The 72089-nt window shown below is 47.1% G+C and overlaps 1 protein-coding gene across 1 annotated transcript; it reads left to right on the plus strand.

The window, feature by feature from the left end:
• Positions 1-13133: 13133 nt before the first annotated feature.
• On the plus strand, positions 13134-47159 carry LOC119970166 (leucine rich adaptor protein 1-like). The gene is made up of 2 exons (XM_038804323.1): positions 13134-14252; positions 44812-47159. The coding sequence occupies exons 1-2, from the start codon at positions 14046-14048 to the stop codon at positions 45202-45204; spliced, it is 600 nt and encodes a 199-aa protein (XP_038660251.1). The 5' UTR covers positions 13134-14045; the 3' UTR covers positions 45205-47159.
• The last annotated feature ends 24930 nt before the right edge of the window (positions 47160-72089 follow it).

Genomic DNA, 72089 nt, shown 5'->3' on the forward strand with positions numbered 1-72089 from the left:
CAGGAGTAAAAGCGTTGGTTTAGGTAGAGAGAATAACAAAGAAACCAGAAGAGCCACAAAATATAAGATATTTAAACAACAGCCTAGTAATAATAGTAAGAAGTCTTACAACACCAGGTTAAAGTCCAACAGGTTTGTTTCAAACACGAGCTTTCGGAGCACGGCTCCTTCTTCAGGTGAATGGAAAGGCTTGTTCCAGAAATGTTTATATAGACACAGTCAGAGATGCCCCGGAATGCGAGCACCTGCAGGCAATCAAATCATCAAAGATGCAGAGAGAGAGGTAACTCCAGGTTAAAGAGGTGTGAATTGTCCCAAGCCAGTTCAGTCGGTAGGCCTCTGCAAGTCCAGGCTTGTTGGTGGGGGCCGAATGTAATGCGACATGAATCCCAGATCCCGGTTGAGTCCGCATTCATGCGTGCGGAACTTAGCTATAAGTTTTTGCTCAGCAATTTTGCGTTGTCGCGTCTCCTGAAGGCCTCCTTGTAGAATGCTGACCCGGAGATCAGAGGCTGAATGTCCTTGACTGCTGAAGTGTTCCCCAACTGGAAGGGAACAGTCCTGCCTGTTGATAGTCGCACGATGCCCGTTTATTCGTTGTCGCAGTGTCTGCATGGTCTCGCCAATGTACCACGCTTCGGGACATCCTTTCCTGCAGCGTATGAGGTAGACTACATTGGTCGAGTCGCACGAGTATGCGCCGCGTACCTGGTGGGTGGTGTTTCCACGTGTAATGGTGGTGTCCATGTCGATGATCTGGCATGTCTTGCAGAGATTACCCTGGCAGGGTTTTGTGGTGTTGTGGTTGCTGTTCTGAAGGCTGGGTAATTTGCTGCAAACAATGGTTTGTTTGAGGTTGCGCGGTTGTTTGAAGGCCAGTAGTGGGGGTGTGGGGATGACCTTGGCAAGATGTCCATCCTCGCTGATGATGTGTTGGAGGCTGCGAAGAAGATGTCGTAGTTTCTCCGCCCCAGGAAAGTACTGGACGACGAAGGGTACTCTGTCAGTGGTGTCCCGTGTTTGTCTTCTGAGGAGGTCGGTGCGGTTTTTTGCTGTGGCGCGGTGGAACTGTCGATCAATGAGTCGAGCGCCATATCCCGTTCGGACGAGGGCATCTTTCAGCATCTGTAGGTGTCTGTTGCGCTCCTCCTTGTCTGAGCAGATCCTGTGTATACGGAGGGCTTGTCCATAGGGGATGGCTTCTTTAATGTGTTTCGGGTGAAAGCTGGAGAAGTGGAGCATCGTGAGATTATCTGTGGGCTTGCGGTAAAGCGAGGTGCTGAGGTGACCGTCCTTGATGGAGACGAGTGTGTCCAAGAATGGAACTGAATTTGGAGAATAGTCCATGGTGAGTTTGATGGTGGGATGGAACTTATTGATGTCATCGTGTAGTCGTTTCAGTGATGTCTCGCCGTGGGTCCAAAGGAAAAAAATGTCATCAATGTATCTGGTGTATAGCATCGGTTGAAAGTCCTGTGTGGTGAGGAAGTCCTGTTCAAACTTGTGCATGAAGATGTTGGCATATTGAGGTGCAAATTTGGTCCCCATGGCTGTTCCGTGCGTCTGGATGAAGAATTTGTTGTCGAAGGTGAAGACGTTGTGGTCTAGAATGAAGCGGATGAGTTGCAGAATTGCGTCTGGAGGTTGGCAGTTGTCGGTGTTGAGGACTGAGGCTGTTGCAGCAATGCCGTCGTCATGGGGGATGCTGGTGTAGAGTGCCGAGACATCCATTGTGACGAGGAATGTTCCTGGTTCAACTGGTCCATGGGTCTTCATCCAGACGCACGGAACAGCCATGGGGACCAAATTTGCACCTCAATATGCCAACATCTTCATGCACAAGTTTGAACAGGACTTCCTCACCACACAGGACTTTCAACCGATGCTATACACCAGATACATTGATGACATTTTTTTCCTTTGGACCCACGGCGAGACATCACTGAAACGACTACACGATGACATCAATAAGTTCCATCCCACCATCAAACTCACCATGGACTATTCTCCAAATTCAGTTCCATTCTTGGACACACTCGTCTCCATCAAGGACGGTCACCTCAGCACCTCGCTTTACCGCAAGCCCACAGATAATCTCACGATGCTCCACTTCTCCAGCTTTCACCCGAAACACATTAAAGAAGCCATCCCCTATGGACAAGCCCTCCGTATACACAGGATCTGCTCAGACAAGGAGGAGCGCAACAGACACCTACAGATGCTGAAAGATGCCCTCGTCCGAACGGGATATGGCGCTCGACTCATTGATCGACAGTTCCACCGCGCCACAGCAAAAAACCGCACCGACCTCCTCAGAAGACAAACACGGGACACCACTGACAGAGTACCCTTCGTCGTCCAGTACTTTCCTGGGGCGGAGAAACTACGACATCTTCTTCGCAGCCTCCAACACATCATCAGCGAGGATGGACATCTTGCCAAGGTCATCCCCACACCCCCACTACTGGCCTTCAAACAACCGCGCAACCTCAAACAAACCATTGTTTGCAGCAAATTACCCAGCCTTCAGAACAGCAACCACAACACCACAAAACCCTGCCAGGGTAATCTCTGCAAGACATGCCAGATCATCGACATGGACACCACCATTACACGTGGAAACACCACCCACCAGGTACGCGGCGCATACTCGTGCGACTCGACCAATGTAGTCTACCTCATACGCTGCAGGAAAGGATGTCCCGAAGCGTGGTACATTGGCGAGACCATGCAGACACTGCGACAACGAATAAACGGGCATCGTGCGACTATCAACAGGCAGGACTGTTCCCTTCCAGTTGGGGAACACTTCAGCAGTCAAGGACATTCAGCCTCTGATCTCCGGGTCAGCATTCTACAAGGAGGCCTTCAGGAGACGCGACAACGCAAAATTGCTGAGCAAAAACTTATAGCTAAGTTCCGCACGCATGAATGCGGACTCAACCGGGATCTGGGATTCATGTCGCATTACATTCGGCCCCCACCAACAAGCCTGGACTTGCAGAGGCCTACCGACTGAACTGGCTTGGGACAATTCACACCTCTTTAACCTGGAGTTACCTCTCTCTCTGCATCTTTGATGATTTGATTGCCTGCAGGTGCTCGCATTCCGGGGCATCTCTGACTGTGTCTATATAAACATTTCTGGAACAAGCCTTTCCATTCACCTGAAGAAGGAGCCGTGCTCCGAAAGCTCGTGTTTGAAACAAACCTGTTGGACTTTAACCTGGTGTTGTAAGACTTCTTACTGTGCTCACCCCAGTCCAACGCCGGCATCTCCACATCATAGTAATAATAGAGCACTGTTGGTCAGGGGAAGTCACTTCCCAGAAAGGCGTTGATTTAGAGAAGCAGAGTGCTTTGCATTTAGGAAAAAAGAAGTTTTGAGGCTCAGGTGTAAAAACAAGCTGGGCCTGCCAAGTACCAGCAGAGTAAATAACTAAGCCCCATTGCATAGTATGGAGGGTAGATTTAGATTTATTGTCACGTGTATTGAGGTAAAGTGAAAAATTTGTTCTGTGTGCAGTCCAGGCAAATCACTCCACACATAAAAAACATAGAACATATAATAAATACATAGAATTTAAAACATACAGTGCAGAAGGAGGCCATTCGGCCCATCGAGTCTGCACCGACCCCTTAAGCCCTCACTTTCACCCTGTCCCCGTAACCCAATAACCACTCCTAACATTTTAGGACACTAAGGGACAATTTAGCGTGGCCAATCGACCTAACCTGCACGTCATTGGACTGTCGGAGGAAACCGGAGCACCCGGAGGAAACCCACGCAGATACGGGGAGAACATGCAGACTCCGCACAGACAGTGACCCAGCGAGGAATCGAACCTGGGACCCTGGTGTGTGAAGCCACAGTGCTAATCACTTGTGCTGCCGTGCTGCCCCTATACACAATGTAAAATACATAGCCATGGACATTGGGTGAAGCATACGCAATGTAGTGCTACAACTGTAGAGAAGTTGCGTAGAGTGAACAGTTCAGTCCATAAGAGGGTCATTCAGGAGTCTGACAACAGCAGGGATGAAACTGTTTTTGAATCTGTTAGTGCATGTTCTGAGATTTTTGCATCTCCTGCCAAATGGAAGAGGTTGGAAGAGAGAATAGTGTGGGTATGAGGGGTCTTTGATTATGTTGCCCACTTTCCCAAGGCAGTGGGAGGTATAGACAGGGTCAATGGATGGGAGGTGGGTTCGCGTGATGGTCTAGGCTATGTTCATGACTCTCTGCAGTTTCTTACGGTCTTGGGCTGAACAGTTGCCATACCAGGCTGTGATGCAGCCTGGTAGGATGCTTTCTATGGTACATCTATAGAAATTGGTAAGAGTCAATGTGGACATATCGAATTTCCTTAATTTCCTGAGGAGGTGTAGGCACTGTTGTGCTTTCTTGGTCATAGCATCAACGTGGGTGGACCAGGACAGATTTTTGGTGATGTTTACACATAATAATTTGAAGCTGTCAACCATCTCCACCTCGGCACCATTAATTCAGACAGGTGCGTATATAACACTTTGTTTCCTGAAGTCAATGACCAGCTCCTTAGTTTTGCTGACATTGAGGGAGAGATTGTTGTCATTGCACCATAACACTGGATTCTCTATCTCCCTCCTTTATTCTGACTTATCATTGTTTGAGATCTGACTCACTACAGTCCTATCATTTGGGACAGCATGGAAGCTCAGTGGTTAGCACAGTTGCTTCACAGCTCCAGGGTCCCAGGTTCAATTCCTGGCTTGGATCAATGTCTGTGCGGAGTCTGCACGTTCTCCCCCTGTCTGCGTGGGTTTCCCCCGGGTGAGCCGGTTTCCTCCCACAGTCCAAAGATGTGCAGGTTAGGTGGATTGGCCATGCTAAATTGCCCTTAGTGACTAAAAAGGTTAGGTGGGGGTACTGGGTTACGGGGATAAAGAGGATAGGGTGGAGGCGTGGGGCCTGGGTTGGGTGCTCTCCAAGGGCCGGCGCAAACCCGATGGGACGAATGACCTCCTTCTGCACTGTAAATTCTATGATATGATTAGCAAACATGTAGGTGGAGTTGGACCCAAACTTTGCCACACAGTCCAGAGGTGTTGTTGTTTATCCTTACTAATTGTTGTCTGTGGGTCAGGAAGTCGAGAATCAGTTGCAGAGGGAGGAGCCAAGTCCTAGGTTTTGGAGTTTTGATATGAGCTTGGCTGGGATAATGGTGTTAAAGTAACATAGGAGTCCTTGTTGTCGAGATGCTCCAGGGATGAGTGTATGGCCAAGGAGATAGCATCGGCTGTGGACCGGTTGTGGTGGTATGCGAATTACAGTGGATCAAGGCATTCTGGAAGTTTGGAGCTGATTTGTCTCATGACTAACCTCTCGAAGCACTTCATAATGGTAGATGTCTGGGCCATAGGTTGGTAGTCGTTGAGGCACGTTGCTTCAACCAGGTGGGAACTTTGGAATGGAGTAGGGAGAGGTTGAAGATGTCCATGAACACACCCGTCAGCTGGTCTGTGCAATATCTGAGTGCATGACCGGGGACTCCGTTAGGACCCGTTGCTTTCTGTGAGTTCAATTTCAAGAAGGCTGATCCAACTTCCGAGGCTGTGACGGTAGGTATGGAGTGTCGAGACTGTTGGTGCAGTTGACAATGGTTCGTTGGCTTCCTGCTCAAAATGAGCATCGGGAGGGGTCCTCTGTTGCCAGAGATTCTACTGTAGCCTATTATACGGTTTAAGCCTTGTCACAACCAACGGGATTCCGTGTAATTGGTCTGGGACTCTAGCTAAGCCTATATTGTCTCTTGGCGTACCTGACGGCTTTGCGGAGGTCGTACCTGTTGTGTTATACTGCTTCAGATAACACAGGCTGCTACTTGATGCAGTCTTAACTAAAGGATGCTCCAGACTCTGAAATGAGTTTAACGTGTTTATTAAACTATTAACACAGTTCTCAAATGAATTTGACTCTCTGCTAATCTAACTGTAGTAACTCAGTCTAACTGTACCAGCTTGCTTTAAGCCACGTGCTGGGGTTTGATGCTGCTGATCAACTCTGTCTAACTCTCTAGATGTCTGTCTGTGGAAAGAGACAGGGTCTGGGTGCCTCATCTCTTTTATAGTGTTTACGTCATGCCCCCTTGTGGTGATGCCACCTCTGAGTGTCCTGACTGCCCATTGGTTGTGTCCTATTCTGAGTGTTCATTGGTTGTTTGTTTGCACATCATGACAGTCCCATTGAATAGCACCAGGTCACCCAGTCAGCCCAACTAGCGAGCGGAACATAATGCCCCTGAACAATGTGAAATCGGGAAAGGTTACCACCCCATCACAGTGGTATTATTAGTGAACAGGCAGTCACTGAAGATGGAAATGAATACGGGGGGTGGCAGCTACTGTCGCTCGCGAACAGACCTACCGGTATATCCGAGAAAGCGTTCAATCCTGCGTTTGGAGAGTACTGCAGCCAGACTGGCTACGTATACTGGAGAGGCCATAAAAATAGTCAGGGGTGTCCATGACTTCAGTGCGCTACAGACAGCAGTCTGCACGGCTACCATTGTTAGTGGTACCGGACCAAGGACCGAGATTAATGGTGCGTGAGTCGCTCCAGAAGATCATGTTGAGTTGTCTGGAAATGTTTTAAATAAATGTCATTAAAAAAAACAAGAACTATTCCTGGAGGAATTGGGAAAGGTAAAGTGATTGGGTGTCGGAAGCCGTTCTCCGCCCGATCACCGATCCCGATTTCAGCTTCGGGCTACGGAGAATCACGCCCCATGTCTCCTCACCGCAGTAACTGAGGCCTTAACTAATAATGTAATCTTCCTCCTCATTTGGGGCCTCACGGTAGCATGGTGGTTAGCATCAATGCTTCACAGCTCCAGGGTCCCAGGTTCGATTCCCGGCTGGGTCACTGTCTGTGTGGAGTCTGCACGTCCTCCCCGTGTGTGCGTGGGTTTCCTCCGGGTGCTCCTGTTTCCTCCCACAGTCCAAAGATGTGCGGGTTAGGTGGATTGGCCATGCTAAATTGCCCGTAGTGTAAGGTTAATGGGGGGATTGTTGGGTTACGGGTATACGGGTTACGTGGGTTTAAGTAGGGTGATCATTGCTCGGCACAACATCGAGGGCCGAAGGGCCTGTTCTGTGCTGAACTGTTCTATTCTATTTACCCTGTCCTCTGTCTCACCTGAAGATTCCATATCTCGGGATACTTAACTCTCAATCCTGCCCCTCCCTCAACCACATCTCTGTGATGGCTACTATACCTTGCCCTTAAATCATCCGTTTTACGTGTAATACTCCTGGCATTAAAGTATAGGCCATCCAGCCTTGTCTTACTCCCTTGAAACTTACTCCATCTGTATTACCTTTGACTTGATTGCTTTTCTGTATTGTGCGGTGTTCCTATTCTGCTCATAGTTTGTATCCCCTACCCTTACCGAATCAGTTTAAACTCCTACGAACAGCATGAGCAAACCCAGCAGCAAGGATGTCAGTCCTGCTCTGGTTCAGATGTAGACCGTCCCACGTACAGGCCCCACTTTCTCCAGAAATGGTCCCAGTGGCCCAAGAAACTGAAACCCTCCATCCTGCACCAACTCTTAAGCCACATATTCATCTGCGCTATTCTCCTATTTCTGTACTTGCTGGAATGTGGCACTGGGAGTAATCCAGAGATTACAACCCGAGAGGTCCTGCTTTTTAGTCTACGGCCTAACTCCCTGAATTCTTGATGGAAGACCTGAAGTCCTCTTTCTACCTATGTCATTATCACTGCTATGGCGGCATAGAACATAGAACATAGAACAGTACAGCACAGAACAGGCCCTTCGGCCCTCAATGTTGTGCCGAGCCATGATCACCCTACTCAAACCCACGTATCCACCCTATACCCGTAACCCAAAACCCCCCCCTTAACCTTACTTTTATTAGGACACTATGGGCAATTTAGCATGGCCAATCCACCTAACCCGCACATCTTTGGACTGTGGGAGGAAACCGGAGCACCCGGAGGAAACCCACGCACACAGGGGGAGGACGTGCAGACTCCACACAGACAGTGACCCAGCCGGGAATCGAACCTGGGACCCTGGAGCTGTGAAGCATTTATGCTAACCACCATGCTACCCTGCTGCCCCTTTGGCATGGTAGCACAGTAGTTAGCACTGTTGCTTCACAGCGCCAGGGACCTAGGCTCAATTCCCGGCTTGGGTCACTGTCTGTGCGGAGTCTGCACGTTCTCCCCGTGTCTGCGTGGGTTTCCTCCGGGTGCTCCGATTTCCTCCCACAAGTTCCGAAAGACATGCTTGTTGGGTGTTTTGGACATTCTGAATTCTCCCTCAGTGTACCCGAACAGACTATGACTATATTTATCGAATGCCCTGTATTTCACTTTTTCTTTGGATCCTCTCCTCATCCAATCCTTACTTTCCATAACCCTTTCATAACCCCTTTCTCTATCCTCCTGTATTCTCCCTCTTTGTTATATTTATCATGTCTAGAAGACTGACAGCGTAATTCTTTGTTCCAGCGACTAAATTTTGATGCCGGGACTGAACCAGCGGTGTTCTATGACAGCAAACTTTGCGGCGTTCCCAGGCTAATCCACCGGCCGTTAATGGGCTAGCACCAGCGGCACGTGAAACATGACCGATCCCAATGAAAAACGGTGTCCGATTCGCCGGTGTCAGGATTGACACTTGAGAGGTTGACAAGCTGCAGCTGCATATAAGCAGTCCACTTCCCACACACACCATCCCAGCTGACCAGCTGACAGCAAGAAGAGCGGCACCCCATTTCACGGACGCTGAGCTGGAAACTCTATGTGACGCAGTGGAGGAGAGGAGAGCTACCCTGTACCACGGGTGGGGAAGCGACTGCCACCGGCCATCGTGCACCGTGCCTGGACGCAGCTGTGGGAGGTCATGAGCGCTGTGCGCAACACCGCCAGGACCAGCCAGCAGTGCCGTTAAAAACTGCACAATCTCCTCAGGGTGGCCAGGTTGACTAGGCAGCAAATGCCCGCGACCAAAGCATCACCTGCCAGCACACCATGGCTGGGTGCCCTTGCTATGGAGGCCACAAGCCACCCATCCCTGTGCTGCATGTGTCCGACTGTATAACACTGTGCGTTTTCTGTCTTACCCTACTCCGTTGTCCGCCAGGAGAAGTTGGCGCACAACCGAGAGGGAGAAAACCTGAGGGATCGCCTGACCTGCGGCCCCTCACCGCAGTTGAGCAGCGGCACTTGACCTGATCGGTGGGCCCGGGGAGAGGGCGATCACCGAGGCAGAGGTCGGCATCGGTCGTGCCTCTGCATGTCCGACCTCCTCTTTCACTCTCATCGGTCACGGCGCCTGTTTCCCGATTTTTGAAACAAGACAACAATCTCATCCTTAATGTCAGCAAAACTAAGAAGCTGGTCGTTGACTTCAGGAAACAAAGTATCGTACACACCCCTGTCTGCAGCAATGGGGCCGAGGTGGAGTTGGTTGACAGCTTCAAATTCCTAAGTATGCACATCACCAACAATCTGGGGCAGCACGGTGGCCTAGTGGTTAGCACAACCGTCTCACGGCGCTGAAGTCCCAGGTTTGATCCCGGCTCTGGGTCACTGTCCGTGTGGAGTTTGCACATTCTCCCCGTGTCTGCGTGGGTTTCGCCCCCACAACCCAAAAATGTGCAGAGTAAGTGGATTGGCGACGCTAAATTGCCTCTTAATTTGAAAAAATAATTGGGTAATCTAAATTTTTTTTTTAAATCACCAACAATCTGTCCTGTTCCACCCACATTGACATTATGACCAAGAAAGCACAACAGCATCTCAGGAAACTAATGAAATTTGGCATGTCGACATTGATTCTGACCAATTTTTTCAGATGCTTCCTATCTGGCTGCATCATAGCCTGGTATGGCAACTGCTCGACCCAAGACCGTAAGAAACTGCAGTCCAGAACACATGTAGAGTAAACACTGCATATCATTAGCGGGCCTGACCAGGTATTTTCTGGGGCCTTCGTGATTCTCCTCCTCCGATGGGCCGACTTCCCCATGGCACGGTTTACTTGTGCTTTTAAAAATCATGAAACTGGCATATGAGACAGGGAGGAATGACTATGGGCTGCAGGGCCTGACACTAGTCGGGCTGGCTGGGGTGGGTGGCCCTGTGCCATCTCCCTCTGGGACTGGGCCACCTCCCTCTGCTTCTGCGCCACGTCGGCCAGCGCCTGGGCAATTCCGCCGACATTCCTAGCCATGGCCTGCTGTGGGTACGCACAGGAGCACCGCTGTGATGTCCAGGTGCCTCTGGCACATGGTTGCCTGTGTGGCGGGAACCCTGCCCTTGGCCAGTGGGTGCACAGAATGTCCAGGCCTTGGACATGCTGATCCATAGCCGAAACAGTCGGCCCCAATGCCTCCACATGGAGGACACTACCTATGCGGTGTTGGCCTGGGTGACATGCATTTTCGCTACCACCTCCTGCTGCACTGGGTTGGACTCCTCGAACTGCACCTGCAGATGTAGGATGTTCGCTGACAACCCCTCGTAGTCCCTCGCTCTGTGACTGCATCTCCACTATAGATGGGACTGTGTGTTCCAGAAGCTCTAAACCCATCTGGACAGCAGCGTGTCCCTGGGGTCAGTCTGCCCTCTGGCCGTCCGCCCATTCGGGTGCCCCTACCTCCACCTACTGTACCGTATCAGCTGTGTGTTACATACCAGAGAGTGTCCCAGGAGCCTCTTCACTAATTTGGCCAACAAGATGAGTGTCTCTGGGATGGTGGAGGGCGTTAGACACAGCTGTGACCTGAAATCTGTGTCATCCTCTGACTTGAACGCCAGGGTCTCCTCAGTCTCAGGCCGATATAATCCCAAGGTAAGCATTATTACTTCAGTATTTAATTGCAACAGAAATAACAAGGCATTATTTTTATTGCACAGATTTATAAACATGGATCTAATTGATTATTGACCACTGAAAGGCTCCATAACTATCAGTTTGCTAAGGTTCCATTGGACGCACACTGCTCATCCCAGATACTTACAGATTCAACAAAACCTCCCCTTTGAACATCAAAAAGCTGTTAATGATTTTCACTGCACAGGAATGTTTCTCTCTACTAATGATCCCACACTATGGGCGATGGCAAACTGTTAATGGATATTGTCAAAAAATAGCTCCAGGTTTATACAAAAAGATATGGATTTATATAGTGTCTTATCTTCTTTATACTCGTGCTTATGTAATCACAGTTATGCATGTATTTGACATGCATAACTGTGATTACATAAGCACATGAGGGAGCCAAAGAGCAGAGATGAATTACCAGTTAATATGCTTTTCTATGGTTTAAGGAAAAATATTTTAGCAGTACTCTGGGCCAATTTAATATCCTTCTTTGAATGATGTTACAGGATCTTTAACGTTCATCTGAAAGACTAGAACAACCAGGTGGTGATGTTCTCATGCACTTGCTGTCCTTCTCCTTCTAGCCGCCCCAGATCGGCAGATTGACTGCCAAAGAATTCTTCGTAGAATCATAGAATCATAGATTAGTGACTTGGCTACGCAGCCTGTCAGCTCTCCAAAGTCCTGGTGAACGGTCAGGAGCTATACATTGAGAGGCTTAGTTGGAGAGAAAATAATGGGGGGAGGTAATCAATGAAGCTTCATCCAGAGGCTAAAACACCTCACCAGAACCGACTGGATAAATAACATCGGAATTAGGAGCAGAAGTAGGCAATTCAGCCCGTTGAACCTGCTCCGCCATTCAATCAGATCATGGCTGATCTCTTCCTGGTCTCAAATCCACCTTCCCATCTGTTGCCTATATCCCTTAAACCCATTTTCTAAATCAGAAATATCTCAGACTTGATCACTGGTCTGTGAGTTCAATTCTCTGGCTTGGTAACTACAACAGGCTTCACTCTCACTGGCTTTGGGAAGTGATGAGCTGAGGTTCCTGATTACCTGGGAAGATTATATGGTGATTTATTTAATGACAGAAAGATTGGGCTAGGCTGGAATGGATGTGATGGACCAAATGTCCTCCTTCGGTACTGTAAAGACACAATGATTATAAACTTCTTGGCTCTCCAGCCTCAGATTTTGGGAGGTACTCCAAAGCTGTGCTGGAAAATCCCTCTGGGCACTTTCCAGATAAGGGTTTGCACTGAAATTCTCCACAAGCGCTAACTTCCCCTGGACAATTGTGTTGGGAACCAACTGACACAGCAATTTAAATTGTTAGGTTTAGATGGTTCTGCCAGTTTTAAACTAATAGTTTGAATAAATTAAACCACTTCTAACTTCAATGTAACTATCTTAAACACCTAGACTGAACCCTGCATTGGACCCTCTCCCACACTCCAGATAATAAGTCTTTATTAGTGTCACAAGCAAGCTTACATTAACACTAAAATCAATTTACTGTGAAAATTCCCTAATCACCACAGTCCAGGGCCCCAGGTTCAATTCCCGTTTGGTTCACTGTCTGCGGAGTCTGCACGTTGTCCCTGTGTTTGCATGGGTTTCCTCCGGGTCCTCTGGTTTCCCCTCACAAGTCCCAAAAGACGTGTTTGTTAGGTGACTTGGACATTCTGAATTCTCCTTCTGTGTATCTGAACAGGCGCTGGAGTGTGGTGACTAGGGTATTTTCACAATAACTTTATTGCAGTGTTAATGTAAGCCTACTTGTGACAATAATAAAGATTATTATTATACTGGTGTTCAGGGATGTACAGGTTAGGTAACGGGGATAGGGAGGGTGGGGCTTGGGTTCGGAGGGTCGGTGCCGACTCGATGGGCCGAATGGTCTCCTTCTGCACTGTAGGAATTCTGTGGTTCTTCAGTTCGACTGCAGGCTAACTCAATCCGCAGGTATCAAGGTAGGGGCAGGGATGGAGGAAGGTTTCCAATGATTAAGGGTGAATGTTCAGACGCGAGAACAGAGTGTGCTTAGTGGTTGTGTACCAGTCTGTAGATAATGTCTGTTTATGGGAAAGGTTCAAGGTTCATGTGTTCAGATCCAAACAGAAAAGAAATCCTCCTATCACAACCATTTTTTTCCCCCACAAGTACATAACATGTTTTTTTTTTAAATTGAAACTCGATGATATCGAGTGTCCCATTGTGTCAACCTGTCAGGAGTGAGGTTCGTGCATTTCAATTACTTGGATACACCAGTTGCGGATGGTTTAATTGTTTGCGATTCTCGGTTCCTCCTGGTTGGAAATATACTGCACTCTGACCGAACTCAAGGCCACATTAACGCCTGGGTGTAACGTTACACTTGGCAGCACCGTGCATGGCCAGGTCGCAGCTCTCAGTCCGGGACAGTCTCCGTTTGCTGGGAGCTGTGTTTCGGCGGCCACACGGGAGGAAGGGCTTCAGAGGGACAGAGTTCCGGGTGGAGCTGCAGAGGGGAATGAGGAAACGCTGCGGGCGAGCTTGCACTAGATAGGAGGGAAGGAGCAGAGAGAGAGAGAGAGTGTGTGGCTTCTACACTGCGGATTACGGTAAAGAGGTTGGTTCACCTGTAAGTTTACTCTGGTGTCTCTGGGAGGTGGGAGAAGAGAGAGAGAGAGAGAGAGACGCCAAGGTCAGTTGCACACAAGCGAGCTGTTTGAAACTCCCACCTCCTGCAACCCGGCTCACTGGCCACTTGTACTCTGCTTTGTGCAATGAATTAATTCAGGAGCAGCTGGGAAGAGTGGTGTCTGGAAGAACAGTTGCTGTACTTTACTCCTTTTGATGTCAAGTGTTTTTTAACCAGATGAAACTGTCCCCGGTGAAACGAGAACATTTCCACTTGTCAACTCTGCAGATCACAGCCCAATGATCTTCCCACACAGGAAGACACCGACTCTCTTTTGTTGCCAGTGCAAATTGACTGAAGCCATCAGGTAAAATGCTGATGTGATCTCTGCAATGTGGACTGATATCTCTTAAAAAGTCTCTTCATGTTCACGATTGGGTTTTTTTGGGGGGTCAGTGTTTAATGCTTAAAAGTTGCCATTTGTAAATACATTACTTTGGACGCCTTTGGCGAGGATGGAGGAGTGCGTCCTGCCGGACTTAAAGGAAATCGAGAGCAAGATGGGACGCAAGGTTCCCGATAGCCTGCTGCGGTCACTAAGGGAGGATCAGCTGGGTCGGCACAAGGAGGACAAAGTCAGCCTCTCTACCTCAGGCACCTTGAGTAACTCCAGCACGTTGGAGAGACTGGAGACCAAGATTCAGATATTGAAACTGGAGATGGTGAGTGGTTTTTTTTGGGGGGGGGGGGGGGGGGGGGGTCGATGACAATGTACCAAAAAAAACAAATGCGCGGGTGTGCACTTTGAATAAACTTTTCTGTTGGAATATCCACCACAGCCTGAGCGCAAACTGTGCAACCTGCTACTGCTCGAGAAAGTGTAACAGCGAATCCCTACAGTGCAGAAGGAGGTCATTCGGCCCATCGAGTCTGCATCGACCCTCTGAAAGAGCCCCCCACCCAAGCTCACTCCCCCAACCTATCCAATTAAACTAACCAATACAACTTTTTGGACACTAAGGGGCAATTTAGCACGGCCAACCCCCCTAACCTGCACATCTTTGGACGGGCCAAGTGTCAAGCGTAAAGGTTTGACGTGGAAGCAGCAAAAATCACCTTTTCTCCATATATAATCACGAAGAAAATGATTTACTGACATGCCTTAAATTAAGTTTTGGAATACCTTTTTTGGGGAGGGGGCGCAAACTTTTATATTTGGGCATCAGAAATTGTGCATTTCGCTCACAGGTTAGTCATTTCCCTATCAGAAACCTTGTCCGTTCTTGAATTTTTTTAGTGGTCTGGATTTTTTTTAAGCGATTGTCCTCCTCCCAAAATAGACAAAGTCTTCCTCGACATTATGAATTAAAAACAAACTTCCTTTGAAATGCATATTTCTGCAAAAAAAAGGTTTTAAGATAACAGAGTGAAATGGAATATTGTGATTTCAGAGTTAGTGTCAGTTGTTCAAACAGAAAATCCTGATGCAGGGTGAAACTCTGGTGGTTGATTTAAAGGATGAGACTTAACCCTGAACTTCAACAGAGGATCCTGTTGCAATTATTTTTGTGCTTTCTGTGTGACAGTTTTGCGCTTTGAATTCATAGTCATAAAACTGTCCGGCCTCAAACTAACATCAGCCTGGCTAGGTTTGGACTGAACTCTTAAAAGTTAAAATACAAAAACAACTTGCAATTATATAGCGTCTTTAATGTAATAAAATGCCCCAAGGTGTTTCACGACAGTGCTTTGCAGCAAACAGTGACACCTAGCCACATAAGGTGATGTCAGAGCAGATGTTGAAAAACAAATCGTCTCAATGGAGGACAGAGAGATGGAGTGAAAGAGAGGTTCAGGGATGGGTCCCTGAACTTAGGGCCTTGGTAGGCTGAAGGCACGGCACCAATGATGAAACAGTTGAAATCGAGGATGCTGAAGAGGCCAGAATTAGATGAGCGTAGATATCTTCGAGAGTTGTCGGATTGGAGGAGTTTACAGAGAGAGGATGGGTGAAACCATAGAGATATTTGAAAACAAAGAAGCAAATTTTAAAGTCAAGACTTTGCTTTACTGAGCCAATCTAAATTAAAGAGTACAGGAGTAATGGATGAACAGAACGTGGTCCAAGTTTGGTTGGGATGGCATGGTAGCTCAGTGGTTAGCACTGTTACTTCACAGCATCAGGGACCTGGGTTTGATTCCCAGCTTTGGTCATTGTCTGTGCGGAATCTGCACGTTCTCCCAATGTCTGCGTGGGTTTCCTCCGGGTGCTCCGGTTTCCTCCCAAAAGACTTGCTGTTAGGTGAATTGGACATTCTAAATTCTTTCTCAGTGTACCTGAACAAGCGTCGGAGTGTGATGACTCGGGACTTTTCGCAGTAACTTCATTGCAGTGTTAATGTAAGCCTACATTTGACACTAATAAAGATTATTATTAAGTTATGACCTGGACAGCGGAGCTTTGTATAACTTCATATTTACTAAGGGTAGAATGCAAGAGAATAGTCAGGAGTGCACTAGAGTCTAGAGGATTAGGATCCCGGATGAGAACCCAACTATTTGCAATTCGGAAAATTGAGAGGGAATGTTACTGCACCAGAGGAATGATAACATTGACCCATAGGCATATTTTATGTCTAAACAAACTTTAATTTAAACACAGAGTTAATCACATAAACAATAGTGAAAATAGGTTTACAGTTAATAGTTGCAACAGTTCTTAAGTAAAAGAGAAACTTTAACTTAATTGTAAACCTGCCTCTGTATTCCAATTAAGCAAACCAATATAGACCAAATGACACTCAAGAATAAAGTGAACAGCCAGCTTTTCATTGTGCAGAATATTTAGAGAGATAATCTTTCAGGACAAAAACTGAAACAGCTCTGTTCGGATTAAAATCTGAGGAAGAACTAACTTTTCAGACAGACCTGGCTCGTCCTGTTAAATACATTATCTGTACCCAAAGCGCAAGGTATTTTCTGTCTCCTCCCACAAGATGTCCCATGACCTATTTAACCAGGACCAAGTACAATACACTTCATAAATTATCTGCACCCCAGTTGTCCTTTAAACATAAACAATATTCATCAACAGAATACTTAACCTGCAAAATCAATGATTGCCTAACTTTGATGACATCTTTAACAAACATACTGCCAGTATGTGTCTTAACCCAGGTTTCATAGCATCACTGAAAAAAAAAATGAAATATGAAGTACAGCAATCTCTTACATTCATCACACCTCCTCCTTTAAAAAAGCAAAAGCAATATGAAAAGATGGCCTCATTTTCCAAAGCCTTTTCAACTTTAAATACTACTTATTATGAGACACTATGATTACACTGTAAGATACATATCTTGTTTCATCCATGCATGCAAATTTAAACATCAGTAGAGTCCATTTCAGTCTTTCATTCCCAATTATAAACGTTCCATTCTTCACACATCTCAAAGTTGTGATTAAGCATCTGCAATAATGTGTTCTGTTCCTGCTACATGTATAATTTTCAACTTAAATGGTTGTAGCAATAAACTCCACCTAAACAGTCTTGCATTATGATCTTTAAACTTCTCCAGAAACTTCAATGGATTCTGGTCTGTATAAACAATTGCCTCCGATGAGTTGTTAGCAACATAAATTTCAAAATGTTGCAACAACAATATAAACAACATTTTGTTTTCAATGGTCGAATACTTCTTTTAATTTTCATTAAATTTTCTGGAAAAATGAGCAACAGGTCTTGCTATACCTACATCATCTCCTTGTGGTAATACACCATCAACACGCACATCACTCGCATCAATGGCCACCTTAAATTGCTTGCCATAATCCCGTATCGCTAAAACTGGTGCTGTGGTCAACACAGTTTTCAGATTGTCCTCCTGACATTCTGATGTCCAATGAAATTTCCTGTGCTTTTTCAAAAGTTCAGTCAGTGGAACAACCACTGCTAAAATTTCAAATGAATTTTTCTGTGGAAACCATTCATGCCCAGAATTCTCAAAACATATCTTCTCGTTGGTGTAATAAGAATTTCCCAATAACTTTTGCTTTCACACACCTTGGGACCATCTGACCATGTCCAATAGTATATACCTAAGAATGTGATTTGGGCTTTTCCAAACTCACTTTTACTCAGGTTCATCACCAAACCAGCTTCTTGCAGTCAATCATACAATTCCTTCAAATGTTCCAAATGCTCCTTTCACGTTTGTGTACTCTGCCAAAATTTCTTAGTCCAGAAATGACCTTATTGGGTAGTCTTTTGAATGTTGCTGGTGCATTCTTCATTCAAAATGGAATAACTTTAATTTGGTGCAGACTATTTGGCGTTTCAAAATCGGAAACTTCCTTCACCCTTTCAGATAAAGGTACTTGCCAGTATCCTTTGAGTAAATCAAATTTGGTATTGAAATTTGCTTGTCTCACCTTTTAAATACAGTCGTTCAAATGAGGACTATGATATGATTCTGTCTTCATTACATAATTCTATAGTCCGCACACAATCGTTGCGTTCCATCCGGTTTTGGTACCATCACAATAGGTGAGCTCTAATCATTGCAACTCTCTTCTCAAGCATGCTTTCAATCTCCTTTTAAACTTGTGCCAACTTGAGTGGATTTAGTATATATAGATATTGTTTCTTAATTGTAACAGAATGTGGGTGGAATGGTGGTGCAGTGGTTAGCACTGCTGCCTCACAACGCCAAGGTCCTCGGTACAATCCCGGCCCCGGGTCACAGTCCGTGTGGAATTTGCACATTCTCCCCGTGTTTTATTTTTAATTTGTTCATGGGACATGGACATCGCAGGCTGCATCAACATTTGGTGCCCATCCCTAATTGCCCTTGAGAGGGCAGTTAAGAGTCAACTACGTTGCTGTGGGTCTGGAGTCACAGTGGGCCAGACCAGGTAAGGATGGCAGATTGCCTTCCCTAAAGGACACGAGGGAACCAGATGTGGGTTTTATAACAATCGACAATGGTTTCATGGTCATCATTAGATTTATAATCCCAGATTTTTATTGAATTCAAATCCCACTATCTGTAGTGGCAGGATTTGAACCTGGATCCCAAGAAGCATTACTCTATGTCTTGGGTTTATGAACAGAACATGGGAGTTCTGTTATCTAAGGTAATAAATCTAAGAAGGCATACGGCATGCTTGCCTTCATTGGCCGGGGCATTGAGTATAAGAATTGGCAAGTCATGTTGCAGCTGTATAGAACCTTAGTTAGGCCACACTTGGAGTATAGTGTTCAATTCTGGTCGCCACACTACCAGAAGGTTGTGGAGATTTTAGAGAGGGTGCAGAAGAGATTTACCAGGATGTTGCCTCGTATGGAGGGCATTAGCTATGAGGAGAGTTTGAATAAACTCGGTTTGTTCTCACTGGAACAACGGAGATTGAGGGGCGACCTGATCGACGTCAACAAAATTATGAGGGGCATAGACAGGGTGGATAGTCAGAGACTTTTTCCCAGGGTAGAGGGATCACTTACTAGGGGGCGTAGGTTTAAGGTGCAAGGGGCAAGGTTTAGAGGAGATGTACGAGGCAAGTTTTTTTGCACAGAGGATCATGGGTGCCTGGAACTCGCTGCCGGAGCAGGTGGTGGAAGCAGAGACAATAGTGACATTTAAGTGGCATCTTGACAAATACATGAATAGGATGGGAATAGAGGGATACGGACCCCAAAAGTGTAGAAGATTTTAGTTTAGACGGGCAACATGGTCAGCAGAGGCTTGTAGGGCCAAAGGGCCTGTTCCTGTGCTGTACTTTTCTTTGTTCTTTGTTTGTTGTTTGTAGTCCAGTGACAATACCACTATGCCACCGCGTAGATCTCACCCCCACAACCCAAAGATGTGCAGGGTAGGCTAAATTGCCTCTTAATTGTAAAAAATGAATTAGGTACTCTTAATTTATATTTTAAAAATTATAACAGAACGTTCTAATCTATGTCATGTATATTCACCTTTGTACTTTCCAGTTTGTTCCCACATATAGCCCCATGTGATTGTAATAAGTCATCAGGTCACTCCGATTTTCCGACGGAAGGTAACCTAGTTTTTATCAAATTTTGTTCCTTTCGCATTGTCCAATTTAAATTGAGGAATGCCAAATTCAGAATCATCTGGATTTATCTCTTTTCCCTGAGTTATAACTACTAATACACCCCCTGTTTCCTTCCCTATCAAAATACCTTTTGAGCATATTAATGTGACACACTTGTGAGTTTCGTTCTATCTGGCGTTCTTATCAAATAATTCACCTCACTCAATTTCCTTTCAATTTGATAAGGCCCACTAAATCTTGCTTTTAATGGTTCACCATTGGCAACAATACTAATACTTTCTCCCCACTAACAAAACTGAGTTTTTGATTTTTTATCTGACTCCTTTCTCATCATATGCTGTGCCAATTCTAAATGCTTTCTCACAAACTTACCACCCCTATTTCATCTCTCCTGAAAGTTTGGCACATAGTCCAAAGCTGTAGTCTCAGAACTCACTCACCAATTTGTCCTTAATAAATTTGACCAAAAATCAATTTGAACGGACTGAATTTAGTTGATTCATTAGGTGCATTCCTAATTGTGAATAAAACGAATGGGAATTCCTTTAACCTAATCCACTGGATAGTCCTGACCACAGGCCCTTAACATGCTCTTTAAAGTTTGGTGCCACCTGTCTAATGCTCCCTGGGATTCTGGACAATACCTGTTTGATATAAATTACTTTATCCCTCAGTTATCCGTAACTTCCCTGAATAAACTCGGCATGAAATTTGATCCCTGATCTGATTGGGTGTCTTTTGGTAGTCCATATCTTGTAAGAAATAATGGTTAATTCTTCTACAACCCTCTTAGCTGTAATATTTCATAATGGCATGATCTGTGGAAATCCAGTAAGCAAATCCATTATCGGCAACAAATACTGATTCCCACTTTTCATCTTAGGAAGGGGTCCCACGTAATAAATTAAGAATCTAGTAAAAGGTTTCTCAAATTCCAGAATGGATATCAAGGGTGGTGGTTTGATTACACACTTGAGGTTTTCCTGTCACATGATATGTTATTTTCCTTGGAACAAAGAAGGCTGAGGGGTGACTTAATTGAGGTGCACAAAATTATGAGGGGAAGAGGTAGGGTGGAAAGGATACAAGTGTTTCCCCTGGTGGAGAATTATAGAACCAGAAGGCATAGAGTCAAGATAAGTGGCAGAAGTTGGAGAGGGGACACGAGGAAAACCTTTTTACACAGAGGGTAGTGGGAGTCAGGAATTCGCTGCCCGAGTTAATGGTGGAGGCAGAGACACTAAACTCTTTTAAAGGTACATGGATCTGCACTTTGAATGCTCTAAGCTACAACACTTTGGGCAGCGTGCAGGGTGGTGGGATTAGAAAGGGCACCTGGGTGTCCTCGGGCTGGCATGGACAAGATGGTCCAAATGGCCTCCTTTTGTGCTGTAACTTTTCTGTGATTCTATGTGTCAAAATTCAACCACATTCTTATGCAGTCCAGGCCATTAAAAATGTTTTTGTATTTTCACTTGAGTTTTCCGTGCTCCTACTTGTATCTTGTGTGCTACCCATAAAATCTCCTTTCCATTACCCACCGGTATTATAACTTTATGAACTTCTGCCCATTTCTAATCTGCCTGAATATGTAAAGGTCTCCACTTTGTAATTAATACATTATTTGAAATGTAGTAACACTGATGTATACACTCCGATTCTATTTCTGTGTATGCTTTCTGACACAATTACTTGAAAAGATCATAAGAACATAAGAACTAGGAGCAGGAGTAGGCCATATGGCCCCTCGAGCCTGCTCCACCATTCAATGCGACCATGGCTGATCTTTTGTGGAATCAGCTCCACTTTCCGGCCCGAACAGCATAACCCTTTATTCCTTTATTTTTCAAAAACTTATCTATCTTTAGTTTGAAAACATTTGATGAAGGAGCCTCAACTGCTTCACTGGGCAGGGAATTCCATAGATTCACAACCCTTTGGGTGAAGAGGTTCCTCCTAAACTCAGTCCTAAATCTACTTTAACCTGAGAGAAAATCACTTTAATATCTCCAACCATGCCTTCTTTGCCTTGACCACCTGTGGATTTCACATTTCCCCAGCTGCTATCATTCACAGACTGAAAATGATGAAGAAAACCAAACCATGGTTGATGAACTAATTCAAAATCATCTGTCATTTCTGCTGCCAGTCCAGCAGTTTTAACTCTTTGCTCTTCCACATAAGTTCTCACGACAGCAGGAAGTGAATCTTTAAATTCCACTTAAGTTAGGTCTATTCTTCATTCTCTTATCCAACGATCAAAATTATTTTGTTTGATCCTTTCAAATTCTACATAAGTCTGACCTGGTTCTTTCCTTAAATTTCTAAACTTCTATCGAAAGGCTTCTGGCACTGGTTCACATGAGCTTATAATCGCTTTTCTCACTTCATAATCCCTAGACACCTCCTCTGACAATGGACACAAACACTTCACTACTTCTGTCTACTAATTGTGATTGAATCAACAATAGGCACATGGTTTTTGTCCAATTCAATTGTTTAGCTCCTTTCAAAAAAGAGATTTTAAAAATGATTCCGTGTCTTTCTAGTCAAACCTTGGCAGTGCTCGAACATAATTCAACATATCCCCACTAGGATTTGGACTGGGGGAGGGCGCAGAGAGAAAAAGAGAGGGCAGAGCGAGAAAAAGGGAGAGAGGTAATGACAAGAGAAAAAGAAAAAGGGCAGACAATGAAAAAGAGAATCATAGAATCCCTACAGTGCGGAAGGATGCCATTTGGCCCATCAAGTCTGCAGTGAACCTCAGAAAGAGCACTCCCCTGTCCCCTCCAATCATCCCGCCCTATCCTCGTAATGCTGTAACATAACCTGCATATCCTGGACAGTAAGGGGTAGATTAGCATAGCCAATCCATTTAAGCTGCATATCTTTGGACTGCGGGAGGAAAACCGGAGCACTCTGAGGAAACCCACTCAGTCAACCAAGGCCGGAATTGAACCTGGGTCCCTGGCCCTGTGAGGCAGCAATGCTAACCACTGTGCCACCGTGCTGCCTTGATTGAAAGTGATTTTGTAACATCTTTCCAAAATTGATAAGCACCTCATACTCCTTGTGCAGGGAAGAATTTGATTTCCTTTTTAGCTGTAAAAAATTAAGAAATTGAATAAAATAAGTGACAGTAAAGAGCAGTCCAGCTTTTAAATTAGAAGCTGTATCTTTAGCGAAAAGGCCCAGAGAAAGACTGACTAAAATGTCAGGACGTGGAAGAGATATTCTGTTAGGAAAGGTAGTTCACTGGAGTGGGGTACTGTAGAATATTGAGTAGTCTTTATATCATCATTCAAAAATAACTTGTGTCAATTGAACTGAGGAAATATCATCAGAATTGCTCCTCTCCATTTGTACCTATATTTGGGGCTGATTTAGCACACTAGGCTAAATTGCTGGCTTTTAAAGCAGACCAAGGCAGACCAGCAGCACGGTTCAATTTCCGTACCAGCCTCCCCGAACAGGCGCCGGAATGTGGCGACTCGGGGATTTTCACAGTAACTTCATTGAAGCCTACTTGTGACAATAAGCGATTTTCATTCATTTTCATTTCATTTCATTTTCATACCTTACTGAAGAGGCACAGATCCCTACAAGTTGATAGAAGCTATTACAATTTTCCACCACAAAAGTAAGATGCTCGAATCATGGATGTTATTAAACCTGAGAGATAGCCATGTCTAACTTGAATTTGTATCACCTTCTATATGGATTCTTCTAATGGTAATCTATGCATCTTTGTTACTGCTTTTGATGGATATCTGACGAAAGTACGTTTGAACAGATTCGGCTGAGATCCCATTGAATGCAAATCATAGTTCAAAATATTAATTGACCAATCACACTTCTATAGAACAGTACAGCACAGAACAGGCCCTTCGGCCCTCGATGTTGTGCCGAGCAACGATCACCCTACTCAAACCCACGTATCCACCCTATACCCCTAACCCAACAACCCCCCCTTAACCTTACCTTTTAGGAAACTACGGGCAATTTAGCATGGCCAATCCACCTAACCCGCACATCTTTGGACTGTGGGAGGAAACCGGAGCACCCGGAGGAAACCCACGCACACACGGGGAGGACGTGCAGACTCCACACAGACAGTGACCCAGCCGGGAATCGAACCTGGGACCCTGGAGCTGTGAAGCATTTATGCTAACCACCATGCTACCGTGCTGCCCTGCTTGGAGAAGCCATGAAGATTGCTTATTTTGGGAAACAATTAAGAAATGCTGATTCTAGATGCCGAAAGTAGAGATTTGGAGACACATTATTCTGACTGATCTAATTCAGTGGCACTCAACCTTTTTGCTTCTGGGTCCTCTTCCCCTGTTAAATAAAATTCCAGAGAGCTCTGTAACAGTGTACGTTTTCAGTATGAAATTTAGTTCCGCTATTAAGCACATTTATTTGTTATTTTTCTTTAACTTAATGTACAATTTGCAGCTGATGCCGAGCAACAATTCGGGCAAGACATGGTCGTAGCATGACCAAGCCGACATGTATGTCATGTTCTATGTTACCCTGGTTCAATTCTGCTCAAGTTAGTAGGTTGTCACTGGGAGGTTAGTGGACTGTCATTGGAGCTGATAAAGTGTTGATGAATCTGATGGTATTGACAGCCATACCAGCTTCCCCAGTTTTCTGTTGTTGGTGTGCCAAGCATAATGCGCCTGTTGAGACTGTATGTCATCTTCTCGACAACCCAGCACTGGACCAATGACTATGAGTAACTGGGGCCAAGCTGCGGTTTCCAGTTCCTCACATCCTGTGCGTGACTCCGACCAGGGATTAAAAAGTCGCTGTGCTGTTGTTGATCGGTGACTTAGAGCTTGATATAAAACTCTGAAGATGGTAACATTTAGGGATCACACTGAAATTTACTTTATATTATCTGTACAGTGGAGATGGAGCTTTCCTTGAAAACTTTAAGTTTTCCAGTCCACCAGTCCAAAGTTGTGCAGGTTAGTCGGATTGGCCATGCTAAAATTGCCCCTTAGTGTCCAGGGATGTTCAGGTTAGCTGAGATTGTGAGGTTACAGGGATAGGTTGGGGGGTGAGCCTGGGTAGGGTGCTCTAGTCAAGGGTCGGTGCTTACTCAATGGGCCTAATGGCCCCCCTGCACTGTTCCTATGGTTCTATGGACACCACTCTGGGCTACAGCAGAAATATATAGGGTGGAATTCTCAACCCATTGGGATTATTTTTTCCCACTGGCAGCGCAACCCCACCCATGGATTTCTCGGCGGCGTGGGGTAGCTTCAATGAGAAATCCCATTGACAAGCGGCAGGAAGAATGAATCCTGCTGCCAGCGAATGGCGCACCGCTGAGAAACACGCTGGAGGGGGAGTATCCGTAATCTTCATTATTTCACAAGTATGTTTTGGGAATAATTGTAGTTAACTGTGTTATATTCCATCCAGCGACATCTGAAGCTGTTCATAGATGCAGAATATTAAATTTTCTCTTCTGCATGACTAAAATCCTTCCATCGGGATGAGCAAGAAAAAATATCTTTGATTGGACTCAAACTGATAAAGTGAAGACAATCTAAATGTTGTACTGTGATACCCTCTTTATTTCCCCCAAAGCATCCAGTAAAATTTGCAGGACATGGCTGATGGAGCTGGTTTGACTTTCTCGCATTGAGGTGTAGAAGAATGTTCAATATCAAATTCCTTCATATGATGTTCACTTTTAAATAGAATTAACTCCAACTAAATAAATACTACATCCGGGAGCAAATAGGGCTTTTATTCAAAGATTCGGTCGTAAGTCAAGTCATAGGCCCTGGGTCTAGTCCACTGACATCGGCCAACATCCCAATGCAGGTGTTAAGAAATCCAACAGAGACTTGCCTTAAAGGCACATGGCGAGGACAGACTGAAAATCTTTTATGGGAAATCAGTGTATTATGACTTTCTCAGGAAAACTAGTTTCCAATTACTTCTAGCATTGCACCAAATTGTCAAAATGTCTTTCGAACCGAGTTCAAGAACAGACAAGCAGTGTTTACTGAAAAATAAAATGTTAGGACAGGTTTCAGTTCTGGCTTGAGGCAGTTTTAATATGCAAAACACTGATGTCTCCAATTTACATTTGAAATGCAACCATTTAACCATCCGACAAGCAAATAAAATGACGAGTTTTAATTGACCCATATGGGCCAGTTTATTACTTTTATTCCAAGGCTTCTTTGACTTTTTTATCTGAGTTCCAGTACCAATGAGCATTATGGCGAATAAAAACTCAAACCTATGAAAGAAACACTTCCATGAATACAGCTCTTTTCACAACCACCGGATATCTCAAAGCGCTTTAACAGTTAATGCAGTCCTTTTGGTTATTGTTGTAATATAGGGAACACAGCAGCTAATGTGTGCTCAGCAAACCCTAACACACAGCAATGTAATAATAACCAGGTAATCTGTTTCATGTAACAAAACCAGAAACTGCTGCAAAGACTCAGCAGGTGTGACTGCAATCTTGGAGTGGGAAACAGAGTAAACATTTTTAGTCCAATGTGGCTTTTCTTCAGAATTGTGTGTTGAGTTCTGAAGAAGACTCGTGTTGAATTCAAAATGTTGGGTGGAATTTTCCCCCCAAAATGGCGAGTCATCATGTCCGGCCGGAAAATCAATGCGATTCCCTTCGGCCCTGGTGGCGCAATCTGGATCGCAATTTTTAGGGACTTTGAAAAATATTTTTCCCTCCGCGTGAGAAACGCCGGGCTTGAGGCATGAAGTGTTGTGATTCACCCACTCCAGGGGTCACCTGAACACTTCAATGAAGGGGCAGCCAAGAAGACATATCCACGATTCACCAAAGGAGCTCTCACAAGAATGTTGGACGCCATGGAGGAGAGAAGGACAACTATTACCCTCAGAGAGGCAGGTAACCCTCCAACAAGGTCACAAATACCAACATGAAGATGATGGCGCAGTGTCAGCAGCCTGACCAAGAGTGCAGGAGTACAATGTTTGAAGACGATGAATGACCTACTATGATCAGCAAGGGTAAGTTCTCCCTATCTCCTCACGGCACTCCAACCTTTCGTGACCCCTGTAACCCAAAACCGCCACCTAGCAGGTTCGCAGCATCCAAACTCCCACCATCATCCTCAAATCCCACCGACACTCCTCACGAGAACCCATTCCTGCTTAGGCACCGTGCCCACCCATTCCAGGTGTCAACGACCTCTGGCCCAACAAGCATCCCGCTCACATTATCCCCTTTTGTGTCCCTTTAGGAGGACATACCCCACAGCCGTCGAGCGAGAGAGGAAATGGGCAGTGGAATGCCCGAGCTGGAGATCTTGACTCCATTCGAGGAGACGAGCATGGAGCTTGCAAGGGAGGAGCAGTATCGGACCTGCACTTAGAGCACGGTTGGCCTGTGGGAGGAAAGTGAGGAGACACTGCACCTTCATCCAAATTGTCAGTCTCAAGTGACTTCTTTATTGTCCAAATCTTGACCAGACCATGTCCCTTGCTTTGCAGGAACAACCACCAATTGGCCCATTGACCAGCAGTGCCCCACCACCCACCTTCAAAAGCACCTTGGAGGAGGACATGGACAAAGTGTCACACAATCATGCACACCATCCACGATCGCAGAGTGACACACCTCGGTGGGCAAACTTAGTAAGCCGGCTTCTGGACCACTTTCTGGTGGGCACCAAAAGCTCTTGATGCAGATCAGGTGGAGGCAGGAACATTTCAGGGATTGGATAGTTGATGTCTGTTGGAACCTGGGACACAGCTGTGCCCCAGCTAGATGCCATACCTCTGGACACGTTCACCCCTCAGTTGCTTGAGATGCAAAGGCAGATCTGGGAATACCAGGAAGGATTGTCAGTGATATTCCTGTGACTACAAGGCTGGATGGAGGAGTCACCTGTTGCAGGAGATGCTGCCGGTAATGCATGGTACCTAGGCCAACACTATATTGGAAAGCCTGAGGCAAGAGGTCAGATCCATGACTGCTGAACTCCGAGGCATGACTCAGTCCCTGAGGACAATGGCTGAGGGGTTCAACACCATGGTGCAGGCAATGGCGAGCCTCCAGGACTGGCAGCGCCAGATTATGTTGAGGATTATGGAGTTCACTCCAGCTGCTCCTCCATGGGGTAACCCAGGGGCCCACAAGCAACTGGAGGGAGGGGGAATCTGCTGGAGCACATCCTGGGGCCTTCCTCCCAGGAGAATGACCAGCCCATCTGAATCCTCCCTTCCTGATACCGGCACACTTCAGGACAGTGGGCTGAACAGGGTGATGCGGCAACACCAGTGCCATCCGAGAGTAGGCCGGGGGCCCCCAGGTGCCAGCCCTCCAGAAGACAGCTCCATGAAGGACTCAAGGCCTTCACTCTCTGTCTCCTTCGCCTTTGAGCCACCTGTTCAGCTGATTCTGCCTCCAGCCCTTGAGCCTGCCCTGTGGCCCACTGGCCTCCTGGCACTGTGTGTAACCTGGATGTTGCCACTCGTTGCTACTGGAGTCTGTGCTTGGTGACCAGCACAATTGTCAGCTCCAAGGCTCCATATCAATCTCAATCGGTAAGATGCGAGGGATGAGAAAGTGAGAGAGACGGGTTGGTTGGTGCCGCAGCCACTTAACTTCAGTACCTCCTCTCACCCATCCTGGAAGCAGCCAGTCCTACGCGTATTCCAGTGGCTACCACCCACTCACATTTCAGGTAGCCTTCCACCTCCATTGCTTGACTGCCCCGGTCAATGTCCTCGCCTCTGGCCTCCCATCTGGTTGGCCCCTCCCTTATTCTCTACATCACTGGGGGTTCCGACAGGAGGTTTCGATGGTCGCCCATCCCTCATGGGCAGGGTCAGCTGGATGGTTCTGTCTACCTTGAGGGCAAATGAGTCCTCAATGGCAGACACTGTGGTACGGCACTTTGCAGACACCGTCCCTCTCAATCCCATGTACCCAAGCGTTTAGTTTTGAACCATGGGTTATCAAATCTCTCCTTGACTTTGAGAATGCGGGCAGCTGACACTATTAAGGGTTGTCTCATGATGGCCAATTAGTTTGATGAGCATGAGTCTCAGGAATGTTAGAGAGCACAATTACCTTCTGCATCAGGGATAGGCAAGCCTAATAGGCACCCGCCTTAATCAGGCTGCATCATCCTGAGATCTCATTGCTTGTCAGCATTTTACACTGAAGACTTCGATGTACAGCCACTCCCCTCCTTCCATTTGGAGGCCATGGAGCCTGCGTCCCATTTTTAAAAAGCAGCAGCGACACAGACCCCCTAAATGTCGCCGTAAACTCAGTTTCTCTGTCCACAGATTCTGCCAGACCTGTCTGGAGGATTGGAAGATTCAATGAGCTCCAAAGATTTGACTTTAACCTCTCAAAGGACATTATAACATATTCAAATTGATGCAAATCAGAGCCATGAACCTGATCATGTCATCAGAGAGGGCCCGGGAGCATCGTGTCCGGAAACCTCTCTGGCGCAAAACCCGTTTTTGGCCTCTCGCGATATTTTACGTGATGGAGATTTGCGGCTTCAGTTAACAGACCCACTAAATGTCGCCGTAAACTCAGTTTCTCTGTCCACAGATTCTGCCAGACCTGCTGAGCTTTTCCAACAATCCAGACCTCCAGCATCTGCAATATTTTGCTTTTAAACTAATATGCTTTTGTGTGATGTCAATTGAGGGCTAAACATTGGCCACGTCATCTCCGCCCTATTCCTGTAACCCCATAACCCCACCCTAAACTTTTGACACTAAGGGACAGCTAGCGTGACCAATCCACCCACCCTCCTCTCTTCAAAATAGTCACCTTAGCAATGACGGTGCCGTGCTCCCTCAGTACTGCACTGATGCACTTAGTACTTCCATCTTGATTCTTATGCTCAAGCCCTGAAGCAGGACTTGACTGCACCAGCTTGTCATTCAGTGGCAAGTGTATCATGGCTGACACACAACGTGAATGAAAACTTCCCACTGAGAGTGTGCTAGTGATTCATCATACAAGCTGAGATTTTGTAAGCACTCATATTATTGAAGAATGCTATTATTATCAGTAGGACCTGTGCTTCCATCGAGGATCACTCCTACTCAGAGTTGCGAGTTTTTGCCATGGATCCTTATGTGACCGAACAGGTCGACCCGCGACCCGCACATTTTGGGGCACATCGGGAAAGGTGTCCCATAAGGCAGTGGGATACGGAATGTAGAATTTGCTTCCTGCCTCCAAACCCCCCCCCCTCCTCGTGCCCGACCACCATTCCAGGGCCAGATCCCTCATGGACCCAGATGCCCGTGACTTACCTGGGCCTGATCACCATGCTTCTCTTGGAACTGCCTGCAGTCCACTATTGAGTTCTGGCGCCGCTGGGACTGCAAGAGCTGGTGACTAAACACTGAGGGGTGAAACTCCCACTCGCAGATACTTAAGGCCACCCACAGTGTGCTATCGCTGCCGGTCAGCCTTATGTAAAGTCAGCTCAGGACCCACTTTTCCAAAAGGTGGGGTGAGCAACCCCTGAAGAAAGACGAATGATTTACAAAAAGAATTATAGCTAAAAGAAACTGCAGTGGTGTCCCATAAATTCTGTTTTGAAACCTAACTTGGCTGTATATGTGTGTGAAAATCCTGGTACTTGATTCATTAAACATGTAATCAATTAAGAGTACAACTGATTTTCTAATAGATTAAAAGTACAACTGCATTAGAAATATCAAAGCTTTTAGAAAGCTTGACACTTAAATCTTTCACCTTCATATGTGACGGATTTGTTAAAAGTATAAGAAATATGAAAATACACTAATCAATCCAATACACTATGCATAATCCACCCAGTCAGAAAATCTACCACACCCTTTAGATGGGAGGTCCTGCACAAAATCTCACTGATGATCAGGTGGAACTCCAGGACACACATCCATCCTCACATCTCCACTGGAATGCTGCATTAATGGAATATAAACTCCCATCCCCGGCAACCACTTTGTCTTGAGCAGCACTTCATTATCCCAGTCTTTACATTCATACTATGGCATACCTCAGCTCTGGTAAAGGAGTATCAAATGTATGCCTTTTCCTGTATGTTTCAAAATGTCTAACAAATGGGAACCAATTGTTTAAAGTAATATTCACGACACCAAAGCCATAATGCCCATCCTTTCGCCCCTTCTTATTTAGAGATAAACCTGCATTACACAACACTTTCCCTGGCAGCTGTTTCTGGGTTATAGAAAGATGATATCGGTAAGTGCACAACAGGAAGTATAACGAGTTCCAAGTACATTTTACGTGACATATCAGGAGACAAGTAGTCATCACAACTTGAAAGTGCTGTTTTTTAAGCCTGAGTAGAAAGCCTTACCAGTCGTACATTACTTTTAAAATGACAATGTTATCGAAAGGATCAGTGACCATTCTACATTCAGAGGATGCAGTGAAGTGACGTGATAATAATGTTACATCGCCAAACATATGTAGACCGACACACTTACTAACTTCAGTTCAATTTCTCCCCTGAACACTCTTGATGGAGGAAGGGGTTGAGTTTCAAGAGGTTCAGTGCTTCTGAAGGAGAATCATATGAACCTGAAATGTTAACTCTTGTTTCTCCCTCCACAAATGCTGCCAGGCCTGCTGAGATTTTCCAGCCTTTTCTGTTTTTATTTCAGTTTCAAGGGTGTTGACTGGATGCCGACATCTGAAAATGGCCAATCTTAATGCTTGACTGCTGAACTACTGCAAGTTTATCGATCCTGTTCCCCCTCCCCCTGGGTCCACACTCATGCACTTTCCAATGAGGCTCGCTGGACAACTGTAATCCTGATGATATTTCCCTCCCCAAAGTTTTAACTGAGGCAGAACCAGGACGGGCAACCAATCATCTCTTAGGAGGCAGGTAGCTTGCTTAAATATTTTAATGTGGTTGACTGTATCACTCTTTGAGATTTAACCCTGGTTTCCTAGGCCTTGGAAAATCCCAGCACCTAACGAGAGTCAAGGACTGCTGTGTGGAAGTGATAGGTGCTTTTCCAGCACTGCTTGTGTGCTAAGAAGTCTCTCACCAGTCCCACAAGCTAACCTGTATCCCTTCCCACAATCAGGCAAACTCCCCCACATGTTCACCAGCTTCCTCTCTACAATCGCAAATTCCTTCTGCTATCATTGACCCTGCCTTCCGAAGGTCACTACCCATCCCCTTCCTCAACAACTGTGTGTGGATCTTGTCGGGAAAAAAAACACACTCTCTGTAGCATAAGGGAACTCTCTCACCTGAGTAAAAATTGGTTCTAATATTTCTTTATGTCTGTTGAAAGTAAATAAGGTGTGTTAAATGTATCCTTTTACTTGCTACAAAATATTGAGACTAATGACAATAAGTAAGTCAGTTCTACTGTAAAATTGATATTGTGGTGGGTTTATTGTAGTAAATGTACTTTCTGACATAATTGACCTGCTTTGACTGTCCAAGCGATCTAAATGTACCAGAATGATTCCAGCGGTGCATGCAAATGGTGTCAGCTTTGGCACAGATGGTAATACACTTGCCTCTGAGTCAGAAGTTTGTGGGTTCAACTTCTCCTTTCAAACATGAACACAATAATTGGGGCTGTTTCTCCAGTGCAGTCCCAAAGGAGTGATACATCTTCAAAGGCATGGGCCGGGATTCTCCGTTTGAGAGACTAAGTGCTGGTGCCAGAACTGAATCGCGAATGCAGTGCCGGTCCCGGAGAGATTCGGGACGCATCAGTGGTCTAGCACCTGCACCATGTGGAACTAGTGCAATTCCAATACATGCCAGCGTGTCGTACTCTGGGGTTGGGATACTCGGCACTGGATGGCCTGAGAGGCAGGAGCTGCAGATAAGTATTGCCTCCTCACACACCCTCACCCCAGCCAAGATGATGTCACTGGTTGCACTGCAGCACATCTCTCCCATTGTTGGGTCAGCTGGGGCCAGAGGGTACTTAGGGGATGGCCTGGTTGCGGCTAAGACCCCAGTGGGCAGTCAGTGGCATGCACAGCCGCATCGCTGCCTTACAGGCTATGACAATGGTGGGCCGTGAGTTACCCCAACCCCACGGCCCACCTCCTAACTGCCTCTCGCTACACCCCACAGCCCGGCAGATGCACCCGGCCAGCTGCACAATTGTCAGCACACTATAGCGTATTAGACACTGTTTGTATCCTCTCCCGCACACTCAGCAGCCACGGCGCCTGTTTCCCGATTTTAAATACCACTAGTGAACCTCAACGTCGATAATTCCTCCTGGCGGCGGTGGAGCATTGCTGGAAACCCGGAGACTACCGGGGCAGGTCCATTAATGATTTTGTAACGCCGTTTACTGTACAATTTGCATGCTCAAGCAGTGTTCGGCGTAGAATGCATTCATGCTGCTGTTGAGGGAACAGAGCATGGCATTCGGTTTGAAACGCAGAACCAGCCATGATTTCTGCTGACCCGTGATTCTCCGCCCTATCCTGATTCCCGATTCAGGCATCGCTAGATGGAGCATGCTGCCCAGTAACATTATAACGAGGCCTGTTTGCCATTTTGGGTGTAAATAAATGCTCTCGTGGTACTGTTTCAAAGAAGAGCAGGGGCTTTATCCCTGGTGAGCTGGCCAATATTTATTCCTCAATCAACATTGTAAAAAAGAACAGATTGTCCGCTCATTGTCACATTGATGTTTGTGGGAGATTGCTGTGCGCAGAAATGGCTGTTATTTTTCATACAACAGTGACTACAGGTTAAAAGGACTTCATTGACTCTAAAGCTTTTTGGGTGGTTCTGAGGTTGTGAAAGGTACTATATGAATGCATTTTTTTCTTGCCTTTATCACTTTTTTAAAAATAAATTTAGATTACCCAATTATTTTTTCTATTAAGGGGCAATTTAGCGTGGCCAATCCACCTACTCTGCACATTTTTGGGTTGTGGGGGCGAAACGCACGCAGACACGGGGAGAATGTGCAAACTCCACACAGACAGTGACCCAGAGCCGGGATCGAACCTGGGACCTCAGCGCCGTGAGGCGGTTGTGCTAACCACTAGGCCACCGTGCTGCCCTGTCTTTATCACTTAAAATTTTTTTTATTACACATGGCTTTGAAAATTATTCTAATTGCATTCACTCCTATTGTGAGTAAAGATGGATGATATGAAGACTACTTGTATAAAAGATATAGTGCAATCTAACAAAAAAAGAGAGTCTGTTCTGGGTGGGATTAAGCGCTGGGAATGACTCCACTATCTAACAGCACTGGGATTTTGTCGGTCCTCAGTGAGGAATGCCATGCCGAGGCCACACCCAGTCACCATCCCCGCACTGAGGAGCTCTGCAAAGTCAACTCAGACCCCCCCCCAGTGCCACAACTCACCTGTTGGGTGTCCTCGAGCCCCCCGCATACCACCTCATACGGGCAGGGCACCCCGGGCCTGATCCCTGGAGTGGGCAAAATGTCACATCGGCACCTTGGCACTGTCAAACTGGCAGGTCCTCTGCCATCCTGGCACTGCCAGACTGGCACCCAGGTGGCACTGCCAGAGTGCCCAGGTGGAACTGCCAGGGTGTCAGGCTGACTGCCACAATGCCCATCTGGCATCAGAAGTGCCAGGATACCACCCTGCCCAGAGGCCAACCAATCCGAAGGCCTCCGATCGCAAGGGAGACCCCCCCCCCCCCCCCAACGAGTGCAGTGCTGCCTTGTCACCTTTTGTGGAGACCAGCTCTAAACAGCGCCCAACTGGGGTCTCCTTGGTGAATCCGGTAGATCCCGGCTGCTGTTAGATCTTGCATAGGCATAGTAAGTAAACAGTTAAGTTCATCTAACTATGCAGGTCTCGATCCTGCCCAAGGGTGAGTATCCTCTCTACAACTGCCTCCAGGGTGCTGAGGAGGGTACTTCATGGGTGCCACACCTGCACTTTCTAGATAGCACTTGAGAAGAAAGAGAACCCTCATAAAAAGAAACTGTGGTTGGTTAGACAATTAGCTGCTCCCCTGAGTTAATGGATCCCTGCAGAGCTATATAAATAAACAATATTAATCCTCCCTTTGAAACTGTCCGGACCCGTCAACCGAAATGTTTCTAAGAAGCAATTGGGCATGAAATTGAATGTAAGCAATGCAGTTCAAAGCTTTTAGACTTCTAGGGATTCAAACAGGCTTCAATGCTTTGAAGGGCAATGGAACTGACTGAGAAAACCACTTCAATGGTTCCACCATATTGAAGGGAATGCTTTTACCTTCATTTTGCATATCTTTGAACTTGGCATACTGACTGACCATTTAAAGGGTTTACGGATACAGATGGGAACACTTTCCTTTAATATGAGAGAATTTTAATTTCTAGATACGACTGACTGTTTAAAGGATTTAAAGAATACAGATGGGAAGAGCAGGTAAACGGCCTTCATCCCAGGAAAGACCGCACCAGCCCAACACAAGCCCCACTGACTCCACCTCCCATGAAGGACCCTCCTCGGCAACCTGGAAGCAATTGTATGGAGCTAGTCACTCCTTTCCACCTCTCGGACCGCAAGTCCCCACGTTGTCACTGCCAAGGGGAGGGTCCTGAAGGAGGGAAATGTGGGGGGTGGGGGCTGAATGGTGGAAGAGGACCTGCTTTAGGGTACTGAGGGTATCCCTAACTTGCCAGCTTTCCGGGGAGGGTGGGGTGCTGTAGCAGCATTCTGAGATTGGGGAGTCCTTTAAAAACGGCGGCCATTCTCCGAGGAGCAGGACCTGCCAACGGGATTAGGTCCTGCCCCTCTCGTGTCCACAGGGTGTACCACTGAGCAGCACTGAAAACCCGACTGAGTTAAAAATGTTTTCTAAGTGCCATTGAATGGCAAGTCGGGTTTACTCCGCCTGCCAGCAGCAATCACACTGGCATACCCACTGCTGGGAGCTCTTAGTCACCGATTGGGAGAATTGTGCCTATAATCATACATTGTTTTATATGGTTCTTAGTGAATTTCCTTTAATTTTTTATTGATTTTCTGTTCTGAGTCCTCCCTTTCAGAAGCTTCCCCAACTCATGTTCCTGTGGGGAAAAAAACATTTTCAACAGATATCTCAAAATTAATGTCTGTTTCCAACCTTATATAATAACCTTTTTTCGTAACCTTATATAATATGCCATTGTGGGAAGGGTATTGACCCCACACCATGTTAAAGCACTCAGCGCAAATTGGAGGCATTAAGCAAAATCTTGCAGGAAACTAGGCTAAATAAAATATCTGCAGTGTTGAGTTGTTAGGCCAGCAGTACACAAGAATTAGACAGGTGTAGATAATGGTCCACTTTCAAACCATTAATGCACCATGAATTCTGTTTTGATAATGTTTTTGTCACTATTTATATGTCTGTGCATGTAACAACAGGATGTAACAGAATGTTACTGTGCATTTGTCTATGCAGAACTCTGTTTTGAGTGAATTGTTACCTGAGAACTTGAAGTGAGACAGCAGCAGGTGGTATTTGAATACACCATAAGAGATGTACAGCCGATGTGTATACCGTAGTTTGTAACCAAGAGTTACCGATGACGTGCACAATTTCTGGGGTTCCTCCCCATTGATAGATGCATCACTTTAGTGGTGTTGCACATTAAGCAACCCAGACAACAGCAAAAAAAATCTCAGGCAAAGGAATTTGACGATATGGCTATCAAGAATTCACGCTGCCGAGCCACAACATGTTTTCTTTTACAGCCAAGTAGCTCAAAGTTGGGCTCATAAAATAGTTTCATGTCCTGACACGGCTGAGTTCCATATGGTGAGAAACTTCGGTATTTAAAAAAAATTATTGTGCAATATTTCCATGAACAATAAGTATGCCCTTGCCTTGGGTAAGTATGACGGATGGGTGATCCCACAGATCGCTCACATAGTCTTCCAAATTTGTACTGATTTTGTTCTACTTCGTACCTCAGCAGTACGGCACACTGGAGAAAGTACTACGTAATAATTCCAAAAAATATCTTTCATGACATAGCACCTTCATAAAGGTTGATCTTTATTGCTGGAAAGGAAAGGACACGAAAAGCTCATTGAATATAGCTGCAAAAAGAGACATGCTGCCGAAGCTTTTCAGCATGTACTCATCAGGACGGATGCAAAGATGACAAATTTCCAAAGAAACAACAATTTACACAGCATGGGGAAGTGATGCTGGTTGGTTGTCAAGTTGGCTCTGATTGGTTGAGACATTGCCATGGCAAATGTACCAGGGAGCTTTTATTTATTCAAAGAAAGTGCAGCATCTGGACTCATTCCGTTTACCTGCAGAGGACAGGTCATTTCATAAAAGTACATAGGCTGTTTGGCCCAGTGACTAGCAGATTGTATCTAACAGCATGCCCGTTTTGCTGTTGGCGATTGGCAAAGTACTGACTTTGCTAAACCAATGTGTGCTTACAAAACTGAGACCATAATGTGCAATGCTAGATGTAATCCCGCAATTGGGCAGCATTTTCTGAACAATCACAAGTGTGTTAAGAGTTACACTAACAACCAATTTAAGATTATCAGTCAGGCTAGCAATTTGGCACACTTATGCTTCCTAGAAGCTACTTATATATTCAGGGACTCAAAAGTTCTTGGCGCAAAGTGTAAAGATGTTATGGTATCCTCATCGTGTAGCAGATCATTTCCTCATGATTATTTTTCCCATTACTCATTCGGGAAATTTGGGCATTGCTGGAAAGGCGGCATGTATTGTCTATCCCTAATTGTCCTTAAAAAGGTGGTGAACTGCCTGATGTGTGCGTGTTGCAGAAACTCCCAGAATGCTCTCTGGTAGGGCATTCCAGGATGTCAGCCCAACAACCAGGGCTTTTTAAATAATAAAGTTAAGGGTGGGTGGGGAGGGTTCAGGAAAATAAAATTTAAAACATTGAAAGGGAGATGTCAAGACTCTAGAACAGAGGAGCATTTTGGATAAAACTAAGCAGAATGAATCAGGAAGGGTCAATGGCAGTAGCAACGGTAATAGAGCATTATTGACCAAGAGCAAATGAGAAAAAGAGTTCAAGGCTCCATATATAAATGTACTTAGCATTCACAATAAATTTAGATGAACTATTAACACAGGTATAAATTAATAGGTTTAATCTAAGAGCAATTACAGAGATGTGAGTTCAAAGTGACCAAGGTTGGGAACTATATATTCCAGAATATTTAACTTTTAGATGACACAGGCAAAATGGAAAAGGAGGAGTAGCGAAGATAATAAATGATGGGATAAAGAGAGTAAAGAAAAAGCCTTATTGCGAAGAAAATCAAGGAAGTAGAACTGGTTTGAGAGACTTTTACAGGCCCCACAATAGCAATTTGGCGTAGCAGGAAATTAATAAGTTATGTAATAAGGGTATTATGGTAATAGTGGTGGCCCTTAATCTTTAAATGTTCATGTACAGAGGGATCCAGATGGCCTAGTACACCAGTCACTGAAAGCAAGCATGCAGTTGGGAAGGCAAATGGTATGTTGGTCTTCATTGCAAAAGGACTTGAGTTCAGGAGCAAGGATGTCTTACTGCAGCTCTGCAGGGCTTTGGTGAGACCACATCTAGAATATTACGTGCAGTTTTGGTCTCCTTATTTAAGAAAGAAGATACTTGCCACAGAGGGAGCGCACCGAATGTTCACCAGGTTGATTCCTGGGATGGCAGCATTGTCGTATGAGGAGAGATTGGATTGTCTAGGCCTGTATTCACTGGATTTTAGAGGAATGAGAGGGGATCTAATAGAAACGTATAACATTCTGACAGGGCTGAACACACCAGTTGCAGGATGTTGTTTTCTCTGGCTGGGAGATCTAAAAAAAGGAGTCACAGTCCCAGGATACAGGCTGGGCCATTTAGGACTGAGATGAAGAGAAACCTCTTTACACAGGCTGGTGAACCAGTTGAATTCTCTACCACTGAAAGCTGTGGAGGCCAAGTCATTGAATATATTTAAGAAGGAAATAGATAGATGTCTGGACTTTAAAGGTGTCAAGGGGTATTGGGAAATTGCAGGAGTATGCTGTTGAGATAGAGGATCAGCCATGGTCATATTGAAAGGTGGAGCAGGCTCAAAAAGTCGAATGGCCTACTCTTATTTTCCATGTTTCTATATAGACAGGGAAAACCAAATTTGCAGGAATAGCGTAGAGGACATGTTCTTGGAAAATATGCAAGGTAGTTTTCTGGATCAGCATATGAAGAAACCAACTGAGAAACAGGTTAGTTTGGATCAAGTATTGTGCAATGAGAAATGGTTAATTAATAACCTTGTAGTAATAGGCCTACTAGGGATCAGTAATCATAATATGGAAGAATTTAATATTGGATTTGAAAGTGATTCCATTAATTCTAAAATTAGGATCTTAAAGCTAACTAAAGCAAACTACATGGGTGTGAAGATTCAGTTGGGTACATTGGGAAATAGTATTAAAAGATAAGACAGAAGACAAGCAATAGAACTAAAGAATTAATGCATAAATTGCAACAAACATACATTCCTTTTAAGGCACAAATGTAAACTTCAATGGCTGGCATGGTTCAGAATAACATTAAAAGCACAGGTTTGATTCCTGCTCCAAGTGAAGGTTGCCCTTCCCCCTGAGTGGAATGCAATGGCAAACTCTGACTGACAAAAATGACCAAGAAAATTGTCCAGGATAAAACATCACCTGACAACCAGCCAAGGGCTTGCCTTTACGTAGAGCACACATGAAATAATGAAAAATGAAGACACAAAAACATCACAATAAATATGATATAAGCATTATGAGCAAGAGGGATTAAAGATAATATTAAATTAAAAGAAAATACTTATAAAGTTTCCATAAATAATAGTAAGGAATGGAAAGATTTTAGAATTCAAAAAGGAAACTGATAAGGAAAGAAAAGGTAATTAGACACTAGACAAGCACCATGTAAATGTTTTTTGAGCCATGTAAACAGGGGGGGTTTAATGAAAGTAAATGTTGGTCCATTAAAGGTAAAAGGAAGTGAAAATATAACGGGGAGTAAGGAAATGGCAGAGACATTAAAAAATATTTTGTATCGGCCAACTGTCTTCAAGGTAGAAGACACAAAAAACCTTCCGGAAGTTATTGGTCCAGAAAAAGTAATGTACTTCAAGAATCAAAGGAAGTAAAGAAATAGTACTGGTGAAATTAAAGTGACTAAGGCGGAACAAATTCCCAAAAACTAACCACCTACAACCTCGGGCTTGAAGAGAGGTCGCTGCAGAGAATGTGGATGCATAGGTTTTGATCACTCGGAATTTCTTAGATTCGAGAAGAGCCCCCAAGAATTGGTTGACATCAAATGCAACCTTTCTATTTAAGAAAGGAGTAGGGTGAAAATGGGGAGTCATATAGGCCAGTGGGCCTGACATCAGCAGGTGGAAAAATATTAGAATCTGTCTTGTGGAATGAGGTAAAAGGGGACTTGGGAAATCATAAAATGATTAAACTGAGTCAATCAGGACTTATGGGAGTCATGTTTGGCAATTCTGCTGGTGCTTTTGGAGGATGTAACTGGTGAGATGGATATGGGGGAACCAGTAGGTTTGGTGGATTTGGATTTTAAAAAGGTATTCAGTAAGGTGCCAATGCAAGAGGTTATTACACAAAATTGGGATTCATGGGATTTGGGAACACAGGTTGACGATTAAATAATGGACATAAAGAAGAGAAAAGGAACAAATGGGACATTTTCTCATTGGCAGGCTGTAATTTATATGAATAATTTAGATGAGGGGACTGAGTATAACACCTCCAAGTTTGCTGATGATGGAATATTAGGTATGAAAATAAATGGTGAGGAGAATACAGAAGGATAAAGATGAATATGGACATGGTGGGTGAGTGGGCAAGAATACGACAAATGGAATGGAGTATGATGAAGTGTGAAGCTTTGTAGAAAAAACAAAACGCAGATTTTCTTTTGGCCCAGACCTCCTTGTACACGAATCAAAGAAAGGTAACATGTAGGAACATCAAGCGATGAGGAAAGCAAGGGATAGATTCACTTTTGTTGTAAAGGGATAGAGTATTAGAGTTAAGATGGCTCACTACAATTGTGTAGACTACTGATGAGGCCACACCTGGAGTACTGTGTTCAATTTTGATCTCCTTACTCCAGAAGGGAAATACTTGCCTTAGAGGGAGTGCAACAAATGTTCACTAGACAAATTCCTAAGAGGAGAGGATTGTCCAATGAGGAGTGATTGAGCAGGTTATGCTTATATTCCCTGGAGTTTAGAAGAACGAGAGGTTATCTAATTGAAGCAATTAAAACTCTTAATGGTTAAGAATGAGTAGATGCTAAGACAATATTGTCCCTGGATGAGGTTTCCAGACAAAGGGTCCTACTGTCAGAATATGAGTTGAGGAGAAATTTCCTCATTCAAATGTTTGTTAATATTTGGAATTTTCTACACCAGGGAGATGTGGATGCTCAGACTTTGAAGATATCCAAGACAGTCGCCCATAGATGTTTGGATATGAAGGGAATTACAGGATAATAATAATAATAATCTTTATTGTCACAAGTAGGCTTACATTAACACTGCAATGAAGTTACTGTGAAACGCCCCTAGTCCCACATTCCGGCGCCTGTTCCGAATACACTGCAGAAGAATTCAGAATGTCCAAATTACCTAACAGCACATCTTCTGAGACTTGCGAGAGGAAACTGGAGCACCTGGAGGAAATCCATGCAGGCACGAGGTGAACATGCAGACTTCGCACAGATAGTGACCCAAGATAGTGATGGGCAGCATGGTAGCATGGTGTTTAGCACAATTGCTTCACAGCTCCAGGGTCCCAGGTTCGATTCCCGGCTTGGGTCACTGTCTGTATGGAGTCTGCACATCCTCCCTGTGTGTGTGTGGGTTTCCTCCGGGTGCTCCGGTTTCCTCCCACAGTCCAAAGATGTGCAGGTTAGATGGATTGGCCATGCTAAATTGCCCTTAGTGTCCTAAATTGCCCTTAGTGTTGGGTAGGGTGACTGGGTTGTGGGGATGGGGTGGGGGTGCGGGCTTGGGTAGGGTGCTCTTTCAAAGAGCCGGTGCAGACTCGATGGGCTGAATGGCCTCCTTCTGCACTGTAAATCCTATGATTCTATGAAGCCGAGATTCAAACCTGGGACCCTGGCGCTGTGAGGCAACAGTGCTAACCACTGTGCTGCAGTGCCGCCCATATGTGGACAGTGGGAAAATGAGGTTGAAATAGAACATCAACCATCATGTCCTTGACTGTCGAAGCAGACACAAAGAACCAAATGGCCACTCCAGCTCCTATTTCTTATGTTCTAATTTGCCGACTGCCATTCACAACTGGACGTGACAGGACTATAGAGCTTTGATCTGAGCCATTGGTTATGTAATTGCTTACCTCTGGCTATAGCATTCAACTTCTGCTGTTTAGCAGGCATGCTTGCCTGCATTGTATCTTCATCGGGTTGACAAGTCATTTTTAATTACCCATGCTGCTACGTCTGTCAGCCGACATTGACCCTAGATTGGTCAATTTGGTTGGATGAATTGGATTGGATTTGCTTACTATCACGTATACCTAGAGTGAGGGATGTTCTGGTCATGAGATCACAGATTTTGGTAAAATGCAATTTTACTGCTGCTGATGGCCCACAGTGCATTATGGATGCCTAGTTTTGAGCTTATGCTGTGCCTCTGATGAACAGCAGAAAATAATTAGCCTCTCTGTCATGATAAGTGCCAAAATATGAATGGGAAAAGGTTTCATTCACAGCATACACAGCGTATATTTAGTACCTTTGATCCAGGATTGATACGTTCCATTACGTTTCTGACAGTTCAGTACGTAATGTTCTAACCTCTCATTTAGTTTTCCAATTCCATATCCTTGCCTTCTGGGTGGACATGTAGAAACATGTTGGGCCTGAATTTTCAATTCGGAGTTGGAAACCTGACACTCAGGTAATTTCTGGGTCCTGACTCTGTGCCATATGTACATCACTCATGCGACCTTATCGTCAAACATAAATGCCCTAATTTGGCTGAAGGCAAGCTTGGCACCCAATTTGGGGTGCTGAGCATTACCAGGGCACAGGGGCTCCCTGCAGAGCGTGAGCAGAAAAGTCAGACTGAAGCCATGATGCAGCTTTGCAGAGAAGAGGAGGCAGCACTTTGAAGGACCAGCGGTCACACTGCACACAGAACAGTGGCCAAGTGGCCAGCTAAAATGTGCTGCAAGGTTTCCTCAGACTGAACATTTTTCAGCATTAAAAAATCACCCTTCATTTCTGCCTCCGCTGAACACAATAGCTCCGCATGAACATTCACCAGACTGTTTGTGTTTAACGGCATACTAATTGAAAATCACCTTCCAAACCTTCCTCTGGCCATTAATACACTCCTCAAGACGTTTAGCAGAGTTTAATTGGAGGCGAGTAGAACAGAGAACATAGAACAGTATAGCACAGAACAGGCCCTTCGGCCCTCGATGTTGTGCCGAGCTTTGTCCGAAACCAAGATCAAGCTATCCCACTCCCTGTCACTCTGGTGTGCTCCATGTGCCTATCCAATAACCGCTTGAAAGTTTCTAAAGTGTCCGAATCAGGAAGGTCATCCTGGTTTTTGATCCAGGAGGGATGTCCTGCTGCCAATGAGAGAAACAGACACAAGGGCAGTGTCGGTCCATTGGAGGGATTGAAATACTAGAAGCACATGAAGTACTAGAGACTAGACTCTACATCAGTCAGATGAAGCTTTCCACAGCTATGGAGATGTCATCAAAGTAGCTCAGAGGGACAGGGCCTCAGCTCCCACATCATGCTCAGCAATAACTGGAATGGTGACTGAAGGGGACCAGGAGTTGTCCCTCGTGTCTCCATAGAGATCTGGGTGAGGGATAAGAGGAGAAAATGATCGCTACAAATGTACTCTGCAATTCAGCGTTGACCAGTGTCTGTACATTGATCGGCTCTGGGGAGCGGAATCTTATGATCAACTAAATTTCAACAGATTGGGTATTAAGAACAAATGCTGAGATTGACTGTAAACCCATCTAATGGGGGATGACCCCAAATTCCCACCACCTCCATTTCAAATTTCCTGCGCACCAGGAGGCATCAGGACACTGATATGTCATCCGGGACCACTATTTTCAAAGCCTGTCCACTTTTGTTCAGGTCCCCAAGGGCAATTGAAAGTCCCAGGCATTGCCGCCTTTTTCCAAGGAACTCACAGCGCATAGGGTCTTTAATGACTTATGTAACCACTAACTAAGGTCCCACGGCATCCCTCCTCAATAAAGATTTTTTTAAAAATACATTTAGAGTGCCCAATTCATTTTTTCCAATTAAGGGGCAATTTAGCGGGACTAATCCACCTACCTTGCACATCATTGGGTTGTGGAGGTGAAACCCACGCAAATAGGGGAGAATTTGCAAACTCCACACGGACAGTGACCCAGAGTCGGGATCGAACCTGGGACCTCGGCGCTGTGAGGCAGCAGGGCTAACCCACTGCACCACCGTACTGCCATAAAAAAAATTTAATGTAAGGAGGGTAGGAGTATATTAGGAGGATCTGATAGCCTCACTGAGAGTGGAGAGCAGTTAAAATTCCCAGATTGGAACATGAACAGGGTGTAAGGAACACTGATTATTGCAGGGACCAAAAATGACTTGTTTCAGTCGTCAGATAGTGCAATAGCTCATATGATCTGTATAGATCAACTGGCAACATAACAGTACAGTACAATAATTCCATCAATTCCAATATATTAATTAGCATTTTAAATGGTCCTACTGTTAGATTAAGATAGATTGCTCCAGCTTCAGAGTGGTAGCCCCAGGGGAACAATGTTACAAGCTCAGTGACATTGACTATGGTGGAGGCCATGTCATTGCTGACAACTTTTAAGGTGCTCCTGCTACATCTCTGCCAGGCAGGAGGCTTGAAATCTTAGTCCAAGATATTTTCTTGAACAAATAAGCAGATGTTAGGTTCAAATTCAATTTGTATCTTTTAGCAGATGAATATGTTCTTTGGCTGATTAATTCCTGAAAAAGGAATGGAAAAATGGTATCACTCACTGTGGACTATGGGAATATAAATCCTGTCACACTATGAATAACAAGTATTGTATTATTGTTTGAAAGGCATTTAGTAAAGCTCATGTAATTAACTAACTTATTTGCTATTCTTTGCCTCAGACCCGTCTCAGAGCAATTGATGTCAAGTTGATGCATCAGCTATTGTCTATCAATGAAGGCATTGAATCTATCAAGTGGATAATGGAGGAGAAAGGCACCCTGGCCAGCAGGGAAAGCAGCCTAGCAAGTAGCCTGTTCAGCTTGGTGGAAAGCCAGAGCACTTCACTGCGGGGTAGTTGGAACAGCTTGCAAGACGGCAGTGATGGACTCGATGCGATATCAGTGGGAAGTTACCTGGACACATTGGCCGATGACTTGCCAGGTCACTGCACCCCCTCAGACTTCGACCCTTTCTCAGACGACTTATGTGTGACGACAGATTCACTTCACAGCGAACCTCTCAATAAGGAATCCAAAGACGACTCTGATGATGGATATTATTGTTTTGGATAAATTATGTGGAACCAAGAAGATATTTTGTTTATATTTACTGACAGATATATAAAGTTATTGTTTAGCTTCCCGTTGTGCATCTCTCTCTTCCACCCCTGCCCCCGCCAATAGGCGGATGATCCGATCATCCATTTTATAATAACGCCCAAAATGAATTTTATGCATTCAGATTTTAGTACCTTAGTAAATGTGGTGTTTTTGAAACTGTCATCACGTGTATTTTAATACCTTTGAGAAGATTTTCAATGCAATCTGGGCGGAATTGGTTAAACTCGGGTACTTTAAAGATCAATGAGTTACACCCCAAACCACTTTTATGCTCGTGTTACTCTTCCTTTGAAATAGTTCAAGATTCAATGGGCCCAAATCCGGTTTCATCCTTCCCAGCTTGAAATTATGAGATTCTGCTAATTGCACTAATTCAATGAGGCTCTTCGAATTGTTCTTTGGTGTACAGTCACCAGTGGCCACATTTCAAACATCTTTGCAAAATATTAAACTGGATAGCATACATCGATGCAACTTAAATGGTTCAGTGTTTTTTTAAAGTAATTTTCAGGGATGTTAAATCAGCTTCCTCACAAGTTGTACTAGATTCTCATATTAAAAATGCTCATTTCTAATAAGTAACTCATTGTCAGCTGGATGGATAAAACTGCACTCGATTATTAAACAGATTGAGAAGTAGTTTGTCTTGGGAAGTAAAAAATAAGCAATTCCTTTCAGTTAAACTGCATAATTGTGCTGGTTCATGGAAGGTTAAAGTTTATGATTATGCAAATGAATTTTAGCAGAAACTTTAACAGAATATCAAGTGGATTTTGAGTGCAGTTTCTCTGTTGTCCCAAAGGGAAAACTCTTATTTCTAGTTTTCAAAACTATTAGTTTAAGCTGACAATGCAACCTTTCTTTGTGACTTTGTAAGTGGATAAAATGTGTACACGAGCAAACAAGTACATCTATTGGCCTAATTAACTGCAAATTTTCAACAAGTTGCAAGCAAGGCCTTTATTATGTACCAGCCGTATGACAGAATAGTTACGAGCTCAATTAAAATCAAACCTTGATTGCCAAAACAATAAATCAATTACCTGTATTTATGCTAACATAAGTATTTTAATATACTTTTGAAAGTGTTTCAGAAAGTCTCGGTGTCACATTCACGTGCCAGTAAAGGAGATATTACCTATCTGTTCGAACTCAGAAGTCCAAAGGCACTCCCTAGAAATGTATAAACCATGTGGTTGCACGGGTTCTAAACGTCCACCCTGGATTAAATGTGTCAGTAAAAATAAATAACATTTTAGTTTTTAAAATATATCATGTTTGGTGTTTAAGAACTCTGGAAAATATACCTTTCATAGACACCTATGTCTGTGGACAGGTAAAGGTCAACATTGGCAAATGTGAAACAGCTCTGGAATTTTGTGACATGTATTGAAAGTGACACTCAACATGCTAATGACATCAGTTAATTACTACAGTTATCAGTACAGATAATAACTGAGTAAAACTGCTGTAAAATTTGATTTCAAAGGAAACAGCCAAATTTAAAACTTGTTTCTTGGAAATCCTGTCACAGGGAGTTGGGAATGGAAGAACGCAATTGATGCCCATTCTCTTTTCCATAGAGACCCTAGTGGCAGTAGAGAAAGTTACAGGAAATTGACAAAACTAGCTACTCAATGCAGTATCAGATATGACTGACTAAGGTGCAGGCTCTCAGTAATAACCAGTCCAAGAAGTTTACCAGATTTCCAATTGTCTGTCAGAGAAAAGAAAAACACCCATTCAACCAGTAGTTTTCCAAGGAATCATTTGAAAGTGTTACCAACAGAATTTGTGTGATCTCTTCATAATCAGGATGTTTATGTGTGTTTCCTTACGCTAAGTGTGATTTTTCATAATTTAAAATAAATTCCAGCAGCAGGCTATTTGGTGATTTGAAAAATAAAGGTGGCTTGTCTCAATCACTCATCTCACCTACACTATCACAAACAAAGATTCAATACAGACGAAGTTAAAGTTGTCATTATAAAAATGGAATTCATAACTGTGTTGATGCAGGCCTGATGTCTTCTTCGTTTCGTAGATGCTTCAGGTTGGAGCAAAGTACTTTTAGAAACAAAGGATTCTCTGAAGCTGTGAAGACACTTATAGATAAATAGCCGGGAGGTTTGCTCGGACTTGGAAGCTGGAACAAGTACAGTACCTTTGCTGCATTAGAAGACTTTCAGCTGTGATGGTTCAGCTGTGTGTCTGCTGCTGGATTTGCTTTGTTCAGGATATTTAAAACTGTAGTCCTGTGTAACTGAAAGTTATTTTCAGTCACATGACTGCCGGCTTAAGACATCTCAGGCCCAGACCAGCATGACACAATAGTAGTTGACAATGCTCATTTATCTCTTTCCCAACTTAAACTCAAGTGTTATAGAATATAGAATATAGAACAGTACAGCACAGAACAGGCCCTTCGGCCCTCGATGTTGTGCCGAGCAATGATCACCCTACTTAAACCCACGTAACCCGTATACCCGTAACCCAACAATCCCCCCATTAACCTTACACTACGGGCAATTTAGCATGGCCAATCCACCTAACCCGTACATCTTTGGACTGTGGGAGGAAACCGGAGCACCCGGAGGAAACCCACACACACACGGGGAGGACGTGCAGACTCCACACAGACAGTGACCCAGCCGGGGATCGAACCTGGGACCCTGGAGCTGTGAAGCATTGATGCTAACCACCATGCTACCGTGAGGCCCCTAAACAAGTTCTCTGTGTTCAATATGACACTCGGAGACCAGCAATCTCGAGATCCCATATTCCTCAAACGCTGGTTCACCCTTAAACATTGAGATGTTTAAACTAATCAGGTGGCTGAAAAGAAACTCACTGTTCAGTTCCACGTTCAATTAAATATTGGCTATAGAATCAAATACTGTTTAAATTCCCATAGCCACATTTCTATTACAGCCATCTAGGCACGTTTCGTGACGATTTAACAAAGTATGATCTTACAGTCCATAATATCCAATGTCCACACGTTTGTACAGAGCATGACCAAAGAGTATTGACTTAAATAAACAACAAACACAAAAAGAGTGTACTGTACCAGCAACAATAATACATCCATAAATGGCTAAAGAAAGTGCCCTTCCTATTGGTTGCAATGAAGCAGGAACAAATGTAATCTAACAATAGATTATATAGAAGGAATTGAGCATGAGAATATAAGAGGTGATTTGAGCATGGTTGTTTCACAGATCTCATTTGTTGCAAAGAAATTGTGTTGCTTGGCAGTTGTTTAAATGTATCTTGTATTAGTGGCTCATCACACACAATTCTTGCAGGCTACACAAATGTTTTGTCCTGTTCGTATTGTCACTGTCTCCAATTTCCTCATTCCATTGTGAGACTGCTGTCCCTGAACTTTATAGATATATAAGCATTTAAAAATGTATCATTTAATCGAATGTGGGCTTCACTGGCAAGTCCAGCATTTGTTACCTGGTCTGTACTGGACCATTTACTGGGCCGTAGTCGGAACCAAAGAACTTACAGCTCGTGGATTGCTGTAACACAACAGATAGGTTTTTATTATTTTATGCTATGTACGCTCACAGGCTTAAATACCAGACTGGGCCTAAAGCTTGTGCACCTGACTGATGATGTCTCACATGACTCATTTCTTAAAGGGATACTGCCCCTACATAACTATAATACAAAACAACCCTTTCCTATTTGAAACTTCCTGTCAAGCAAACACCCCCAGTGTTTACTTTGTTCCAAAAGCAACACATAAGCACAAGCAGCAAAACTATTTACGTAGACAAGAAAAACAGTTTCCAGTCACAACAGGATGCACATTTAATTAGAGAGCCTATCCGGCGGGCACATGTTTCATGCCAGCTGTCTCTTTACTTCTGGTACCGAGTTGTTCCCCACCTTAGATACTGGGGACCTCAGATGAAGAGGATTTGTCCCTAGGGGGCATATTGTTGGTCTCTTCCACAGATGCAGTATCTTGCAAACATTTCATCTAGTTTGTTTCTTAATATCCAGTCAGCAGAAGTGGACTTCATCAACACCATCTTTGGCCAATTGAAATGGGCATCCACCACCACCGGCAGCATTTGACGCTCAAGGGGGCCAGCAAAATTAGCCCCTGCATGTTGTCACAGCATCTTGGGCCATTCCCAGCGGGCATTCCTGATTTTGAAGCAAGCATGGATCAAACATTTTTCCTCAATCTGAGCATTCATTCTCGACCATCAAAAGTAGCTCCTGGTGAACTCCTTCATCCCTACCACCCTGGATGGCCCTGCTGTAATTGCTCCAGCACCTTGTATCTTGTGTTCAAAGGAATGCTCACCTGCATCCCAATGGTAAGCAGCCGTTCTGTGCAGTCAACTCCCACCACTGGGTCATATATGGCTTCAATTCTGGATGGTTCATAAGACATAGGAGCAGAATTAGGCCTCTCGGCCCCTCGAGTCTGCTCCGCCATTCAATCATGGCTGATATTTTTCTCATCCCCATCCTCCTACCTTCTCCCCATAACCCCTGATCCCCTTATTGATCAAAAACCTATCTATCTCTGTTTTGAAGACACTCAGTGATTAGGCCGCCACAGCCTTCTGCAGCAAAGAGTTCCACAGATTCATCACCCTCTGGCTGAAGAAATTCCCCCTCATCTCTGTTTTAAAGGATTGTCCCTTTAGTCTGAGATTGTGTCCTCTGGTTCTGGTTTTTCCTGTCTACGTTCCTCATACGACAAGCTCTTCATTCCAGGGATCATTCTTGTGAACCTCCTCTGGACGCTTTCCAAGGCCAGCAGATCCTTCCTTAGATACGGGGCACAAAACTGCTCCCAATACTCCAAAAGGGGTCTGCCCTGAGCCTTATGTAGCCTCAGAAGTACATCCCTGGTCTTGTATTCTAGCCCTCTCGACATGAATGCTACCATTGCATTTGCCTTCCTAACTGCTGACTGACCTGCACGTTAACCTTGAGAATCATGAACAAGGACTCCCAAGTCCCTTTGTGCTTCTGATTTCCTAAGCATCTTCCCATTTAGAAAATAGTCTATACCTCCATTTCTCCTTCCAAAGTGCATAACCTCACACTTTTCCACATTGTATTCCATCTGCCACTTCTTTGCCCACTCTCCTAGTCTGTCCCAGTCCTTCTGAAGCCCGCCTGCTTCTTCAATATTACCTGCCCCTCTACAGATCTTTGTATCATCTGCAAATTTAGCAACGGTGCCTTCAGTTCCTTTCTCCAAATCATTAATGCATATTGTGAAAAGTTGTGATCCCAGCACCGACCCCTGAGGCACACCACTAGCACTGGCTGCCATCCGGAAAAAGACCCCATTATCCCCACTCTCTGCCTTCTGTTGGTCCGCCAATCCTCTATCCATGCCAGGATCGTACCCGGAACACTGTGAGCTCTTAACATATTTAACAGTCTTCTATGCAACACCTTGTCAAAGGCCTTCTGGAAATCTAAATAAATCATGTCCACTGGTTCTCCTTTGTCTAACTTCCTTCTTACTTTTACAAAGAACTCTAACAGACTTGTTAGACATGACCTCCTGTTGACGAAGCTGTGCAGACTCTGTCCTATTGTATCATGCACTCCGCGATCTCATCTTTAATAATGGACTCTAAAATCTTACCAATGACCGAAGTCCAGCTAACCGGCCTAGAATTTCCAATCTTCTGCCTCCCTCCCTTCTTAAACAGAACCAGGTCTGTCACCAGTCTCAGAGCGGGATAATTTCTGGTGTCACTCTTCACTTGTGCTGCCGTTACCGGCACATTTTCAGATTGGGAGAAGTAAAGAATCTTCAGCCCACTACTGTATTCCCTTCCAGTCGAGGCCAGGGGCAGCCTGGACACTTGATCCATTTGCATGTTGCTCCCGTTGCCTGTATTTGATATCATAGGAGTGCGGCAAGAGGATTAGGGCCCACCTCTGATTCCTACTGGCTGCAATTGAAAGAATCTCGGAGTATGAGATGAATTTGAAGATGAGCGGACTATAATCCATTAGCAGCACAAAGGGGCAGCCATATAAATAGTTGTAAAATTTCCTCACACCGAAAACGATGCTGAGGTCCTTCTTTGCTAGTTCTGCATATCTCACCTCCGCACTGGTTAGAGAGTGCGAAGCGAAGACAATCGGCCTCTCCTTTACATTAGGTAGGGCAGTGTGACAACACTGCACCAATTCGGTAGGGTGAGGCATCACGCACCAATTGCAAGGTCAACTTGAGATCAAAGTGACCAAGACATCTGACCTCTGAAGTGTCTGTTTGACAGCGAGATATGTGCTCGCAGTTCTGGACCCATTTCCAAGATTGAGCTTTACATAGAAGATTGTATCTTCAATGGCCGGCTTTAAAAGGGCCGGCACCTTTGGGATAAATTTTCCATAATAATTCACGAGACCGAGAATAGACCTTAATCGAGTTACATTAGTAAGTTGAGAAGCCTTCATGATTGCCTTCATTTCCTTTGATGCCTTGTGCCTTACTGTTGATGATGTGCCCTAAGTATTCTATCAAGTTCAGGAAAAAAAATCACACTTTTCGTTTTTTACTTGTAAGTCGTGTGCTGACAGGTATTTTAGGGTTTCCTCAAGATTCTTCAGATTCTCTTCCCCTGTGAAGCCAGTGATCAAGATAGCATCACGAATTTGTTCCATAGACATCTGAAATAATGCTGGGGCCGATGTAATCCCAAAGGGGAACCTTTTATAGTGACCCCGATGAGTGACTAAGGTTGGAAGGCATTGGGGTTTAACAGCCACTTCGCTCTGCAGGTAGGCCTACGATAGATCTAGTTTTGTAAGTTTTTGCCCACCTGCCAGACCACTGAACAGATCTTTGACAAAGGGCAACAAGTATTTATCTGTCCATAGAGCTGGATTGATAGTTACTTGGAATTCACTGTAGATTCGGATTGATCCATCGTGTTTTAAAACGGGTACAATTGGAGTTGCCCAATCACTTGTCGTCACTGGTTCAAGTACATCGCTGTCCACCAGCCTCCATCAGTTTGGCTGCTAATTCTAGAGGGGTGGCACATGGAACAGTGCGTGCCCGCAGATGTTTGGGTTGACTATCTGGTTTTAATTTGAGTTTAACCTGGACTTCTTTTATTTCTTCTTTGAAAAGACGATGGCACTAATTTAATTATAATAATCTTTATTGTCTCAAGTAGACTTACATTAACACTGCAATGAAGTTACTGTGAAAAGCCCCGAGTCACCACATTACAGCACCTGATCGGGTACACAGAGGGGGAATTCAGAATGTCCAAATTACCATACAGCACGTCTTTCAGGACTTGTGACAGGAAAACGGAGCCACCCGGAGGAAACCCACGCAGACACAGGGAGAACATCTAGACTCCACACAACCAGTGACCCAAGTCGGGAATTGAACCTAGGACCTGGAGATGTGAAGCAACAGTGCTAACCACTGTGCTACTGTGCTGCCCATTTAGGATATCTTGCAGACTAGTTTCAGAGTTGACCAATTTATTCTCAGTCCCCCAGTTCAATTTTAGCTTCTGTAGCCATGAACGTCCAAATAGGCCAATGCGGAGTGGTAGCTCTGCAGCCTTGTCCCATTGTTGTACCTTCATCATTACATACACTTTTAAAGGCACAACCTGAGGGTGATGTTCTGAGTGCTTGGGAGGCAGGTGTCTCAGCTTCTGATCGTAAATTGTTTTGGGATTAAGTGAAATTGCCACCCCGTTATCCACCTCCATATTAATGAGTTGCCCATCCAATTTAGGCACAAACCAAAATCCTTGCGCTTTGTCCTGGACTGCCAGAATGCTCAGTTTAAATTCCTCATTGGAGATGTTTGATTCACTGGCTGCACCCACATCACTGACGTTCTTCCTCAAACTTCATTCATTTTTCTTTGGCAGACATTTTGCCAGACTGCTCTGTTTTCTCTAACAGGCCTGAACAATTTGGACTACTTGCCTACAGTCCTTAAACTGGGACTCTCTGAACCAGAAGTTAATTTCAAAGTCTCCAGATCTGCCATATCTGTGGCAGGGACGCAGGGAAGATGTTCCCCATGGTGGGTGTATCCAGCACCAGGGGTCACATGCTGAGGATTCAGGGTAAACCATTTTGGACAGAGATGAGGAGACATTTCTTCACACAAAGAGTGGTGAGCCTGTGGAATTCATTACCACAAGAAGTAGTTAATGCTAAAACATTGCATATATTGAAGAGGTGGCTAGATATAGGACTTGGGGCGAATCGGCATTTGGTGGGGTTATGGGTGATCAATGGAACAGACGAGCAGGGACAAGGGTTGCCCCCAGAATGCAACACACGATCCATGGGTTGGCATGGTGATGCCGCAAGCGGTAGCCCCCCCGGTTGCCCCTCAGCTCCCCCCCCCCGACCTTCTATGGCAGCCAACCCCTACAGAGGGTCCCCCACCCCCACCGCTGAGCACTGGGGTGGCAAACCCAGTGCTCCTGGGTTAATTCATTGCCTGTGAGCAAAGATGGCAGATAGCAAAGGAAGCCAGCATTTGGTTGCGTGCGAAAAATTAGGATTGAACCAGGGACCATCATTCTTCAGTCTAACGCTCTCCCAACTGAGCTATTTCGACTAGGTCAGATGTACACCCCCCCACCCTTGATGTGGCTCACCATATTGCGTAAGGGCCCTTCCTGTTGATTCCTTGTTTTCCATTTCTTTTACGTTGTCATCACCATTTTGATTCATGGATATTTAATGGACAAATACCTTTAAGCTGAGCAGAGGAAGTGAGGACCTCAAAAGTTGCAAAAGAGTACACTGTGCTATTGGAGATTTAGCTTTCGAACAGTAGAACTCAGTCTTTATTGCACTCGAGAGATCGGAATGATTCCGATGAATTGGCCAAGAGCTGTATTCTGCCTGGCGACAGGCGGTGATTGGATCCAATCCGGATGGATTGGTTTTCAGAGAATCCAGGAAGGGGCAGTCGGGTCCTGGACGCTGAGAGAAGAAGCTGTGTGAGTCTCGCTCTCTCTCTCTTTCTTTCTCCAGAAATGTTGCCTACTTGCTGTTTCCTGAACCTGCAGAGAGGCTTTTGAGACCTTGATAATCTACAGTGAACACCTTTGCAGACTGAAAGCAAAAGCCTCCAACTGAAGGTCTAGAATGAAGAATGGTGTACTGTCAGACGTCCATCTGAGAAAAAGCTTCCCCCCTGTAGCCAAAAACTTTCCCCCTGTAGCCAGCCTTGCCACCCCCAAACCACCCCATACCAGTGGCCCCAGCCCCCACTGAAACACCCTCTGCAAGCGGAACGGCTCACCCCCGACTGTGGCAGCACTGAACTCAGTCCTCAGCCACCAGGTGAGGTCCCCAAATGATGTGAGTACTTGTGTCCAACGGTTTACGGGACTCGGTCCATCGCGGGAGGGCCTCAGGTGACATCCGTGCAGCATACTCCATGAGTACGGCATTTATGAGGGGGCGGAGAATCGCAAAAATGGTCCCGGAGATTCTACGGCCGATGGTCGATGCGATTTTGGCGCCGGTGGTCAGAGAATCCCGCCCTATAAACGTAATTGCAATGGCAGACCTGGTTTCTTTATGCTTTTGGCTGTCGATAGGCTCTCTGATTAGCAAATCTGTATCCAATGCAGAGAGGAACCCACCTGTGATTGGATAAGCAAAACACAGTCAGATGTCAGGGAAGTGAAAATAATTGGTTGCATTGTGGGTAGCTCAGAGAAACTGCAACAGATCAATCGGGGATGGGGAATGATTGGATGTGGCTGAGTCGGACCGGGGGGGGAGGGATGGTGGTGGAAGATCTTTTTTGTGGCGGGCCCCTGGAAGGCCTTTCCACAGCGGGTGCCTGGTGAGTGAGTGAGTGAGTGCGGATGGTGTGTGGTGGGGGGGTAGTTGTTGTGTGTCTGTGAAAGGGTGGGCAGTGTGTCTGGAGGAGTAGGCAGTGTGTGTGGAGGGGTGGGCAGTGTGTGTGGAGGAGTGGGCAGTCTGCGTGGAGGGGTGGGCAGTCTGCGTGGAGGGGTGGGTAGTGTGAGTGGGGGTGTGGGCAGTGTGTGTGTGGAGGGGTGGGCAGTGTGTGTGGAGGGGCGGGCAGTGTGAGTGGGGGTGTGGGCAGTGTGTGTGCGGAGGGGTGGGCAGTGTGTGTGGAGGGGTGGGCAGTGTGTGTGGAGGGGCGGGCAGTGTGAGTGGGGGTGTGGGCAGTGTGTGTGCGGAGGGGTGGGCAGTGTGTGTGGAGGGGTGGGCAGTATGCGTGGAAGGGAGCAGTGTGAGTGGGGGTGTGGGCAGTGTGTGTGTGGAGGGGTGGGCAGTGCGTGTGGAGGAGTGGGCAGTCTGCGTGGAGGGGTGGGCAGTCTGCGTGGAGGGGTGGGTAGTGTGTGTGGAGTGGTCGGCAGTGTGAGTCGAGGTGTGGGCAATGTGTGTGGAGGGGTGGGCAGTGTGATTGGGGGGTGGGCTGTGTGTGTGGAGGGGTGGGCAGTGTGAGTGGGGGTGTGGGCAGTGTGTGTGTGGAGGGGTGGGCAGTGTGTGTGGAGGAATGGGCAGTCTGCGTGGAGGGGAGAAGTGTGTCGTGTGTGTCCATTTAAAATACGTTTTGTCTTATCACATAGCTTCAGTGATGTCATTGTGTGGGTGGAGGTGGGCTGTGGCCGCAGGAGTTGCCTTTACTTTCACTTTGGTTTGGAACTGGTTTGTGACTCTGAGTTTTTACTTTCGTTTTTCACATTTGGCTGCTGTACTCAGACAAAGAAGTATTTTGGCCTCTCTCTCTATTTTCAATTTTAAAGAGATATTCCAAGGAAGAAACCCAATGATTATAGTTCTTACTGTTTTGGTAAAGAGGGGTATTTGGTTTATGGGATCTTGTTATTAAATTGGAACAGTTAAGGGGGAATTTATAAAGGGTTATACATAGGTACTGTAGCTGTGTGGGGTATTTATGTTTGTAGTTGATAATAATTCATACATGGGTGTTCACACAAATGTTAACTAAATTCGCAGAATAAAGCTTGTTTTTTTGAATAAAAGCGTAGAAGTACTCTGTTGGATAACATCTGAAAGGGAGGCTCATGTGCTCACCGTAACCAAAACCAATAAACAGTTGTAGGCCAGGTGAACTCCATGATACACTTTGGAATGTGCTAAACCCTGGGCCTTAACAAGTGTGACTGGAGGGGGGAGCAGTCTGCATAGAGGATGGGCCGTGTGCATGGCAGGGTGGGCAATGTGTGTGGCGGGGTGGGCAGTGTGCATGGCGGAGTGGGCAGTGTGTGTGGTGGGGCGGGCAGTGTGTATGGAGGGGTGGGCAGTGTTGTGGTGGAGAGGGCAGTGTCCGTTGAGGGGTGGGCAGTATGTGTGGAGGGGTGGGCAGTGTGTGTGATGGGGTGGGCAGTGTGTGTGGGGGTGGGCTGTGTGTGGGGAGGGGTGGGCAGTGTGTGTGGGGGTGTGGGCATTGTGTGTGGAGGGGTGGGCTGTGTGTGTGGAGGGGTGGGCAGTGTGTGTGGCGGGGTGGGCAGTGTGTGTGGGCAGTGTGTGGCGGGGTGGGCAGTGTGTGTGAGCAGTGGGCAGTGTGTGGGGGGGTGGGCAGTGTGTGTGGAGGGGTGGGCAGTGTGTGTGGAGGGGTGGGCAGTGTGTGTGGGGGTAAGGGCAGTGTGAGTGTAGGGGTGGGCAATGTGTGTGGAGGGGTGGGCAGTGTGTGTGGGGATGTGGGCAGTGTGTGTGGAGGGGTGGGCAGTGTGTGTGGAGGGGTGGGCAGTGTGTGTGGGGGTGTGGGCAGTTTGTGTGGTGGGGTGGGCAGTGTGTGTGGAGGGCTGGGCAGTGTGTGTGGAGGGGTGGGCAGTGTGTATGGAGGGGTGGGCAGTGTGTGTGGAGCAGTGAGCAGTGTGTGTGGAGGGGTGGGCAGTGTGTGTGGAGGGGTGGGCAGTGTGTGTGGAGCAGTGAGCAGTGTGTGTGGGGGTGTGGGCAGTGTGTGTGGAGGAGTGGACAGTGTGTGTGGAGCAGTGAGCAGTGTGTGTGGGGGTGTGGGCAGTGTGTGTGGAGGGGAGGGCCGTGTGTGTGGGGGGGGTGGGCAGGGATGTACCATCAATTGGTCGCGAGACACGATGAAGATCCAAACTGTGGCTTTAATCAGCTAGTTGTTAGCCTGGAGGTCGACTACAGAAAAAGACCGACCGCCGGGAACCCTGGGTACGTATACCCAGCCTCGGAGGTGGGTTCTACTTGCTCTCGTCCAATTGGTGAGCAGTCAGATGACTAGTCCCAGCCAATCAGGCGAGTGGCACATGACCAGGCAGAGCCAATGGGAAACCAAAGCTCTGCACCAATGGCAGTGCTCCCACTCATATCACCACAGGCAGTGAGTGTGGAGGGGTGGACAGTGTGTGTAGAGGGGTGGGCAGTGTTTGTGGAGGGGTAGGCAGTGTGTGTGGAGGTGTGGACTGTGTGTGTGGGGGTGGGCAGTGTGTGTGTGGAGGGGTGGGCTGTGTGTGTGGAGGTGTGGGCAGTGGGCAGTGTGTGTGGAGGGGTGGGTAGTGGGCAGTGTGTGTGGGGGGATGGGCAGTGTGTGTGGAGGGGTGGGCAGTGTGTGTGGAGGGGTGGGCAGTGGGCGTTGTGTGTAGGGGTGGGCATTGTGTGTGGGGGTGTGGGCAGTGTGTGTGGAGGGGTGGGCAGTGTGTGTGGAGGGGTGGGCAGTGGGCGTTGTGTGTAGGGGGTGGGCATTGTGTGTGGGGGTTTGGGCATTGTGAGTGGAGGAGTGGGCCGTGTGTGTGGTGGTGTGGGCTGTGTGTGTGGGGGTGTGGGCATTGTGTGTGGAGGGGTGGGCAGTGTGTGTGGAGTGGTCGGCAGTGTGAGTCGAGGTGTGGGCAATGTGTGTGGAGGGGTGGGCAGTGTGATTGGGGGGTGGGCTGTGTGTGTGGAGGGGTGGGCAGTGTGAGTGGGGGTGTGGGCAGTGTGTGTGTGGAGGGGTGGGCAGTGTGTGTGGAGGAGTGGGCAGTCTGCGTGGAGGGGAGAAGTGTGTCGTGTGTGTCCATTTAAAATACGTTTTGTCTCATCACATAGCTTCAGTGATGTCATTGTGTGCGTGGAGCTGGGCAGTGGCCGCAGGAGTTGCCTTTACTTTCACTTTCGTTTGGAACTGGTTTGTGACTCTGAGTTTTTACTTTCGTTTTTCACATTTGGCTGCTGTACTCAGACAAAGAAGTATTTTGGCCTCTCTCTCTATTTTCAATTTTAAAGAGATATTCCAAGGAAGAAACCCAATGATTATAGTTCTTACTGTTTTGGTAAAGAGGGGTATTTGGTTTATGGGATCTTGTTATTAAATTGGAACAGTTAAGGGGGAATTTATAAAGGGTTATACATAGGTACTGTAGCTGTGTGGGGTATTTATGTTTGTAGTTGATAATAATTCATACATGGGTGTTCACACAAATGTTAACTAAATTCGCAGAATAAAGCTTGTTTTTTTGAATAAAAGCGTAGAAGCACTCTGTTGGATAACATCTGAAAGGGAGGCTCATGTGCTCACCGTAACCAAAACCAATAAACAGTTGTAGGCCAGGTGAACTCCATGATACACTTTGGAGTGTGCTAAACCCTGGGCCTTAACAAGTGTGACTGGAGGGGGGAGCAGTCTGCATAGAGGATGGGCCGTGTGCATGGCAGGGTGGGCAATGTGTGTGGCGGGGTGGGCAGTGTGCATGGCGGAGTGGGCAGTGTGTGTGGTGGGGTGGGCAGTGTGCGTCGTGAGGTGGGCAGTGTGTGTGGAGGGGTGGGCAGTGTGTCTGGCGGGGTGGGCAGTGTGTGTGGGGGTGTGGGCAGTGTGTGTGGAGGGGTGGGCAGTGTGTGTGGAGGGGTGGGCAGTGTGTGTGGAGGGGTGGGCAGTGTGTGTGGACGGGTGGGCAGTGTGCGTCGTGAGGTGGGCAGTGTGTGTGGCGGAGTGGGCAGTGTGTGTGGCAGGATGGGCAGTGTGTGTGGCGGAGTGGGCAGTGTGTGTGGGGGTGTGGGCATTGTGTGTGGAGGGGTGGGCAGTGTGCGTGGAGGTGTGGGCAGTGTGTGTGGCGGTGTGGGCAATGTGTGTGGAGGGGTGGGCAGTGTGTGTGGAGTGGTGGGCAGTGTGTGTGGGGGGTGGGCTGTGTGTGTGGAGGGGTGGGCAGTTTGTGTGGAGGGGCGGGCAGTGTGTGTGGAGGGGTGGGCAGTGTTGTGGTGGAGAGGGCAGTGTCCGTTGAGGGGTGGGCAGTATGTGTGGAGGGGTGGGCAGTGTGTGTGATGGGGTGGGCAGTGTGTGTGGGGGTGGGCTGTGTGTGGGGAGGGGTGGGCAGTGTGTGTGGGGGTGTGGGCATTGTGTGTGGAGGGGTGGGCTGTGTGTGTGGAGGGGTGGGCAGTGTGTGTGGCGGGGTGGGCAGTGTGTGTGGCGGGGTGGGCAGTGTGTGTGGGCAGTGTGTGTGGCGGGGTGGGCAGTGTGTGTGAGCAGTGGGCAGTGTGTGGGGGGGTGGGCAGTGTGTGTGGAGGGGTGGGCAGTGTGTGTGGAGGGGTGGGCAGTGTGTGTGGGGGTAAGGGCAGTGTGAGTGTAGGGGTGGGCAGTGTGTGTGGAGGGGTGGGCAGTGTGTGTGGGGGTAAGGGCAGTGTGAGTGTAGGGGTGGGCAATGTGTGTGGAGGGGTGGGCAGTGTGTGTGGAGGGGTGGGCAATGTGTGTGGAGGGGTGGGCAGTGTGTGTGGGGATGTGGGCAGTGTGTGTGGAGGGGTGGGCAGTGTGTGTGGAGGGGTGGACAGTGTGTGTGGAGCAGTGAGCAGTGTGTGTGAAGGGGTGGGCAATGTGTGTGGAGGGGTGGGCTGTGTGTGTGGGGATGTGGGCAGTGTGTATGGAGGGGTGGGCAGTGTGTGTGGAGGGGTGGACAGTGTGTGTGGAGCAGTGAGCAGTGTGTGTGGGGGTGTGGGCAGTTTGTGTGGAGGGGTGGGCAGTGTGTGTGGAGGGGTGGGCAGTGTGTGTGGAGGGGTGGACAGTGTGTGTGGAGCAGTGAGCAGTGTGTGTGGGGGTGTGGGCAGTGTGTGTGGAGGGGAGGGCCGTGTGTGTGGGGGGGTGGGCAGTGATGTACCATCAATTGGTCGCGAGACACAATGAAGATCCAAACTGTGGCTTTAATCAGCTAGTTGTTAGCCTGGAGGGCGACTACAGAAAAAGACCGACCGCCGGGAACCCTGGGTACGTATACCCTGCCTCGGAGGTGGGTTCTACTTGCTCTCGACCAATTGGTGAGCAGTCAGATGACTAGTCCCAGCCAATCAGGCGAGTGGCACATGACCAGACAGAGCCAATGGGAAACCAAAGCTCTGCACCAATGGCAGTGCTCCCACTCATATCACCACAGGCAGTGAGTGTGGAGGGGTGGACAGTGTGTGTAGAGGGGTGGGCAGTGTTTGTGGAGGGGTAGGCAGTGTGTGTGGAGGTGTGGACTGTGTGTGTGGGGGTGGGCAGTGTGTGTGTGGAGGGGTGGGCTGTGTGTGTGGAGGTGTGGGCAGTGGGCAGTGTGTGTGGAGGGGTGGGCAGTGGGCAGTGTGTGTGGGGGGATGGGCAGTGTGTGTGGAGGGGTGGGCAGTGTGTGTGGAGGGGTGGGCAGTGGGCGTTGTGTGTAGGGGTGGGCATTGTGTGTGGGGGTGTGGGCAGTGTGTGTGGAGGGGTGGGCAGTGTGTGTGGAGGGGTGGGCAGTGGGCATTGTGTGTAGGGGGTGGGCATTGTGTGTGGAGTGGTGGGCAGTGTGTGTGGAGGGTGGGCTGTGGGCAGTGTGTGTGGACGGGTGGGCAGTGTGTGTGGGGGGGGGGCGGGCAGTGTGCTTGGTGGTGTGGGCAGTTCATGTGGAGGGGTAGTCAGTGCATGTGGAGGGGTGGGCTGTGTACGTGGATGAGACTGTGCGCCTTGCTCCCAGTCTCAAGATTCTCACTTACTCTCACCACCCCACACCAACACATACTCACACACCCACTCACATAGAACATAGAAGATAGAACGACACAGCGCAGTACAGGCCCTTCGGCCCACGATGTTGCACCGACATGGGAAGTCAAAAACTAAAGGCCATCTAACCTACACTATGCCATTATCATCCATATGCTTATCCAATAAACTTTTAAATGCCCTCAATGTTGGCAAGTTCACTACTGTTGCAGGTAGGGCATTCCACGTCCTCACCACTCTGCGTAAAAAACCTACCTCTGACGTCTGTCCTATATCTATTACCCCTCAATTTAAGGCTCTGTCCCCTTGTGCTAGCAACCTCCACCCGCGGGAGAAGGCTTTCACTGTCCACCCTATCTAACCCTCTGATCATTTTGTATGCCTCTATTAAGTCACCTCTTAACCTTCTTCTCTCTAACGAAAACAACCTCAAGTCCATCAGCCTTTCCTCATAAGATTTTCCCTCCATACCAGGCAACATCCTGGTAAATCTGCTCTGCACCCGTTCCAAAGCTTCCACGTCCTTCCTATAATGAGGCGACCAGAACTGTACACAATACTCCAAATGAGGCCGTACCACCGTTTTGTACAGCTGCAACATGACCTCATGGCTCCGGAACTCAATCCCTCTACCAATAAAGGCCAACACACCATAGGCCTTCTTCACAACCCGATCAACCTGGGTGGCAACTTTCAAGGATCTATGTACCTGGACACCGAGATCCCTCTGCTCATCCACACTGCTAAGAATTTTACCATTAGCCAAATATTCCGCATTCCTGTTATTCTTTCCAAAGTGAAACACCTCACACTTCTCTAGATTAAACTCCATTTGCCACCTCTCAGCCCAGCTCTGCAGCTTATCTATGTCCCTCTGTAACCTGCAACATCCTTCCACACTGTCTACAACTCCACCGACTTTAGTGTCGTCTGCAAATTTACTCACCCAACCTTCTGTGCCCTCCTCTAGGTCATTTATAAAAATGACAAACAGCAACGGCCCCAGAACAGATCCTTGTGGTCCGCCACACGTAACTGAACTCCATTCTGAACATTTTCCATCAACCACCACCCTCTGTCTTCTTTCAACTAGCCAATTTCTGATCCACATCTCTAAATCACCCTCAATCCCCAGCCTCCGTATTTTCTGCAATAGACGACCGTGGGGAACCTTATCAAACGCTTTACTGAAATCCATATACACCACATCAACTGCTCTACCCTCGTCTACCTGTTCAGTCACCTTCTCAAAGAACTCGATAAGGTTTGTGAGTCACACTGGGTAAGCGTGAGCGAATGTGCACCCGAGGTTGAGAGTGAGCCGGACACACACCCACACTCACTGATCCTCTCGTCTGATCATTATTATTCATTATTATTGTTCAAATTATCAAATTGATGGCTTGACATTGCTTATCATTTGCTCGGAAATTGTTTCCTTTCTTAACACCTCAACTGTTTTTGATATTTAGTTTATTCCTGTGTCAAATGTTACCTTTCTGAAATGTTTTCATCGGCCCGTTGAGTGAGAAATATATCCAAATGTGGCCTCCAGAGTGAGCAGGTTGGACAAGCCTGCATTAAACCAAAGCCCTATCACTGGTTCACATGTACATAAAAGATACAACGCCACTATCTGAAGAGGGGCAAGAACATTGTCTTTGTTCTTTGGCTAATATTTATCCTTCCACAAAAAAAATTAACTCGGTATCATTTAGTTGCTACGTGTGGGAGCTTGTATCCAGCCTGGCTGCTGCATTTTCCTGCAACAGTGACATTAATTCAAAAGTTCCAAAGTGCTTGGGATCCTGAGGATGTGAAAAATATAATACTGTATAAACATGAATCTCTTTTTCCATCTGCTAGCAACAACAAATCAAATTAATTTTATGGACACCAAGAGCACCACAGTGCTTACAAGAAACGACCATCACAGTAATTTCAGGCGTTTTGAGAAACAGAATGTAACTGGGACTCATAAATGCACAGGTCCGTGACACTGCACCACTGATATTAAAGCTGGAAGATTATAAATTCCAGGCCATGAGTTTTTTGAACTAACTGAAAAGTTTTCCTGCCTAAAATAAAGTATTTCCCAGTGATGGGATCTAACAAAATACTTATGTTTGGGTCGAATGGGCAGCTGTGTAAAGAAAAACAGAGGAACTGGAGAATATAAATTGCTGATGAGATTACATTCAGGATAGTGTGAGCAGGGTTCGAGTGAGTGATTTAGGGCATGTCTCTGTATGGGATGAAATATCAGGAACAATTCAGCGGATATTCTTTTAGAAAGGAATGACTATGCATGGACCAAGCCAGCAAAATCTGTAGTGCAAGAGGATGCAAATCAAGGTGATCAAAAGATTTGGCGTGGCTGTTTCTTAAGTAATACACAAGCAAATAACACTTGAAAATTGGGACTGATTCTTGACCACCTTGGTAAATAAGTTTGCACACGCTCATAACAGTCAGGGGCAATGTACAGAGCAGGTACATTATATTGCAGTGTGATTCACTGATTTCAAGCCAGCACTACGACTTTCCAAATGTAAATTCTAGCCAATCCCAGACTTAACCTTGTGCAGCTGAATGCAACTGGTGGATTTTTTTCAAACTGTTGGCTAGGGTGGGGAAAGCAGTGTGCAGCTTGCCGGCTACCTTGCCGGCTTTTCCCACCATATTTTGTAACACTTTGGGGAAAAAGAATCCTGCAGGCGTGGCTCACGCTGGTGAGGTGGGGGTCAGATAAAAGCTGGCAGCCGGGATTCCTGGGATGGGTGCGCAGTTTTTAAAGGGTATGCCAATCTCTGATATAAAAACAGCCCCCCCCCCCAATCACATGCAAAAGGGGACCTCCCCCACCTAATAGAGCTGCCTAGAGACCCCGGGCATTGCCACCCTCACTGACAGTGCCAAGGTTCAATGCCAGGAGTCAATGCCAAGGTACCACGAGTCAATGCCAGAGTGGCAGGGGGCAGTGCAAGGGCCCTCAGGGGCTTTACTTACCTGTGTGCACTTGGTAGGTTCCCGGCGACTGCTCCACGCTTTCGAAAAGCAGTTGTAAACCTCGCCCACGTCATGTCGGGAGGGAGTAAATCCAAAGCTGGGCAGGTGATATGATGGGAGAGCCCACTAATCATATCAAAATATATGAATTATAGGTTCCTGGCCTTGTTACATCACCAGCAAGGGGTAGGGATAATCGGAAAACTAGATCTTTCCAGTAAGAATTTTATCCCCGCGCTGGGGTGAAAACGGTGCTCTTTTATCCCAAAACAACTGGTGCAAGACGGCGACCGATCCCCAATTTGCTGGAGCATTTGGCCCTGAGCATTTCCAATTCCGTTGCCGTGCATGCGGCGGCCGGCAGCGGCTACGCCGTGCTTCATTGCGGACTCAGCCCGCGGACCAGGATTGCAAAAGTAGTGTCCGCCCTCGGCCGCTCGTGTGCCCTGGACCGCCCGCCCGCAGTGTCCCCAGCCCCGAGTGAAGCCCCCCCCCCCCCCCCCCCAGCCCGTGGATCGACCCTCCCCCGACTGTGGCGGCGCCAGTTTGCTTCCGCAGCCATCACGCGAGGTTCCCGAATGGTGTGAGCACACATCTGCCACGCCGTCAGGAACGCAGCCATTTGGAGGTTGGAACACTGTGGGCCGGGCCTCAGGCAATGGCCTGAGGCCGTGGATACTTGGCGTGGCGTACTCCTAGCGCACAGAGATTTTCGGGAGGCGGAGAATACAAAAACCAGCGCGGCCCCCGATATTGGTGTCAAAATTGATTCTCCACCCCGTCGCCAAACGCGATTTCGGCGTCGGCGAGCGGAGGATCCAGCCCCATGTGGACCAATATTGCAGCTGGCCCGCGTGTCGTACTCACCCGTGCGGGCATGGGTAGTGAAGCCGCCAGTGCGGAGACAGACATGGACTCCGGGAGCATCTCTTCTGGAGCTTTGTTCCTGTGGATTGGTGAAGGGGGAAGGGGGGCAGGTGCCAGGTAGGAGCGGGGGCGGGGTGTGGGTGCCATGTGGGGGCAGGGCGCTGGTCAGTGTAGGTTGGGCGGGGTAATTTGGGGTGGCGGTGGTAGTGGAACCTGCGGGTGCCAGGTCCTGGAGGGAGACCGTATCCTGTCGGCCGTCGGGGTGTTCTATGTATGCGAACTGGGGGTTGGTGTGAAGGAGCTGGATCCTCTCAACCTGGGGGTTGGACTTATGGCTCCTGACGTGTTTGCGGAGCAGGACAGGCCCCGGTGTCTTCAGCCAGGACGGAAGCGAGACCCCGGAAGTGGATTTCCCAGGGAAAACAAACAGGCGGTGATGAGGGGACTCGTTTGTGGCCGTGCAAAGGAGGGACCTAATGGAGGGGAGCGCATCAGGGAGGACCTCCTGCCAGTGGGAAAGTGGGAGATTCCTCGACTGTAGGGCCTGGACGACAGCCTGTCGCGTTCTCCCCGGGGATTATAACTGGTAGTCCTGCTCGAGGCGATACTGAAGCAGTTCGTCGCTCATGAACAACGAGCCCCGGTCACTGTGGGCGTACGTGGGGAAACCAAACAGGGTGAAGACACTGTGCAGGGCCCTAATGACAGTAGCTGCGGTCAAGTCGGGGCAGGGGATTGCCAAGGGGAAGCGGGAGAACTCATCAACGACGTTTAGGAAATACGTGTTGCGGTTGGTAGAGGGGAGGGGCCCTTTGAAGTCGATACTGAAGCGCTCAAAGGGCCAGGATGCCTTCACCAGGTGGGCCTTATCTGGTCAATAGAAGTGCGGCTTACACTTCGCGCAGATTTGGCAGTCCCTGGTCATGGCTCTGACTTCCTCGGTGGAGTAGGGCAGGTTGCGACCCTTGATGTAGTGGAGAAGCCGGGTGACCCCCGGGTGACAGAGGTCATCGTGGATAGCCCGGAGTCGTTCGTCTTGCACGCTGGCGCACGTGCCGCGGGACAGAGAATCTGGGGGCTCGTTGAGTTTCCTAGGACGATATACTATATCGTAATTATAGGCGGAGAGTTCGATACTCCACCTCAAGATATTATCATTCTTGATCTTGCCCCGCTGCGTATTATCAAACATGAAGGCTACCGATCGTTGGTCGGTGACGAGGGTAAACTTCCTACCAGCGAGGTAGTGCCTCCAGTGCCGCACAGCTTCCACGATGGCTTGGGCTTCTTTTTCGAGCGACGTGAGAGAATTTCGGAGGTGTTGAGGGTATGCAAAAAAAATGCTACTGGCCTGCCTGCCTGCTTGAGGGTGGCAGCGAGGGTGACGTCTGATGAGTCGCTCTCCACCTGGAAGGGGACGTACTCGTCCACCGCACGCATTGCGGCTTTGGCAATATCTGCCTTGATGTGGCTGAAGGCCTGGCGGGCCTCAGCCGCCAGTGGGAAGATGGTAGCTTTGATCAGTGGGCGGGCTTTGTCCGCATAGTTGGGGACCCACTGGGCGTAATAGGAAAAGAACCCGAGGCAACTTTTCAGGGCCTTGGGGCAGTGGGGAAGGGGAAGTTGCAGGAGGTGGCGCATTCGGTCGGGGTCGGGTCCTAAAACTCCGTTTTCCCCGACGTAGCCGAGGATTGCTAGTCTGGTTGTGCGGAAAATGCATTTCTCCTTGTTTGGGCCTCACGGTAGCATGGTGGTTAGCATCAATGCTTCACAGCTCCAGGGTCCCAGGTTCGATTCCCGGCTGGGTCACTGTCTGTGTGGAGTCTGCACGTCCTCCCCGTGTGTGCGTGGGTTTCCTCCGGGTGCTCCGGTTTCCTCCCACAGTCCAAAGCTGTGCGGGTTAGGTGGATTGGCCATGCTAAATTGCCCGTAGTGTAGGGTTAATGGGGGGATTGTTGGGTTACGGGTATACGGGTTACGTGGGTTTAAGTAGGGTGATCATTGCTCGGCACAACATCGAGGGCCGAAGGGCCTGTTCTGTGCTGTACTGTTCTATGTTCTATGTTATAAGTGAGGTTAAGGGTTTGGGCAGTTTGGCGAAATTTCTGGAGGTTGGCGTCGTGGTCCTGCTGATCATGGCCGCAGATGGTGACATTGTCCAAGTACGGAAATGTGACCCGCAGCCCGTACTGGTCCACCATTCGGTCCATTGTTCATTGGAACACCGAAACCCCGTTTGTGACGCCGACGGGGACCCGGAGGAAGTGGAGGCCGTCTGCCTCAAAGGCCGTGTAGTGGCGGTCCTCCAGGCGGATTGGGAGCTGGTGGTATGCGGACTTCAGATCCACCGTGGCGAACATCTGGTAGTGTGCGATCTGGTTAACCATGTCTGCGATCCGGGGAAGGGGGTATACATCGAGGTACGTGTACCGGTTTATGGTCTGGTTGTAGTCTACAACCATCCGGTTCTTTTCCCCGGTCCTGACAACCACCACCTGAGCTCTCCAGGGGCTATAGCTGGCCTCGATGATCCCTTCCCGCACGAGTCGCTGGACCTCGGACCAGATGAAAGTCCTGTCCTGGATGCTGTACCGCATGCTTCAGGTGGCGACTAGCTTACAGCCGGCGGTGAGATTTGCAAAGAGCTGGGGAGGGTCAATCTTCAGGGTCGCAAGGCTACATATGGTGAGTGGGGGTAGGGGCCCGCCGAACTTCAGAGTTAGGCTCCTGAGGTTGCACTGAAAGTCCAGTCCCAACAGGAGGGGAGCGCAGAGGTCAGGGAGTACATCTAATTTAAAATCGGTGTACTCGGCACCCTGTATTGCAAGGGTTGCGGTAGTGCATGCCTGGATCTGCACCGAGTGCGACCCAGAAGCGAGGGAGGTGGCTTGATGCACAGGGAAGGTTGGGAGCGAGCAGCGCCTTACCATGTCTGGATGAATGAAACTCTCCGTGCTCCCGGAGTCGAACAGGCAAGTTGTTTTATGTCCATTGACCTGGATGGTCATCATGGAGCGCCGAAGGTGTTTGGGTCGCGACTGGTCAAGGGTGACCACGCTGAGGTGCGGGTAGCCGGTGCGGTCGGAGGTGCTGGGGTGGTCCCAAGATGGCGGCCCCCATCAGTCACACGTGTCGGGCGGCGAGGAAGATGGCGTCCAAGATGGTGGGCATCATGCGTCACACATGGAGGGCCGCGTGGGCGATGATGGCCAAGATGGCAGCCCCGTGAGTCGCACAGACAACACGAGGCCGATGACGCGTCCGGGGGGCGCGGAGTCAGCAGGCATGCAGCCACATTGCGGGGTCTACAGGCCTGTGAGTCTGAGAGTCGGGCCTGTGATTTTGAGGATTTGGACTTGGCCAGGCAAACTTTAGCGAAATGTCCCTTTTTACTGCAGTCACTGCAATTCGCGTTCCGAGCCGGGCAGCGCTGCCTGGGGTGCTGATGCTGGCCACAGAAATAGCAGGATAGCCCTCCATGTTGGGCGGGCAGCCGCGTGGTAGAGGCCTGGGATACTCTCTGGTCGGGGGTCCACGAGGGGGTCGTATGATCAGACGGGAACTCGTTGAGGCTCCGGAGCACCACTTCTAGGGAGGAGGCTAGTTTTACCGTCCTTCCATGTCAAGGGCACCTTTCTCGAGTAGGCTGTCTCACGTAGTTGGACCTGACTCCAGCCACGTAGGCGTTGCGGACGGCGAGGTCCATATGTTGAGTGGCCATAACGGCCTGGTAGTTGCAACTTCGCGCAAGGACTTTGAGGTCGTGTAGGTACTCCTCCAGCGATTCCCGGGGCGTTGTCGGCGAGTATTGAGGAGATGCCGTGCTACACCTCATTCACTGGCCTTACGTATAGGCTCTTCAGTATCGCGAGAGCATCTGCATCAGTTGAGGCTTCCTCGAGTTGTACAGAGATTTGATGGCTCACCCGGGTGTGGAGGAGGCTTCTGATCGTTGGAGACTGAAGACGAGGAGGAGGTGGCGAGGTAGGCCTTGAAACAGCGGAGCCAGTGTAAAAAAATCCCTTTGGCCTCCGCGGCTTGCGGGCCGAGTTACAGTCGGTCAGGTTTGAGGGCCGATTCCATTGTGATGTTGTAGTCAATTAAATTGATGTGACCATCAATTCACACGAAACAGAAAGTAGATGTAAACTGTGGTTTTAATCGACTAGAACAATGCCTGCCTGCGACCGCTCTACTAGTGAGAGCCGCCTACAGGGCTGCTGCTCTTTATACCTTGCCTCAAGGGGCGGAGCCAGGGACGGAGCCCACAAGGGCACCAACATGATACATTCCATGTAATATCGTACAATGGTCCATCGGTGGATCCCACATGGGCAATAGCGTGATACAGTTACATACATGGTGACTGGTTCATACAATATATTCACCACAACCTGAATGATAGCATTGGCCAAGGAATGGGGCACCTTCACTTCACAAACGGGTTTGTGACTTAAATATATCAGTCGTAGCCACATCTGCAACTTCAAAGCAGAGCATAGCCTGTGGCTGTCAAGGTGCCTGTGGCTTTTAACCTTTATAAGTCTAGCTCCTTCCGGGCTGGAGATAGAAGCAACATCTCACTGCTTGCTGCGTAATGGATGTAGCTGAGGTTCACAGAGCAGAGAGAAATAATATCAATCTATCGTCCCAGAGACAAGCAGGCTGAATGAGCACAAGGATTTGCATGGATTTCCTTAAGTCTGCATCATATGAACTCAGCCATTTTCCTGAGCTGACAGGGATTCTGCACTTACTCTGCCGCTGGTGTGTGACCACATGCTGACTATTTTGGCTGGAGTTATGATTTTATCATTCTGGGGCAGGTCTCTGTGCCAGTTGTATTTGACATGGCTCATGATTCCAATGGAAACTCGTGCACATGAGCACTACAGGCCCACGATGGCAGCCACACTTCCACAAGGAACATTGAGTCAGATTTTGACACATTCACGGTGCAGGCCACGGTGTAATTTTACATATTATTTCAGGCACACTGCCGACCTGGAAGCACGTGAATTTGCACAAGCTGAGGACGGGACGCGTGCACTTGGTGGGCGCAAGCACAAGTCAGAAGCTGCTACACACAATTAATCAGCTAGCCAAGGCAATTAAAAGGTCACTCGCCTGGAATTTAATGTTTTCCGTGTGTTTTTAGCTCGGTGCGCAGGCAACATGGGCAATCTTCCTGGGGGGGGAGATTTGCTAGTGCTCTTCGGGGGGGGGGGGGTTTAAACTAGGGGGATGGGAACCTAAATTGTAGTCCCAGTGTACAGGATGTTGAGAGTAGTGAGGTCCTTAAGGGGGAGGGGGAGCAGCCCCAAGTCGTGGTCCACATAGGTACCAACGACATAGGTAGGAAGAGAGATGGGGATTTGAGACAGAAATTCAGGGAGCTAGGGTGGAAGCTGAGAGCTAGAACAAACAGAGTTGTTATCTCTGGGTTGTTACCCGTGCCACGTGCTAGCGAAGTGAGAAATAAGGAGAGAGAGGAGTTGAACACGTGGCTACAGGGATGGTGCAGGAGGGAGGGTTTTGGTTTCCTGGATAATTGGGGCTCATTCTGCGGTAGGTGGGACCTCTACAAACAGGATGGTCTTCACCTGAACCAGAGGGGGACCAATATCCTGGGGGGGAGATTTGCTAGTGCTCTTCGGGGGGGGGGTTAAACTAATTCAGCAGGGGGATGGGAACCTAAATTGTAGTCCCAGTGTACAGGATGTTGAGAGTAGTGAGGTCAGGGATAGGGTTAAAAGTTCGAAAGACGGCACCAGCAAGCAGGACGCTGGTTTGAAGTGAGTCTACTTCAACGCCAGGAGCATCCGAAATAAGGTGGGTGAGCTTGCAGCATGGGTTGGTACCTGGGATCTCGATGTTGTGGCGATTTCGGAGACATGGGTAGAGCAGGGACAGGAATGGTTGTTGCAGGTTCCAGGATTTAGATGTTTCTGTAAGAACAGAGAAGATGGTAAAAGAGGGGGGGGGGGTGTGGCATTGTTAATCAAGGAAAGTATTACGGCGGTAGAAAGGACGCTTGAGGACTCGTCTACTGAGGTAGTATGGGCCGAGGTTAGGAACAGTAGAGGAGAGGTCACCCTGTTGGGAGTTGTCTATAGACCTCCGAATAGTTCCAGAGATGTAGAGGAAAGGATTGCAAAGATGATTCTCGACAGGAGCGAGAGTAACAGGGTAGTTGTTATGGGGGACTTTAACTTTCCAAATATTGACTGGAAATACTATAGTTCGAGTACTATAGATGGGTCAGTTTTTGTGCAGTGTGTGCAGGAGGGTTTTCTGACACAGTATGTAGACAGGCCAACAAGGGGCGAGGCCACATTGGATTTGGTACTGGGTAATGAACCCGGCCAGGTGTTAGATTTAGATGTAGGTGAGCACTTTGGTGATAGTGATCACAACTCGGTTATGTTTACTTTAGCAATGGGCAGGGATAGGTATATACCGCAAGGCAAGAATTATAGCTGGGGGAAAGGCAATTATGATGCTATTCGGCAAGATTTAGGATGTATAGGATGGGGAAGGAAACTGCAGGGGATGGGTACAATCGAAATGTGCAGATTTTTCAAGGAACAGCTACTGCGTGTCCTTGATAAGTATGTACCTGTCAGGCAGGGAGGAAGTTGTCGAGCAAGGGAACCGCGGTTTACTAAGGAAGTTGAAGCACTTGTCAAGAGGAAGAAGAAGGCTTATGTTAGGATGAGACATGAAGGCTCAGTTAGGGCACTTGAGAGTTACAAGTTAGCCAGGAAGGACCTAAAGGGAGAGTTAAGAAGAGCGAGGAGAGGACACGAAAAGTCGTTGGCGGATAGGATCAAGGAAAACCCTAAGGCTTTCTATAGGTATATCAGGAACAAAAGAATAACTAGAGTAAGATTAGGGCCAATCAAGGATAGTAGTGGAAAGTTTTGTGTGGAATCAGAGGAGACAGGGGAAGTGTTAAATGGATATTTTTCGTCAGTGTTTACACTGGAGAAAGACAATGTTGTCGAGGAGA

This window comes from Scyliorhinus canicula, chromosome 8 (genome assembly GCF_902713615.1).
Source record: "Scyliorhinus canicula chromosome 8, sScyCan1.1, whole genome shotgun sequence".
NCBI lineage: Eukaryota > Metazoa > Chordata > Chondrichthyes > Carcharhiniformes > Scyliorhinidae > Scyliorhinus > Scyliorhinus canicula.

Bases quoted from the DNA above. Each gene is read 5' to 3' on its own strand.
- LOC119970166 (XM_038804323.1), top strand. From the start codon at position 14,046: ATGGAGGAGTGCGTCCTGCCGGACTTAAAGGAAATCGAGAGCAAGATG. The intron at 14,253-44,811 runs GTGAGTGGTTTT...TCTTTGCCTCAG, and splicing joins AGATATTGAAACTGGAGATG to ACCCGTCTCAGAGCAATTGA.